This window comes from Hyperoodon ampullatus (genome assembly GCF_949752795.1).
Source record: "Hyperoodon ampullatus genome assembly, chromosome: 2".
Lineage (NCBI taxonomy): Eukaryota > Metazoa > Chordata > Mammalia > Artiodactyla > Ziphiidae > Hyperoodon > Hyperoodon ampullatus.
In genome coordinates this window covers 23571596-23643684 of record NC_136915.1, presented here as the reverse complement: position 1 = coordinate 23643684, position 72089 = coordinate 23571596, and the positions used below count along the sequence as shown (strand labels likewise).

The 72089-nt window shown below is 48.8% G+C and overlaps 1 protein-coding gene across 1 annotated transcript; it reads right to left on the bottom strand.

The window, feature by feature from the left end:
- Window positions 1-22377: 22377 nt before the first annotated feature.
- OPRD1 (opioid receptor delta 1) lies at window positions 22378-59287 on the bottom strand (the record flags this gene model as incomplete). Its single annotated transcript, XM_079697983.1, has 3 exons — window positions 22378-22919; window positions 25386-25735; window positions 59073-59287. 3 exons carry the CDS (start codon window positions 59285-59287, stop codon window positions 22378-22380), a joined length of 1107 nt encoding a protein of 368 aa, XP_079554109.1.
- Between the last annotated feature and the right edge of the window lie 12802 nt (window positions 59288-72089).

The following is a 72089-nucleotide window of genomic DNA, read 5'->3' as shown; positions in this document are numbered from 1 at the left end:
GCAGGCACCTGCCAGTCAGCGGGGCGGCGCGGGGGAAAGAGCCAGGCACAGTGAGCGTCGCAACCGGGAAGGGGCGGGGGCTGCAGGTGCGGCGTGACCGGACGCCTAGCTCTGGGCGGCAGGGTGCTGACCTTTTGGGTCTGGGGAGGGTCGGGCAGAGAGCTGCTGGATTGGCTGGTGTGGTGTCTGACGTCATATGGCGAAAGTATGGTGCAATTTGCCACGTGGTGCTACCCTTAAGGCTGGGAGGATAGGTCATAAGGGACCTAGGAAAGTGACCCTGGCGAGGGCCCCTTGGTGACCTGTCCCACCTGTGTGACCTCGAGCGAGTCACTTCTCTGAATCTGAATTTCCTCAACTATAAATCTTACAATGTTTTCCTGAGAATTAACGATATATGTTAAGAGTCAAGGGCAGGTCTGGCACACAGCTGGTGGTGTTCAGTAAATGTGGGTTCTCCCTTCATCCCCATCTTGCCACTCAGAGACTTTCCCCCTCCTGATTGTCCATCCCATCAGCGCTGGAAGGGGCTTACATAGTCACTGGTCCAAGTCCCCTCCCCTCTTTACCTCATTTCAGACCTGTTCTCACATACTTCCAATGACAGGAAGCTCACCACCTACCAGTCAGGCCTCCTTCATTTTAAAAACGTCCTGAGACTTCAAAAGCTCTGCCTAAAATTAAGGCCAGCTCTGCCCTTTAGGAGTCCTGCCCACAGAGAACAAACCTAATCCCTCTTCCATGTTGAGGAATCAAAGAATCATAAAATCATAGGATATTTCAGGTTGGAGAGCCATGGAGAGCTAATCACTTCTGGGGGCAAATGGAGCATACTGAAGCTCACTGAGGGCTAGTGACTTCCTATGACTTCAGTGGTCTTCCTGTTAGATGGACTCTGGAATCAGACTGCCTTAGTCTCAGAACCCAACACTGCTACTTACAAGCTGTGTCATTAAATGAAATAATCCATGTAAAGTACTAAGAACAGTGCCAGTCTCAGGGTAAGCATCCAAAAAGTGTTAGCCTTTATTATGATTATTGATGTTAACGTTATATCAAAGTTATAAATTCATGGTTTGCTCCCCCAAATTCACTGAAGCCTCCTCTGAGCCAAGTCTTGTTTTAGTTTTTAGGGCCCTGGTCCCCGCCTTCAAGAGGCTCACAGTCTAGCAGAGAAAGCCCCTAGATCTGAGGGTTGCTTTCTGATAAAGGTGCACAGGCTCCAATGCACCACAGAATCTCTAGTTCCCTTAACCAGAAATCTGGACACTTGAGACCCTTTCAGTTTTTCGCCCAGTGGACCCCACAGGGAAAGCTGACACACACACCCAGGTTCCCAAGCCTACTGAGGCACCTTTCACTTGTCCACATTCTCACCTGCCCACCAGGTGGTATTGCCCAGTGTTACGAGTTTGGGATTTGGAGGCAATCGAATCTAGGCCCTTCGTCTTACCAGCTTCGTACCTCTGGGCAAATCACTTTCCCTCTGGATTAATAATAGCCCCAACTTCATATACAGCTGTTTCGAAAATTAAATGAGAGTATGTGAAAATACATAAGCAAATACCCGGTAATGGAACCAATGTTAGTTGTTTTTTTTGTTTGTTTGTTTTTTACGGTACGCGGGCCTCTCACTGTTGTGGCCTCTCCCGTTGCAGAGCACAGGCTCCGGATGCGCAGGCTCAGCGGCCGTGGCTCACGGGCCCAGCCGCTCCGCGGCATGCGGGATCCTCCCGGACCGGGGCACGAACCCGTGTCCCCTGCATCGGCAGGCGGACTCTCAACCACTGCACCACCAGGGAAGCCCCAATGTTAGTTTTTAATTGCTCCCACATGTATTCATTCACCCGGGAGAAAGCAGGCTGTGAATGCCTTGATTTAGCCTCGGCAAAAGTGGTTTCCTCCCCCTACACCCCCCTCTTCTCTGCCCCTCAATCGAAGGAGCCTGGCGAGGAGAATCCCGCAGCGGCCCAGACTAGGCTATTCTAAGTAGCTGCCGCAGGCCCCGCCCCCTCCGGATTGGGGCTGGCACTTGGCTCCTCCTCTGCTAGGCAGGAGCTGCCTGGGGGTGACTCAGCAACGCCAGCGCCTGCCCTGGCCTGATAACTGTGTGGGCCTGGGAATGCGTGTGTGGTGGGGGAGGCCTCTGTGTTTCCGAGTTTGTGCGTGGGACGTCTATGTGGGAGTGTGCTTGTGATCTTGACCTTGTGTGTGTCTCTCATCTCTGTGTATTGGGGGCGGGGTGCATTTATGGGTGTGACAGTGTGCCCTTGTTGGTGAGTTTGCACAGAGGGTGTGACTCTGTGTTTGTCTCTCTCTGTGTCATATAAACTGGTTCCCCCCCACCCCGGTCCCACCTCCCACCAGGCCCTGGGGCCCTAGAGAAGTCTGCCCTGCCCAGGGCCCCCTCTGCCTAGACAGCCTGGGTTTCTTGTTGAGGTGACTTGTGCACTTGTGTGGGGGGTGGGATGGCTGGGTGCTGTCACTGCCTGGACTTCGGGCCCCCTGCCCCACTGCCCCTGCCTGTGAAGTCTCCACCTCCCTCCCCTGACTCAGGGAGTAATTTGTTCCCTGAGATGATCCCTGTGGGGGAGGCGATCACTATTATTTTATGTGCATTCTCTCATTTGATCCCATTGAGTCCTTACAGCCAAAAGTGTTCTAGAGAGGGTCTGAGAGCAGAAGCGACAGCCAAGGTCACACAGCTCGTAATAGAAGGCATGAAGGTTACAGGTGGGGGGCAGATCTCTTCCCCAGGCTGAGCACCGAGTTTGCCTGGGGCCTGTGGGGGACTGATAAGCTTGGGGGAAGGAACCTGTTTGTGTCTCCCCCTCCTCCTGTGTTGCCTGGGCCTCCAGCCAACTCCCTATCCTGCCAGAGCCTGGGCTCTGCCATCAGCCCTGATTGGGTCTTGAGTTGGGTGATATGAGGCCAGGGGATGGGGCAGGGCCGATATGGGAGCGTCTGTTCCTTCAACAAAAGTTAATTGAGCACATTATTCAGAACTGACCAGTACCCAGTCTAACTGGGGAAGGGTGTCACAAGACCAGGCCACAGGAATGATGGAGACAGAGTGGGAAGCTCCAGCCTGAGGCAGGGGATGTGGCTGGAATCTGCTGCAGGTTTGAATCCTGACTCCACCATTCACAGGGCGGGTGTATGACCTGGCCAGTCATATTTCTCTCCTAGCCTGTCTCCTCAACAGTCAAATGAGGTAATGGCACTCATCCTGCCATTACCTCACTCTCCTGACTCCAGGACATCATGACTCTAGGGTGTTAGACGGGATTGCCATTTGTAAACTGAAAGTTGCTCTCCATATATAATGGATGTTCCTGTTGTAATTCACGGCCTCCTGTGATGAAGGCCCTAAAGCAACTGTATACCCAGAGCCCAGAAAAGAAAAAGGATCCCATCTGAGGGATTAGGGAAGATTGCCTGGAAAAGGTGACCTTCCAGGGCTTCCCTGGTGGCGCAGTGGTTGAGAGTCCACCTGCCGATGCAGGGGACACGGGTTTGTGCCCCGGTCCGGGAAGATCCCACATGCCGCGGAGCGGCTGGGCCCGTGAGCCATGGCCACTGAGCCTGCGAGAGGCCACAACAGTGAGAGACCCGCGTACTGCAAAAAAAAAAAAAAAGAAAAGGTGACCTTCCAGCTAGACTTTTAAGGATGAATTTTCTATATGGAAATGGAAGAGGGCATTCCAGGGGGAGGGACAGCCTGCACAAAGGCCTGGAAGTTGAATAGTGAAGGTGTACTTTGGGAACAGAAAATGGTCTGGTATATTTGGAACACAGAGTGAATTGTGCGACCACATAGTGGAAGGCCTTGAATGCCAGGTTAAGACCAGGGCAGGTGGGACTTTCTTGGTGGTCCAGTGGCTAAGACTCTGTGCTCCCAATGCAGGGGGCCTGGGTTCGATCCCTGGTCGGTGAACTAAGATCCTGCATGCCGCAACTAAGACCTGGTGCAGCCAAATAAATAAATAAGTAAATATTTGTTTTACAAAAAGAGCAGGGCAGGTGGTGGGGGAGAGGGCAGATACTGACATTTGGGGATCAGCCAGGGAGGCTTTGAGGTAGAGACAGCCACGTGCTGGCTGGGGTGTGGCAGTCACTTGGGGGACATCTGAGGTGGAGAGAGAGAGAACTGGTGAGAAGTGGCTCAAGGAACCCTCCCCAGGAGGATCCATTTGAAGCCTGAGGCAGATCCCCAGGATGATATCAAGGTGGGCAAGATGCTGCAGAGCCCCCTCTAAGGGAGAGATGGGGGTTGGTAGGGATGGAGGAAAAGCCGAGTCAGATGCCCCAGTCCAGGGAGGGATGCATGTGTGGGCACAGAGGGTGCCCACCAATAAACACCGAAGGTCTCTGAAGGCCCTGCTGCCCAGCTTTGCTAGTGTGGGGAGGGGGCCAATCCTGCCAGGAGAGCCCCTTGCCAGGGAAGGTGCCATCTCCAGAAGTCCCTATTCAAACAGCAGTGGTTGCCAATGATTGGCTTTTTATATATCTGCCAGGTACTTCACTAACCTGTTCCCATGAGATCCCCCTATTTTATCTGGGAGAGGTGAAGTGACCTACTTGCGATCACACAGCCAGTGGCAAGGCCGGGACTTGAAGGCAGCACTCCCCGTTTACTGAGAGGGCAGGAAAGAGCCGATGGAGGTGTTTGGTGGGAAGGCTAAGATTCTGGCTGTTTGGGGTCAGGAATCTGGAAGGCGCAGGCTCCATGGAGAAGGAAAGATGGTGTCTGCCGCCACCTTGCGGTCATAGAGCCGCGGAAGGCTGCGGAAGGGGACCTGCGCCAGGGGCTGAACCTGTCATAGGGGGGCTGCTTTGGGTGCATGGGGGTCAGCTCTGAGGCGGGGGGTTGTTGTGTTCCTCTCAGTGCCTTTGAGAGGATTAAAAGAGATCATCTTCACTCCTGTAAAGACCCTTCACAGCCTTTACTCTATCTTTACAGTTGGGTAAACTCAGGACCCAGTGGGCAGGTCTAGGATTCAGGGGCCTAAAGATTATTTGGAGGCCTCTCTAAAAAAAAATGTGAAGTTAAGAATAAAAAATGGAGAACCATATTCAATATCTTATGATAAACCATAATAGAAAAGAATATTTTACCAAAGAATATATTAATATATATCAAGATATGTATAACTGAATCACTTTGCTGTACAGCAGAAATTAACCCAACATTGTAAATCAACTATACTTCAATTAAAAACTTGATTACAAAAAATATATATCATGCAAAACAACAACAAAAAAACAAAAAAGAATAAAAAATACCTGTAGCCACTCAAGGTCAGAGGACACAAGTGGGAAGGAGGGAAAGTCAGAGTGGAAAGATGCAGTGGTCTCAACCAATTGAAGTTCATGTAATTTTTTTTTGAATTTTTGAATTCTATTTTATTTATTTTTGTATACAGCAGGTTCTTATTAGTTATCCATTTTATACATATTAGTGTATACATGTCAATCCCAATCTCCCAATTCATCACACCACCACCACCCACCCCACCACGGCTTTCCCCCCTAGGTGTCTATACGTTTGCTCTCCACATCTCTGTCTCAATTTCTGCCCTGCAAACCGGTTCATCTGTACCATTTTTCTAGGTTCCACATATATGCGTTAATATACGATATTTGTTTTTCTCTTTCTGACTTACTTCACTCTGTATGACAGTCTCTAGACTCATCCACGTCTCTACAAATGACCCAATTTCGTTCCTTTTGATGGCTGAGTAATATTCCATTGTATATATGTACCACATCTTCTTTATCCATTCGTCTGTCAATGGGAATTTAGGTTGCTTCTATGACCTGCCTATTGTAAATAGTGCTGCAATGAACATTGGGGTGCATGTGTCTTTTTGAATTATGGTTTTCTCTGGGTATACGCCCAGTAGTGGGATTGCTGGGTCATATGGTAATTCTATTTTTAGTTCTTTAAGGAACCTCCATACTGTTCTCCATAGTGACTATATCAATTTACATTCCCACCAACAGTGCAAGAGTGTTCCCTTTTCTCCACACCCTCTCCAGCATTTGTTGTTTGTAGATTTTCTGATGATGCCCATTTTAACTGGTGTGAGGTGATACCTCATTGTAGTTTTGATTTGCATTTCTCTAATAATTAGTGATGTTGAGCAGCTTTTCATGTGCTTCTTGGCCATCTGTACACCTTCTTTGGAGAAATGTCTATTTCTGTCTTCTGTCCATTTTGGATTGGGTTGTTTGTTTTTTTAATGTTGAGCTGCATGAGCTGTTTATATATTTTGGAGATTAATCCTTTGTCCATTGATTCCTTTGCAAATATTTTCTCCCATTCTGAGGGTTGTCTTTTCATCTCATTTGTAGTTTCCTTTGCTGTGCAAAAGCTTTTAAGTTTCAATAGGTCCTATTTGTTTATTTTTGTTTTTATTTCCATTACTCTAAGAGGTGGATCAAAGAAGATCTTGCTGTGATTTATGTCAAATAGTGTTCTTCCTATGTTTTCCTCTAAGAGTTTTATATTGTCCGGTCTTACATTTAGGTCTTGAATCCATTTTGAGTTTATTTTTGTGTATGGTGTTAGGGAGTGTTCTAATTTCATTCTTTTACATGTAGCTGTCCAGTTTTCCCAGCACCACTTATTGGAGAGACTGTCTTTTCTCCATTGTATATCCTTGCCTCTTTTGTCATAGATTAGTTAACCATAGGTGCATGGGTTTACCTCTGGGCTTTCTATCCTGTTCCACTGATATATATTTCTGTTCTTGTGCCAGTACCATATTGTCTTGATTACTGTAGCTTTGTACTATAGTCTGAAGTCAGGGAGTCTGATTCCTCCAGCTCCAATTTTTTCCCTCAATATTGCTTTGGCTCTTCAGGGTCTTTTTAGTCTCCTTACAAATTTTAAGATTTTTTGTTCTAGTTCTGTAAAAAATGCCAGTGGTAATTTGATGGGGATTGCATTGAATCTGTAGATTGCTTTGGGTAGTATAGTCATTTTCACAATATTGATTCTTCCAATCCAAGAACATGGTATATCTCTCCATCTGTTTTGTATCATCTTTAATTTCTTTCATCAGTGTCTCATAGTTTTCTGCATACAGGTCTTTTGTCTCCTTAGGTAGGTTTATTCCTAGGTATTTTATTCTTTTGTTGCAATGGTAAGTGGGAGTGTTTCCTTAATTTCTCTTTCAGATTTTTCATCATTAGTGTATAGGAATGCAAGAGATTTCTTTGCATTAATTTTGCATCTTGAAACTTTACCAAATTCATTGATTAGCTCTAGTAGTTTTCTGCTGGCATCTTTAGGATTCTCTATGTATAGTATCATGTCATTTGCAAACAGTGACAGTTTTACTTCTTCTTTTCCAATTTGTATTCTTTTATTTCTTTTTCTTCTCTGATTGCCATGGGTAGGACTTTCAAAACTATGTTGAATAACAGTGGTGAGTGTGGACATCCTTGTCTTGTTCCTGATCTTAGAGGAAATATTTTCAGTTTTTCACCATTGGGAATGATATTTGCTGTGGGTTTGTCGTATATGACCTTTATTATGTTGAGGTGGTTTCCCTCTATGCCCACTTTCTGGAAAGTTTTTATCATAACTGGGTGTGGAATTTTGTCAAAAGCTTTTTCTGCATCTATTGAGATGATCATATGGTTTTTATTCTTCAACTTGTTAATATGGTGTATCACATTGATTGATTTGCATATATTGAAGAATCCTTGCATCCCTGGGATAATCCCACTTGATCATGGGGGTGTTGACCACTTAACATCCTTTTAATGTGCTGTTGGATTCTGTTTGCTAGTATTTTGTTGAGGACTTTTGCATCTATATTCATCAGTGATAATGGTCTGTAATTTTCTTTTTTTGTAGTATCTTTGTCTGGTTTTGGTATCAGGGTGATGGTGGCCTCATAGAATGAGTTTGGGAGTGTTCCTTCTGCAATTTTTTGGAAGAGTTTGAGAAGGATGGGTGTTAGCTCTTCTCTAAATGTTTGATAGAATTCACATGTGAAGCCATCTGGTCCTGGACTTTTGTTTGTTGGAAGATTTTTAATCACAGTTTCAATTTCATTACTTGTGATTGGTCTGTTCATATTTTCTATTTATTCCTGGTTCAGTCTGGGAAGGTTATACCTTTCTAAGAATTTGTCCATTTCTTCCAGATTGTCCATTTTATTGGCAGAGTTGCTTGTAGTAGTCTCTTAGGATGCTTTGTATTTCTGCGGTGTCTGTTGTAACTTCTCCTTTTTCATTTCTAATTTTATTGATTTGAGTCTTCTCCCTTTTTTTCTTGGTGAGTCTGGCTAATGGTTTATCAATTTTGTTTATCTTCTCAAAGAACCAGCTTTTAGTTTTACTGATCTTTGCCATTGTTTTCTTTGTTTCTATTTCATTTATTTCTGCTCTGATCTTTATGATTTCTTTTCTTCTACTAACTTTGAGTTTTGTTTGTTCTTCTTTTCTAGTTCCTTTAGGTGTAAGGTTAGATTGTTCATTTGAGATTTTTCTTGTTTCTTGAGGTAGGCTTGTATTGCTATAAACTTTCTTCTTAGAACTGCTTTTGCTTCATCCCATAGGTTTTGGATTGTTGTTTTCATTGTCATTTGTCTCTAAGTATTTTTTTATTTCCTCTTTGAGTTCTTCATTGATCTCTTGGTTATTTAGTAATGTATTGTTTAGCCTCCATGTGCTTGTGTTTTTTATGTTTTTTTCCCTGTAATTGATTTCTAATCTCATAGAAATCAATTACAGGGAAATTTTTGTGGTCAGAAAAGATGTTTGACATGATTTCAATTTTCTTAAATTTACTGAGGCTTGATTTGTGACCCAAGATGTGATCTATCCTGGAGAATGTTCCATGCACACTTGAGAAGAAAGTGTAATCTGCTGTTTTTGGATGGAATGTCCTATAAATATCAATTAAATCTATCTGGTCTATTGTGTCATTTAAAGCTTCTGTTTCCTTATTCATTTTCTGTTTGGATGGTCTGTCCATTGGTATAAGTGAGGTGTTAAAGTTCCCCACTATTATTCTGTTACTATCGATTTCCTCTTTTATAGCTGTTAGCAGTTGCCTTATGTATTGAGGTGCTCCTATGTTGGGTGCATATAAATTTATAATTGTTATATCTTCTTCTTGGATTGATCCCTTGATCATTATGTCATGTCCTTCCTTGTCTCTTGTAACATTCTTTATTTTAAAGTCTATTTAATGTGATATGAGTATTGCTACTCTAGCTTTCTTTTGATTTCCATTTGCATGGAATATATTTTTCCATCCCCTCACTTTCAGTCTGTATGTGTCCCTAGATTGGAAGTGGGTCTCTTGTAGACAGCATATATATGGGTCTTGTTTTTGTATCCATTCAGGGAGCCTGTGTCTTTTGGTTGGAGCATTTAATCCATTCATGTTTAAGGTAATTATGGATATGTATGTTCCTATTACCATTTTCTTAATTGTTTTGGGTTTGTTTTTGTAGGTGCTTTTCTTCTCTTGTGTTTCCCACTTAGAGAAGTTCCTTTAGCATTTGTTGTAGAGCTGGTTTGGTGGTGCTGAATTCTCTTAGCTTTTGCTTGTCTGTAAAGCTTTTGATTTCTCCATAGAAGCTGAATGAGATCCTTGCTGGGTAATCTTGGTTGTAGGGTCTTCCTTTTCATCACTTTAAGTATATCATGCCACTCCCTTCTGGCTTGTAGAATTTCTGCTGAGAAATCAGCTGTTAACCTTATGGGAGTTCCCTTGTATGTTATTTGTCATTTTTCCCTCGCTGCTTTCAATAATTTTTCTTGGCCTTTAATTTTTGCCAATTTGATTACTATGTGTCTCAGCGTGTTTCTCCTTGGGTTTATCCTGTATGGGACTCTCTGCGTTTCCTGGACTTGGGTGGCTATTTCCTTTCCCACGTTAGGGAAGTTTTCATCTATAAACTCTTCAAATATCTTCTCGGGTCCTTTCTCTCTCTCTTCTCCTTCTGGGACCCCTATAACGCGAATGTTGTTGCATTTAATGTTGTCCCAGAGGTCTCTTAGGCTGTCGTCATTTCTTTTCATTCTTTTTTCTTTATTCTGTTCCACAGCAGTGAATTCCACCATTCTGTCTTCCAGGTCACTTATCTGTTCTTCCTTCTCAGTTATTCTGCTATTGATTCCTTCTAGTGTAGTTTTCATTTCAGTTACTGTATTGTTCATCTCTGTTTGTTTGTTCTTTAATTCTTCTAGGTCTTTGTTAAACATTTCTTGCATCTTCTCAATCTTTGCCTCCATTCTTTTTCCGAGGTCCTGGATCATCTTCACTATCATTATTCTGAATTCTTTTTCTGGAAGGTTGACTACCTCCACTTCATTTAGTTGTTTTTCTGGGGTTTTATCTTATTCCTTCATCTGGTACATAGCCCTCTGCCTTTTCATCTTGTCTATCTTTCTGTGAATGTGTTTTTGTTGTTGTTGTTGTTGTTTTGTGGTACGCGGGCCTCTCACTGTTGTGGCCTCTCCCACTGCGAAGCACAGGCTCCAGACGCACAGGCTCAGTGGCCATGGCTCATGGGCCCAGTCGCTCCGTGGCATGTGGGATCTTCCCGGACTGGGGCACGAACCCGTGTCCCCTGCATCAACCACTGCGCCACCAGGGAAGCCCTGTGAATGTGGTTTTTGTTCCACAGCCTGCAGGATTGTAGTTCTTGCTTCTGCTGTCTGCCCTCTTGTGGATGAGGCTATCTGAAGTTCATGGATTTTACTTTTGCCAATTTTACGGACACATATGACCTTGTGAACACAAGGCCATGGTCCTTCCTGGGGCCTATGCAAGTGTGAGGCCTTGACTGACAAATAAACCCCATGGTGAGTCCACCCCTAGGCCTGGTGGGGTCAGGTATGAAGTGCCCATGGGAGATTTGGGGATTCTGGAGCCAGAGCAGGATCTGGGTTCATGTCTCCCAGCCAATCCCCTCCATCCCAACCCCACTCCCAAGCCTCACAGGCAGGCTTTCACCTAGATCTTCCAGAGCTTCCTACCTGGAACTAAGCCCATACTCAGTGTACCTTCTGTGTGGCCACATACTAACAGTTAGGTTGCTCCAGCCAGGACTGCTCAGGGATCCTCTGTTCCATCAGTCGAATCCTCCTTTGCTTTCCAGGCTTGGATGTCCAAGCCCATAAGCCCCAGGAAGCCTTCTCTGCCTGCCCTTGCCTCCCCAGACAGTGCCAGCACTGTGCTTGGCACCAAGGCCTTTGGTCAGTACAGAGTTGTTGTCTGAGTCCCTGCAGTGCTGTCAGTCGGATATCACCCACGTGTGGTCAGTCTAGATGGACACATCCTAAGCCCTTCCTCTTGCAGCCAGGCTGGGGCATGGATGGTGGGAGAGAGAGAGAGGACTCAGACCCAGATACAACACCTCTGACATATGGGTCACTACTGTAACGGGGGGCTTACATTGTTTTGCAGGAATTTGGAATCAGCTCCTGTCCAGTGCGAGCTGGCTAAGACTGGTTGGGGCCGCTGACCCTAAAACTGGGCCTGCACAGGTGTCTGATGAATGACGTTTCGACATCAGAGGGCCAAAAACTCCACCTCAGATCATGCTAAGCACCTCCGTTGTTGAACATGCATCCTATAAAGAAGCCACGTCACTCAGATACACCTGTGCAGAACCCTGATTACCTCACCCTTTCCCTACCACCAACCACCTTTCCACACACGTAAGACTCTGCTTCTTTATCCCGCACCCCTTGCCTTTGGGGAGGCAGAGCTGAGACTTGTTCTCTTGTCTCCTCACTTGGCTGCCTCGTGAATAAACCCTTTCTCTGCTGCAAACTTCGGCATCTCAGTGTCTGGCTTGTCATGTGTCAGCAGACGAACCTGGATCGGTAACACTAGGTCTGCCTGACTCAAGGTGTCAGGCTATCTTTGCTCAACCTCAGTACTGGACCGTCTGGGCTGAACCATCCCTTCCCACCCCTGACCCACATCTACTTCTGCTCTCATTCTGGATTCTCCATCCACTCAGTACAGCCAGGATGGTGAAGAGAAGCTCAAAGGGGTCCCAGGGGCCCATGGGAGTGGAACAGCAAGGAAGGGGCCCTTTTGGAGCCCCACACTGTACAAGGGGAAAGACTGGACTTTCATCTGTTTATTCACTGCTTATCCTCAGTCTGAGCACAGATCCTGCCACACTGTGCACAATAAATATTAGTTGAACGAATGAATTTGAGGCAGCAGCTCAGGGTAGGGGAACCTTCTCGGGTCGGGAAATCATCCCTCCAGGTTGACCTCATCCACCTCTGGGTGCTTCTCCTGGTTCTCTGGGGGTGGGGATCTGGGCTGGGTTTCCTACAGTTATTTTTTTAAATATAAATTTATTTATTTATTTTTGGCTGCATTTGGTCTTTGTTGCTGTGCACGGGCTTTCTGTAGTTGTGGCGAGCGGGGGCTACTCTTCCTTGTGGTGCGCAGCTTCTCACTGCGGTGGCTTCTCGTTGTGGAGCACAGGCTTTAGGCGCGCGGGCTTCAGTAGTTGTGGCTCGCGGGCTCTAGAGTGCAGGCTCAGTAGTTGTGGCGCACAGGCTTAGTTGCTCTGCTGCATTGGCAGGCGGATTCTTAACCACTGTGCCACCAGGGAAACCCCCTACAGTTCTTAGTAAATATTTTCAGCTTTGCTGTGTCTTCCTTCTCTTTCTCTCTGGAGCAACATCCTGACTATCAGAGGAAGCTGCTGTGTGAGTTTGGGCAAGTCACTTCCCCTCTCTGAGCCTCCAGCTCCTCATTTGTTAAAAATACTCACTTTCGGATTTCCCTGGTGGCGCAGTGGTTAAGAATCTGCCTGCCAATGCAGGGGACACGGGTTCGAGCTCTGGTCTGGGAAGATCCCACATGCAGCAGAGTAACTAAGCCCGTGTGCCACAACTACTGAGCCTGTGCTCATGAGCCACAACTACTGAGCCCACGTGCCACAACTACTGAAGCCCGTGCATCTAGAGCCCGTGCTCCGCAACAAGAGAAGCCACTGCAATGAGAAGCCCACATACTGCAACGAAGAGTAGCCCCCGCTAGCCACAACTAGAGAAAGCCCGCGTGCAGCAACGAAGACCCAATGCAGCCAAAAATAATAAATAAATTAAGTAATTAAAATAAATTTTTTTAACTCACTTTCAAGGTTTTAAATTATTCAATTGAAATATTTATTATGACTTTTCATGTGCCAGGCACTGCATAAGGCCCATAGATTTAAAGACTAAAGGAGGTAATCACTTTAAAGGACAGTAGTGCCTGACACGTAAAGGGTGGTCAGTCAGTTATAGTTCTCCATGCTCACCCAGTATCTCCCAACAGAATGCCTCCCTCATTTAAGACCCTCTTTCAGAAACCAGTTCCAGTCCACAATTTCCAGGGATGAGGAGAAGTCTGGGCCAGTGGATGAGCTGTGGACAACAGAACAGGAGAAAGGAATAGGAACCTAATAAGGGTGCTAATGCCAGGCACGGCCAGTAGATGGCATCAGCGTCCGTGAAATGAGCTTGTCCTCCTGCAGCCTCTCCTAAATTTCCCCCAGACCAGGTTGTATTCATACAGTGAACACATTAGGGTAAGTGTGTATCCTGGTGGGAGGTGTGTGTACAAAGAAATGCGTGTGCATGTGTATGTCAACAATACGTGTACAGGTGCCAGGAGTGAGTCTGGGTGAGAGAACAGAACGCACCCAGCAGTGTGAAGGAGTGTGGCGGGAGGAGGTTTGTGCACAGTCAGGTATGTGTACGTGTGGCCTCCGGGTCAGTGTAGGTCTATTTGCATGTGGCTGTGTGGTGTGTATGGACTCCCCCCGAACCCCCAGAGCAGCCTCTTAACCTTTTGGGTCCTGGAGCCCTGGGCACCTAATGAATCCCGTGGCAAAGCACATACTTGACACAGAGTGCATACCCCATTTCAGAGGGTTCTGGAATCACTGTGAACCCCCTGGGGGTTCCCCTGGGTAAGGGAGTACATCCAAATGTTAATAGAATGGAGAACTATGGATGACGTTTTGCCCCTTCTTTTCAAGCTTATTCTCAGTTTCTATAATGAGCATTTTATAATGACCGTAAACATCACTGAAGAAAAAAACCCGTGTTCCCTTCCACCAGTCTTTCCTTCCCTCTCCTCCCAACACCTTAGGACGCAGCTGGGTTCCCCTATGTCTGGACGAGCTGTAGGGCCCAGCAGCTTGCTGAGAGAGGGCAGATCTTGCTCAGCATGGGGGTGCTCTGTTAGCAGCTGCGGGATACCCAGGCAGGGCCAAGGGTCAGCACAGTGCAGTCAGAGAAGGCTTCCTGGAGGCAGTGGAAGCGGCACTGACTTGGAAGTGTGAAAAAGCTGGCACCTGACAGAAGTCTGCCCAGCCCGCCCCATTTCTCTGAGAACCGCCTGCCCTTGGGCTGGGCCTCAGCAGTCCCCTTCCTGTAGAGGGTCCCCCTCTCTCTCCAAGGGATTTTGAGGTGGCAGGCAGGAAAGATCGAACTTAAACTACTAGCATCCTCTGTTGGGAAGGAGCACGAGAGGTCATCTGGATTTTTCAGGCAACTGGAAGCTACTGAAGGTTAAAAGCAGAGTGTGTTTCCCCATTAATAATAAGGTGCCCTCGTTACATGCACAGCTGTTGTCTTGTTGGGTCCTCAAGAGAATCCTGGCAAGTTAGTTACAGTAATTGTTTTCCTATTTTACAAAAGAGGAAAGTGATGCCCAGAGTGGTCCTGCCGATGTGCTTTTCCTCAGGGCAACTCCAGAGGTGAATTTTAAAATCTCTACGGGCTCTGGCACGTGCCCACTCCCCTCCTCTCCCTCCCCTCCCCGCCTCACCTTCAGAGCTGTTCTTCCCAGCCTCAGTGGGAGTTGGCTCTGGGCAGAGCTGCGGAGCCTCTGGGAGGTCTGGACTTGACCCGCTCCCTGAGTAGAGTGAGGCCAAGCAGTCAAGGCCCCTCCCTACCCCCCCGCAGCCCGGTAGCCCTGCCTCCACCGCTGCCCACACACTCTGCAGCTGGGGGTGGGGTGAGATCCCAGTCTGGGTCAGGGCACCCACCTGAGTTGGAGCTTTTCACCTTGACACAGCAGGGCCCAGGTGGGCAGCCAGGGCTGGGGCTCGAAAGGGAGGTTGCCCCAGAGGGGAAGAGGGGCTCTGTGCCCTGGTGCTCTCTTAAGGACCCAGTCACACATGGTGGGGAGGAACATCCTGGGCAGGAAGTTCCCGTTCCAGAGTTACTGAGTAACCAGCCATCAGGGCGAGGAGACTTGGGGCTTCTATGACCAAAGGCAGGGTCATGGTAGGGCAGGTGGGAGGAGGGTGGAAGCGGGGAGGGAGGTTAGTGGGAGCCCCAAGAGGCATGTGGGCAGGGCTCTGGAGGACAAGGGCCTTAGAGTAGGAGGTGGGCCACAGGGAAGAAGGAGGAGCCAGTCTGGAGGGGTGGGGGTGGGAGACGCTCTAGGAAGTGGCTACAGCTGCCTCGTGTGTGCCACCTGTCCCATCAGGTGGTTCTTAAGGACAGTGTAGCATCTCCCTCTGAGATAGGTCCTGAGGGTAGGGCTACCCTCTCCACTCAGTGTCAGTGGGCAGGTCTATGTCACCCCCCAGATTGGGCCCCCCTCATGAGGGGAACACAGAGGGTGAGCAAAAGAAACAGCCAGAGATGTGGACACTGAGAATGGGGCTCACTTTATTGGGAAAACAGAAGGTTGGGTCCTTGGTCCCAAAATGGGACCTGGGAGAGGCAAAAGCCAGATGTTTTGAGTCAAGTTCATTTTGACATGCCTGCCTCCATCACCCCCAAAGGGGGGCAGCTCCAATTACAAACACCAGTCCCCCAGGGGGTCTCTGGTTTTTCCCAGTCTCTGGGCAAATGCCCAGGGGATTTTACCAATAGATGTCTGCTTCTCGGATCAAGGAACATGAGGGAAATAAATGTCTCTTTCTCTCCCAGGATGGCAGCACACTCAGAACCCGTCAACTCCTGCCTCTGCCCCTCCATTGTGCAGAGGCCCAGAGAGGGATGGAGCCCTGCCCAGGGGCACACAGCCAGCAAGTGGAGGATGGAGAGTCAAACCCACATGTCCTGTCTCCTGGCTTGGGACTCATTCCAAGAGGAGATTCTAGAAGATGAGCCCCATCAGATGGATGTCACCTGCACCAACACCCGCCAAGGGACTCCATCCCCATGACTCAAACATGCAAGCCAGAAGGCCCAGGCCAGTGCCACCCAGGGACCTTTCTTCCCTCCCAGGCTGTGCCCCAATCTCGGGTCCCTGGGCGGGTAGTCCTGGTGAGGACAAAAGGGGACAGCTATGTAGAAGGTACTTGGAGAGAAGACATCCTCTTGAAATTTGCTTCTCCAATACATGCTGTCCCCGCTTCTGAAACTCAAGGAGATGGTTAAAAAGGAAAGTTCTTTGCTCCTGACCCACCTACAGCACTTAAGAGACGGGGGTTGGAGCAGGTATAAGGTGTCACATTAGATGACATTAAAAAGCTCCATTTGTTGAGCACTTACTATGCACCAGGCATAGTGTTACCAAACCAGGTTCCTCTGCCTGACACTCCTTCATCCACTCCGTAGAATAATAATTGCCCTGTGCCAGTTGCAGTGTCAGTTGCCGAGAACACTTGTGTGACCCAAACAGACAGGTCCTTCACTCATAGCCTCTTTGTAAATCTTCACAACTTCTTACCAGATAAGTGTTGTCATCCATAATGGAGGAAATGGGCTCAAAGAGTGAAGTGACTTTCCCAAAGTCACACAGCAAAGACATGGCAGGCAGTCAAAAAAAAATCACAGAATGAGCAGGTCTTCCAAGGCAGGGAGAAACTGGAAGGGAGAGCGACCTGCCAAAGTCACAGCAGTTTCTTGGATGGCTGGCCTGTGCCGCTGCTGCCAAGGTGATGAGGCACAGAGCCTGGCAGGAGGATGCTCAGTTCACACCTGTCAGCCGGACACCAGGGTCTCCCTAGTACCACCAGTGTAATCAGAGTGTCCTCTTGGGAGCCAGGAGGAGGAAAGCCGAGGAAGTGCACTCGACAGACCCAAAACAGCATTCTAGCTGGCCCAGCCATGGACAAGCCGTGTAGCCTTGGGCAAGTCATTCCCTTCTCTGAGCCTCAGTTTCCTCATCTGTAAAACAGGGGTAATAATGCCTACTTCACAGTCATGCTGTGAAGATGAAATGTTACCCCATGTAAAGTGCCTAGAACAATGAAGGGTCCTGCATGCTGTAGTACCTGTTATGCTTACACTGGCCTCGCACTGAGATCTGTGCCTGGGAAGAGCTGCGCACAGGTGGGGCTCATGAAGGTGGTGCTCGTGGAGCCAGAACCGGAGCGACCCCCGAGCCTAGTGCTCCGCTCCATCAGGAGGCCCATCAGGAAGGCACCTCACCAGCCCCTCTCTGGCCCCCATTTTGAATTTCCAAGCTGCCCGCCACCAGAACCACACAGCCTGCTATTCTAGCCCCTGCTAGAGAGTCCTGACCCTCTCCTGTCACTCCCCCCAACACCCAGCACTATGTGCTCAGTGCCCAGAAATGACATAAAGGAAGACATGATGATGAGATTATAAATGAAAGGAGTGTGCGTGTGTGTGTGTGTGTGGGAGTGAGTGTGAATGCTGGTGCCAGGATCCGGGGGGATCACTTCCTAGGTGTTTTGGAGCCTCCAAGCTGGCTCCCAGCCTGGATCTGCAGTAGCTGCCAGGTGGGAAGGCACACCGAGGACAGGCTAAGGATCTGCTGCTGATGACAGAGGGGCTGGTCTTTGGGTGGAGGCCCAGCAGGGGCCCAGACTGGACTGTTGCCCCTCGAAGTCCTCTCAGGACATAGTGACCCCTCTCCATCTTGGGGAACATTTCAAGTTCCAAACCAAACAAACCTCCTTAGACAGCAGCTTCTGGCACCCCCATTATTATTACAGGATAACCCTGTATTGGGGGCCTACTATGTGCCAGGCAACATCTCTATCCTTCAGAGAGGGCGCTTGGAAGTGAAGTGGCTTGCCTAAGATCACACTGCTAGCAAGTGGCCAATAATCCGGCAAAATCAGGACACTTACTAGAAACTGAGCATCATATTAGAGACTGAATCAGTCCCTCATCTTAAAACTAGGAGGAAACAGAAGCTCAGAGAGGGCGAATCCCTTGCTGGGGTCACACAGCCAGCCGGTTAGCATCACAGCTGAGATTTGAATCCATTGTTGGGGCTTCCCAGGCCATGCAGAAGACTGAACTTGAGGGCTCTGGTTTACTCCCATCACCCTCCTGCCCTCCCCACCCAGCCTCTCTTACATGACACTTGACATTATCCATCACTCTCTCCCCCTGGGAACGCCCTCCTCTGGTTTCCATGGCAGCACATTCTCCCCATCCTCCTCCTGCTTTTCTGGCAGCTTCTCACTCTCCATGGTGGCTCCTGAGCCTAAGATGCAGGGGGATCCCCAGTCTGGGTCCCCCATCTCTTGTCTTCATCACTACCCCTGAAAGCTCATCTCCTTTTCCGTCTAGGTCTCTAGCTCTGACCTTACACTGCAGCTCCACTTTTAAGTAATAGCGGCTACTTACCATGTGCTAAGAACTTATGTGCTGGGCCCTATACATATATTAATTCATTAAATCCTCACAACAATCCCATGAAGGAAGTCCATTCTACGGATGAGGAAACTGAGGCACAGAGAGGGAAAGCCAAGATCTGACTCCAGCCTTAATTAACCACTACTTCTATTACAAGAATAGATATGAAATTGTAGGACATTTTGAAACCAGACGCAAAAACTTTCCTCCCACCTCCTGAAAAGAGAGGAGTGGAAATTTTGAAGGAAACCAGACCTACTCCACCGCTTTGAGAGCTCTGTGATGATCTAGAACTACACTGTCAACTTCGAGCTTTAAAATGCATCATGCTCAATACACTTTGAAACGTGAAGGTTTGGAGAACTTCAGGAGGAACAAAATTTCATGGAAAATTGCCCCTTTCCCTCAGATTTTTCCATTTAAGTTTTAAATCTTCAAAAACCTCATCCCAGGATGCCAGCTACTAAGGCTCTTCTACTTCAACAATGCCTGGAATTCACTGGAAACTTGGACCCTGGAGTTCCACTGACTTGAGTTCTGCCACCACCAAAGAACGGGCTCTGTGACTTAGGGGTAAGTGGCTTGACCTCTCTGAGCCTGACTTCTTGTCTAAAATAAGGGCAATGCTGGGGCTTCCCTCGTGGCACAGTGGTTGAGAATCCGCCCGCCAATGCAGGGGACATGGGTTCAAGCCCTGGTCCAGGAAGATCCCACATGCCGCAGAGCAACTAAGCCCGTGTGCCACAACTACCAAGGCTGCGCTGTAGAGCCCACGAACCAAAACTACTGAGCCCACGCACCGCATCTACTGAAGCCCACACGCTCTAGAGCCCGTGCTCCACAACAAGAGAAACCACCGCAATGAGAAGCCTGCACACCGAAACGAAGAGTAGCCCCCGCTCGCCGCAACTAGAGAAAGCCCGTGCGCAGCAACGAAGACCCAACACAGCCAAAAATAATAAATAAAAATAAAATAAAATAAAATAAGGGCAATACACTTGCCCCACTGGGCTGTCATGAAGATCAGAGGGAGAATGTGCATCAAGCACGTGGCATGGGGCCTGGCACACAGAAGCATTCGGCTAAGCCCCACACTCTGGCTACACACAACTTCTTGGGTTTGCCAAACACTTGAACATTTCCATGCTTTTGCACACGCTCTTCTCTCTTCTCGGTGGTCAACCCCTAGTCATCCTTGAAGGCCCTCTGACCCTTTCCACCTCTTCCAGAATTGCTACAAATATAGGTTTCAGTAAAAAGCTAGAAAAGGCACTTCCCTGTGACACCCCCGCCCTCCCTGTCACAGAATGCATCACACTGAGATGCAAAGATCTGTTTATGCTTTTGTCTGAGCATGGGCTTGAACTTTCTGAGGGCAGGGCCATATCTGACTCATTTCCGAGTCCCAGTGCCCAGTGTGCACATGAAGTAGTCAGCCCCTGATGACTCCAAGACAAATTTATATATAAGAAGTGGTAAAAAACAAACAAACAACAACAACGAAAAAAAAAAAAACAGGCAGATCTCTTACAGCCACAGGAAGTGGCAGTGAGTGGATCCAGAGCAGCCTCGAGACAGGCCTGTCCTAGGAGGGGTTGAAGGGGACACAGTCTTTACATGGAGAAGAAACAGCCCTGGCTCCAATATCACCTCCTTCAGGAGTCTTCCCCGGTTCCTAAACTGTCCGATTTCTATGACATCTCCACAAGGCACTAGCAGGAGGGGTCCCAAGTGATAACAAGTGTCCAGGAGTGTGTCCCCTGCCTTGCTGACACCCCGCCATTCAGACACAGAGACCTCTATAGTCCAAGGATCCATTTGGATGGTGAAGGTGGTCTAGGTGGGCTGGGACCCCAGGCCTTGGTAGCTTAGCAGCCTGGATCTGAGTGCTGGGCATGGTCCCACATCTTCCAAGGTCCTAGTAGAGCCATTTCCTGAGGGAAGGAAATTCCCAGGTCTGGGGTTTCCTGAGAAGGGGACTATGCTTTGCCCACTAAGGGCATCTCTACCCCTAATGTGTCCAAAGCCCACCTTGGTGCCTAAGTGCCAAAGCCCCTGAATGCTAGCTCAGCCCCTGCTGGAGTGACAGCCTCCCAGACGGCAGAAAGGCTTTTGTTCCAAGGAAATGACTGTCAAAGGGAGAAGAGGTATATCATTTCTTTTTTTTTTTTTTTCTGTTTGAGACAAAGATGTCAATTTCTTTCCATCTGTCCCAAAAAGGGAAGAAAATTAAATTTGTTTTTACAAAGATGTCAGCACACTGCTTCAGTAGGGATTCAGGGGTGTGTGACAGAGACAGTGCCGGGGAGAGAGCGGGGAGAGGTGGGGAGGTGGGGAGATGAAGCATGGGGGAGGCACAGGGAACAGGCCAGACCCTGATACTGGGGGAAAACAAAGACCTGGCAGTGGCTGAATAAAATGCCAAACAAACAAAGAGAAAAACTTCTATGCCTAGCTCTGGTGGACCTCGCCCTTCGCAGCTTGAAGGGGGCAGCTCGAGCAGGTGGGGGACCTGGGGACGCACACTGATGCTGGCACTGCAGTTATAAAAGTCTTCTTCCCCCCAGTTCCTTCAAAGTCAGGTCCCGGGCAGGGGATGTGGTTCCAGTTCACTGGACATGTTGGGTGCAGCCAGATGTTGGGAGGAGGGAGAGAGGATTTCCTGGAGGTTCTTATCAAGGCGCCAGAGACTGAGAGAAGGAAAATTCCACCCTGGTGCTTCAGATGTCCCCACCCAGTCCCAGGTGCCATCTACATTCACGGAGCTCTAACTAGTGTGGACCTCTGTCCTCCAGCACCTGGGCCAGAGAAGCCAGGGCCGTGGGGATCCCCAAAGCATCTGCCCTCCAGCTTGAGGACCTAACCTCAAAGCAGAAGCCCCCTCTCTCTGCCACCCCCACCAGCCCTTGGCACAGAGGCCGACTGGCAACTCTGGTTTTGGATCCGCAGGCCCTCCCTACTCCTTCCTGTTGGGACCCTACCCCATCTGAGGCTACCCTATCCTGGAGCCTCTGTCCTTGCTCCACTGTCTCATCCCAAGCCTCACAGGGACACAGTGCTGGAGACACTACTTCGATGCGGGGCATCCCTGCCCATTCCAGGGAAACAACTGTCAAGGAGAGAAAAGGTGGAGTGTTTCTATTTTATTTTCTCTTTGTTTATAAAGATGCCAAGTTGGACCTGGACCTTGGCAAGCCCCGCCTCTTTCTGGAACTCGGGGTTGGTACTCTACCGCAAATTGAGGCCCCATGCCCTGCACACAGGCCCTATCTGGTGGCCCAATCGGGAGCCTCGCTGTCCTGTCCTTCGACTCACCCCCAGAAGGGTCCCCCCCCCACCACACAGAGGCCCAGTCTTGAAGCTCAATTCCACCGTCCTCACCACTTCCCCTCCTTGGTCCTGGGCCCGGTCTCAGGCCAGACCCCAGTTCCTGCAAGCCCAGCTGCAATTAGAACCCGTGGCTGTCTCGAGGTTGGGGCCCCGCCCCCGCCCCCCGCGCGGGGGCCCCGTTTAGCCGCCCAATCCTAGAGCAACAGGTCCCACTCCCCTAGGCTCGCTAGCTTCCCCAGCCCAACCCAAAGCCTTTGACCTTGAGCTCAGCCTAGAGGCACCGCCCCACCATCCTTCCCCCCCGCCCCCCCGCCGCCTTCCCCAGACCAGAGGTCCACCCCACTGCAGGGGCCCCATCTCCAGGCCAGCGGCCCCCTTCCGCCCCACTCCGCGTCGTGGCCCCCGCCCCCATTAGAACTCGGCATGACCGCCGCCGGGTCACTCCGGAGGGGCGCGCGGCGGGCCGGCCCGGCGGGGTCAGGCGGCGGCGCCACCGCCGGGACCGTCGGACAGGGTGCAGGCGGTGACCCGATCGCGGGCCGTGGCTTCGCGGGCGCGGCCGAAGCTGCCGGGTTCCGGGCGGCCGCAGGGCGTGCGGCAGAGCTGGCGGAAGCAGCGCTTGAAGTTCTCGTCAAGGAAGGCGTAGAGCACGGGGTTGAGGCTGCTGTTGGCGTAACCGAGCGCGATGCACAGGTGCAGCGCGGCCACCACGAGCGGGTCGCGGCGGTCGATATCCACCAGCGTCCAGACGATGACGAAGATGTGGATGGGGGCCCAGCACACCACGAAGGCGCCCACCACCACCAGCACCATGCGCGTGATGCGCCGCAGACTGCGGTCTTTCTCCTTGGAGCCAGAGAGCAGGCGCACGCTGCGCAGGCGCAGCAGCATGAGGCCGTAGCAGACGGTGATGACGAGGATGGGCACAACGAAGGCGAAGAGGAACACGCAGATCTTGGTCACCGTGTCCCAGTACCAGCTGGGGCTGGGGAACTGGAGCATGCACACCACTGCACCGTCTGGGCCGGGGAAACAAGGAAAGACAGTGGGTGAGGGGCTTGTGGGCCTAAGGACCTTGTCTCCCTGCTCGCCCACCCTTCTCGGCTTAGTCAAGCCCCACTGCCTCCTCCTGGCCTTTTCTCAAGGTGATTTCTACCCGGAATGTCCTCCATCACTTCTGCACTTGGTGAACTCCTATTCATCCTTCAAGACCTCAGCAGGATTGGCCCTAACCTAGGAGGTCTGCTTTCTATATTCTCTCCCAGTCCCTTTATCAACCTCTGTGTACATGGGCAGCAGTGATATAATGATAATGATATAATTTAGCCCAAGCCCACTAAATGACAGTCATTATGATAACAGAAAATACCCCACACATTTCCAAAGTAGCTCTAATGGGGAAAATATTGCTAGGATTGACTTAGAGAGCATGAGTTAAGAGCAGGACTCAGGCCCTGCTGTGTGATGTGGCCTTGGGCAAATTATTGAACCTCTACCAGAGCTCCCATAAAGTGGGACTAACAATAGTACCTAAACTCATAGGGTTGTTGTGAGGATTAAATGGGCCATGGCACGGAAAGCATTTAGCACAGTGGAGTTCAAGCACTGGGTGCACTCACAGGGCCGAGGAGCAGAAACATGTGGGAGTCCGGGGGTCAGAGCTAGGGCCAAGGAGGCAGATGTCAGCTTAATGTCAAGAACTTTCTGACTGCCACACTTGTCCAGAAGTAAGAGGGGCACCTAGGATGGAATGAGCTCCCTGTTCCAGGAGTGTGGGCTTGGGCTGGATGAGCACCTCAGGGGATGTTATGGGATTCAGATACAGGGCTGAGGCTGGCCCAGGGGACTTCCAGGACCTCTTGGGATTCTGGAATCTAAGGACCAACCCAGTGGACTTGGAGCCTGAGAGTTGTAAGAAAAGGGCTGGGATCCACAGACAGAGTGGGTCCACAGGACATCAGGCTGGCAGGACCCCCACCAATGACTGAACCCAAGGACTTCATTGTACAGATGGCAGAAGCAGGCCCAGAGAGGAAGAGCACTTGTCCAAGGTCACACAGCAAGTGGCTTACAGAAGTGAGTGCCAATGACACACACTGGGGGAGTGTATGTGTATGTGTAAGAGAGTGTGTGTGGGGGGTTGGGGATGAGGGGGCCCATCTGGCCTGGCCCCAGGAGGGCTGCAGTTAATGGCCTGTAAACTGAAGGCTGAGAGTGAGGAATGGGGCCCAGCTGGTGAGTCAAGTCTAATCACACGGAGACTATATAAGGCACCAGGAGCTCTACCCTTGTGAGAGTGGAGGGTGGCCAAGAAACCTCCCACCAAGCCTGTTCCCTCTCCTACCACAACACAAACCTTCACCCCAGCAGCCAAAAGGAGCAACAGATATGGGGGTGGGAACCTTGGGTTCTAGGCCAGATTCTACCAAATGTCTGGCTATGTGACCCTAAGTAAACCACCTGACCTCTCTGATTCTGTTTTCTTTTGGTCCTATGGAAGTAGGAGTCCCTGCCTTGTCTATCTCACAGGCTTAATCATTCTGATAGCTGCTACTTATTGGGCCTTGACAATGAGCCAGGCCTTGTCCTAAGTCTTTTCCGCATATAACCTCATTTAATCTTTTCAACACTCCATGATAGAGTGTGGCTCAGATAGGTTAGTGACCAGTGTCTTTGGCACCCTGCTAAACTACTTTTCCCACTTATATCAAGTAGGGGTCATGTGACCAGCCATCACTAGGAAGTGATGCGCCCTGACATTTAAAAGTGGTTGTGCTTTCTCACCACTCCCATATTCATCTGCTGGCCAGATGCCAGCACACTGCATCCAAAACCATCATTTGGAGCCTGGATCCCTGAATGACTGTGTGGAATAGAGCCCCTCCTCCACTTACTCACATTGGATTGTGATGTGAGTGAGAAACTTCTACTGTGTTAAGCCTTGGAGCTTTGGAGATTGTTACAGCAGCCATCCTGACTGATACAGGTGGTTACTGTACTAACTACTATTTTACTCTGAGAAAATGCACCTGTCATTCTGTGCAGGCCATTCTCTAGGCCTTGCTTTGGTCATCTGGGTCAACGGGGTGGAAGGGAATTTGGGATGGGATCGCAGATCTTGTGGCCTGCATTGCTCACTGGTCAGTGACACCCTCTCCTGACTGGCTATCCATCCATCTCCCTAAAGGTCAGTCATCCACACATCTAGCCATCTGTAATCCCATTTATAAACTTCCTTTGGCCAGCTACCCATATGACCACCGACCAGTCATTCATCCTCACAACAGTTCACCATTCACATTCCCATTTGTTGACTATTCACAGTCCCACTGGCCAGCCATCCACACTTTCATTGATCAGTAATCCATACTTCCATTGGTGAGCCACTTAACACCCACCCTGGGAAGTGGCCTGCAAACCCACGGAGGCCTGTGAGCTGCCTCCTGTGGTCAGTGACCTGTATCAAGGCTCCCTCCCTCACTCACCCCGGGGGCGGGTCACGGCCATGACCATGATGGGTACACCAACACCCGAGGCCAGGACCCAGATGCAGATGTTGATCAGCTTGGCCTTGGCAGGTGTGCGTAAGTCCAGGGCCTTGACAGGGTGGCAGACGGCAATATAGCGGTCGACACTCATCATGGTGAGCGTGAAGATGCTGGTGAACATATTGTAGTAGTCAATGGAGAGCACAACCTTGCAGAGCAGTTCCCCAAAGGGCCACGTCTCCATCAGGTACTTGGCACTCTGGAAGGGCAGTGTGCTGGTGGCCAGTGCGTCTGCCAAGGCCAGGTTGAAGATGTAGATGTTGGTGGCTGTCTTCATCTTAGTGTACCTTAAAAGGAAGTGCATTTGTAATTTTTCCATTTCACAGATTTCAGTTTCACATGAAACTCAGTGAGGGGAAATGACTTGCCAAAGATCACACAAAAGGTCAGGGGCAGAAGTGGGACTAGAACCCTGAACTATCTGATTCAGCATCACTCCTTTCCACTATAACAGATGCAAAAGGAGTTCTCTGGCAGGGGGTAACTTTGGCAGGAGGTATTGGAGGAAAAACCCTTATCTTCCCAGGGGTTCTAAGCAATATGGTTAAAGATAAAGCTGGGCTCCAGAGGAAAACAGGTCTAGGTCCTAATTCTGCCTCTACTATTTATTAGCTGAGTGACTCTAGACTAGTAACTTGAATTCTCTAAGCCGCAGTGTCCATAACTGTAAAAAAAAGGTGATACTTTTACCAACCTCATAGGGTTGTTATAAAATTTAATGAGATGATATAGCATTTAGCACTGAACTCAAAGCATGGTAAGTGCTCAGTATGTGATAGCTGTTATTATTCTTCATATGTAAGAATGAAGCTGGAGCCTAGACCAGAGTGACCTGACCCTCTGGCCTCTGCCACTGACCTGGCCTTTTGGGAATATGACCAGCCAGCTCCAAGGAAGCTGGGGCAAACTGGCTGGGGCCTTAGACTGCCTGGATATCCTCCATGGTAGACCAAGGCTCCCAGTCTATGGTCCCATCCAGACCATCTTATCCCCAGGTAGCTGGACTCACCCAGCTGTGGGGAAGGGGAGCAGGTGACAGAGTCACACATCTGACCCAGGGCACGAGCCCAAGTGTCCAAGCCAGATGTCTGCAACAAGCTGGGCACCCAGAGTTCTGCAATGTCCCTCCATGCTCTACGCTGCCGCCCAGCTGCCTGCACTACAGCTGACCCCTTGTCGGGCCAACATTTATAGTCACAACGCCTCTGTACCAGGGCCTGGGCTGGCCACCGGATAGCCTGGAGGAGGCTAAATACACTGAAATAGACCATCCCCATGCAGTGTGATCATCATAGAAACATATGCACACTGAGGCAGGGGTAAGGATGCCTTTCATGCCCTGGAATGATCTGAGAAACCCAGGGAAGGGTTGCATGAGCAACTCCTCAAATTTCAGAGCAGGAAGAGCCCTGAGAGATTGAGGGGAAGTGATTTTACTACCGTGTGGTCCAAGGACTCCCAAAGGAATTACCGGAAGAGCCTGTGAGAAGTGAAAATTCTTGGACCCCCCCCCAGACCTTCTCAATATTTTTTTTTGGAGGGGGGGCCATGCGTGGCATGTGGGATCCCCGACCAGGGATCGAACCCATGCCCCCTGCATTGGAAGCGCAGAGTCTTAACCACTGGACCACCAGGGAAGTCCCCTTCTCAATCTTAATCTCTGGAATTCAGGCCCAGGAATCTTCATCTTTAACAAGACAACACACACACACACACACACACACACACACACACATACACACACACAATTCTCACGGAGTTTAGTTTGAGAAACAGTATGTAGCCTAAAGCCCACACGGGGGAGAGACGGGAAAGTGACCCAAGGTCACAGAGCCACAGTGGAGGAACCAAGGTGAGAACTTGGACTTCCCGGCTCCCAGACAGTGCTCTCTCCACCCTCCACCAAGGGTGGAAGCACGCTGTGTGCCTCTTCTCCCCTGGGCCGGAATCCCCCTGACACCATGCCGAGCCCGGGGCACCCAGGATGAGCACACCCGGTGTGTGCTGAATGACTGAACGAACTCATATCAGCTAAGGCTGTTCCTTCATGAAGTGACTGATTTTTTTGGTTAAAAAAAAAAAATTGACTCCTTCATGGTCCTCCAGGGCCAGCATCTGTCCCACTCCCTTCCAAAATAACTATCTGCCCTGGGATGGAGAAGCAAAAAGTTTTGCTCGGAGACAGCAGAACTGCAAGTCTCGGGAAGTCTGCCTTCAGCGGGTGCAGGAACAGCTGTGTGGGAGGCCGCCTCAATCCCGCAGCTGACTTGTCTAATTTCACTTCTTTTACGCAGAACAATCAGAGGCTGTTCTTTGCCTGCTATTTTGATTTGGGAAGGATCCTTCAATTCCCAGAGTGGGCTGGGACGCTGGGAAGTGGGTGATGAAGCTGCTGTAGCTGGTCCAGGCAGGGCTGAGGCACGCCGACTTTGGTAGGCGGGGCCCCAGCAGAGCTAGAGGGAGGCCTCTCCTCACAGGTCTCCCCACCACTCCCACGGCTCACCGGCTGTCAAGCCCGGTCCTCCTCACCTCCTCAGACAAATCCTACCACTCTCTGGCTCTCAGCCCCGTAGGGGCTCCCCAAAGTTCCTCCATATTCCACAAACTGGCCCTGACCACCTCTTGGGTCTCAGCTCCCAGAACCTTCCCCCTGATGGACGCGCCCCCCACTCCCCATCCCGGCCTCTCTGCTGTTCTTTGGACACATCAAGCCCATCCCACCTCAGGGCCTCCAGACTGCTGCTCGCTCAGCCTGGAACCTTCATCCTCCAAATTTTGCCTGGCTTGTTCCTTCACTTAATTCAGGACTCTATTCAAATATCTCCTCCTCAGAGAAGCTGCCCTGCCCTCTCTATCTTAAGTACCCTCTCTTCCCTCTCTTTATGCTGCTTCATTCTTCTTTACAGCACGAACCACCACCTGACTTTATCTTCTTTTCTCTCCCTTTACCTCTCTCGCCCACGTAAGCTCCCTGAAGGCAGGGCAGTTTGCCCATCTCGTTCCCTGTTGTGTCGTCAGGCCTACTAATGGTACCTGGCAAATAGCAGGCTCTCAGTAGACATTTGTGGTACAGATGTCTTAGTCCAAGCCTCCTCAGTTCTCACGGGAACCATCACAGCAGGCTCCCTGCCCCACACTTTGTCCTCCACATGAAAAGGTAGATTTTCGCAGGCAGATTCGACTCTACTGCTTACAATCGTTCCATGGCTCCCCACTGCCATCTGGATAAAACCCAAACTCCTCACACTGGCATTCCATCTGGGTAGCCTCCTTTCCCACTGTGCCTGCCCATCACATCCAGCCACATCTGTGGTTCCCTCAGATGCTCGTTCATTCTAGCAAGCCCTCCCTCCTAAGAGACAGCCACGGTGATGGTTTGGCAGGAATCCTTCCAAACCGCATATATGTGGTTTCCGCCAATGTAATACAATTACCTAGTGTCATAGTACTATAATGAAAACACTTGCCCCTCTGCCCTACCCCATCCTCACTTCTCTGTCCTGCTCACCAGAGGCAACCACGTTTAATGTTTTTAATTATTTTTCTAGTGATTATCTCCATAATTCTAAATAATATGCTTAAATGTCTATTTCTTGATGTATCTATTTTAGACAGTATCTGTTGAGGTTTGTATTCGGTTAAGCCAGGCTATGCAGCAGTAACAGACAATCCCAAAATCTCAGTGGCTTAACACACAAAAAAGCTTTATTTCTTACCCTTGCAGAATCCATTCAGTGTCTCCAGCACAACCATATTCCATGAGGCAATTCCAGCCTGCTTCACTCTTGTGGCTCTGCTATCTTAACCCAAGGCCTCCTGGGTCACCACAGAGGGAGAAGCAACAGCCACAGGGGCATCTAAGCTTCATTCTAGCTGCAAGACAGTACTTTCACCTGAAGCTGACTGACCAGAACTAGTTATATGGCCCCAACCAATTGCAAGGGGCTGAGAAGTAAGCCCAGGAGGGAGAACCAAATATTAGTGAACACTACCAAGATCCTCCACAACTCTCTAATATGGTAGATGAGGATTAACTCTCTTACACTACACAACTTCCTGTCTCCATCCTCCTAATATAATTCTACCACAATTTAAAAATTTTTAGCTAAATTGATATTCAAGGTTTACTTTTTTCAGGGTTTATATTCTTTTTTCTCTTTCAAGCTTTTTTTTTTTTTAATTTTTATTTTAGGCTGTGTTGGGTCTTTGTTGCTGTGTGCAGGTTTTCTCTAGTTGTGGCGAGGGGGGGCTGCTCTTCATTGCGGTGCGCAGGCTTCTCATTGTGGTGGCTTCTCTTGTTGCGGAGCATGGGCTCTAGGCGTGCGGGCTTCAGTAGTTGTGGCTCACGGGCTCAGTAGTTGTGGCTCGCGGGCTCTAGAGCACAGGCTCAGTAGTTGTGGCGCACAGGCTTAGTTGCTCTGCGGCATGTGAGATCTTCCCTTACCAGGGCTTGAACCCATGTCCCCTGCATTGACAGGCGGATTCTTAACCACTGAGCCACCAGGGAAGCCCCACAGGGTTTACATTCTTATGACTTTGTAGATACTGTCCACTGAGCCAAATGGTATACTATAGTTACATTTATTTTCTAGTACTGATTTTTGTTTTTCCTGGAGTTAATAATTGCCTCTTTTTTTCATTTGCTTAGTTCTGGGTACATATTGATAAATCTCTTCACAAACACTCCAGCAGATCCATAAAATGCCTTTTCCATGCAGTCACATCATCTATCAGTTCCTTTTGTTTTTCTAGTGAATCCACTTCCTGGAGCTTCCCTCCTCCCTTTTCAATCTGGGACTGGTTGCTTTCTAGACAAGCTGCACACCTGTTTCCTGGGTTACAAGTCTTTTTATCTTGGTTTATGCCCTTATTTTAGTGGAGCATATCTTCTAGTCACTTCCTAAGAAAGGGCACATAGGAAGTAAAAATTTTACACCCTTGTATGTCTGAAAACGTCTTTCTTCTATCCTCACTTCTGATTTCATTCATTCTACATAAAAGAGTAGATTGGAAACCATTTTCCCTCAGAAAATTGAAGGCATGGCTCCCTCATCTTCTAGTTTCTAGTGTTGTCACTGAGGTATCTGAAACGATTCTGATTCCTGATGTTTTGTATGTAATCTGTCCTCCCCACCCCTGAAACTTTTAGGACCTTCTTTTTATTCCCAGTATTCTGACATTTGCGATGATGTGCCTTAGGATGGCTCTTTTTCATTTTTATTAGGTCCTCTCAGTCTCAGGTTTATGCCCTTCAGTATACAATGTCCTCTCATCATTTCTTTGATCACTTCCTCCCCTCTGCTTTCTCTGGAATCCCTGGACAATCTGGTAGTCAGATATCAGATCCCCTGGATTGATCACCTAATTTTCTTATCTTTTTTATTTTCCATCTTTTTGGTACATCTTCTGGGAAATTTCCTTTTCATTACCTCTCAACCTTTCTACTGACTTTTTTAAACTTTGTTTTGTCTCTCATGTTTTATTTTCCCAGTGCACTTCCTTCTCTTATTGTTCCTTTTTATATAGCATTTATAGCATCTTATTTCATGGATATAATATTTTCTCTACTCTCTCTGAGGATACTAATAATTTTGTTTTGTATTTTCTTCTGCTCTCTGCATTGTCTAGCTGCTTCAAACATTTTTCTTTATTTGTCTGCTTTGGCTTCCCTCTTTTATCCTGGAAACTTCCTTCAAATATCCGGTGATATGTGACTAAAGGCTGGTCTTTGAGTGAAGCACTAATTAACTAATTGACAGCACTTGGGGTGGGGGGCTGTCAACTGGTGTGCTTCATTCTACAGGGATTGAATGAAGATCTGGCTTTTACACTAGGAACATTTAAATATCAGTGTCTGTAGGTCTCTTCTTTGGGGCATTCAGAAGAGAATCCTCCCATTTCCTGCCCAGGGAGCACAGTTCTGGCTGTCAGGATTCTCATAGCAGAGCTGGAGAAGGGGTCTGGGAAACCTCCATTTTTTCCTTTGGTATCTCACTCTGACCCTTTCTGTGTCTACTGGTCCCAAGTTCAGTTCCTCCAGGTTAACTTCTCCAAGGAAAAAACCATGACCTCCTGCAGAGCGGAGGGGTGGCCACCTGGCTGTGCAGGGTACAGGGGATGGGGGACTAAGGGTTTCACTGCTCTCTCTATAGGTAATCAATTCCCTGCCCCTGTTTTCAGCCCCACATCTCACCCCTTCTTAGCCTGTTCCTCCTCTTTGAATTGCTTTTCATCATCCAAATATGTGTTGCCATACCTTAAAGAACATAAACTGAGACACAAGAGATGAAGTGATTTTGCCCAAGGTCACATGGCCATTAAGTGGCAGAGCTGGTATTTAACTCCAGAAGTCTAGTGCCAACACCTGGCAATGACTTTGCTATTCTGCCCCTCCATGATTTTTACCTTCCTTCCTCCTCCACTTCCTTCCTCCCCCACATTCCAAAAAGTCAAGGAATGTGAGCTTATTATAAGCTGAGGTTTGTTCACTCATCCAACAGGTATTAATTGAGCAGCTGGTATGTGCCAGGCACTGAGTAACGGATATAGGAGTAAAGATGACAGTCTGACTTCTTGAAATTTATGGTCTCAGGGAGGGGGCAGACACTGAACAAATTGCTGCACTTTTTAGGCAGGGGAGTGATGTGGTTTGATTTATGTGTGTTTCTCAAAAGATCATTCTGACTACTGTGTGGAGGCTAGTCGTAGGGCAGAGCAAGAATGGGTGAGAGAATGAATTTCCTAGGAAGATAAATTATTTATTTCCCCACATCTCAAAATCCTACTGTTGGTCTCTAATTCCTTTTTCTTTTTTCCTATTTCAAAAAGTTGTAGATATGACATTGGACCCTTATATTATACCATATTTAAAAATTAACTCAAAATGGATATAAGACCTAAATGTAAGAGCTAGAACAATAAAACTCTTAGAAGAAAACATAGGGGGGAAGTTTTGTGACACTGAATTTGGCAGTGACTTCTGGGATATGATACCAAAATCACAGGCAACAAAAGAAAAAATAGATAAACTGGACTACATCAAAAGTCAAAGCTCTTGGGGTGCAGTGGTTAAGAATCCACCTGCCAAGGCAGGGGACATGGGTTCGAGCCCTGGTCCAGGAAGATCCCACATGCCACAGAGCAACTAAGCCCGTGCGCCACAACTACTGAGCCTGTGCTCTAGAGCCCGCGAGCCACAACTACTGAGCCTGCATGCGACAACTACTGAAGCCTGTGCGCCTAGAGCCCATGCTCCACAACAAGAAAAGCCACCGCAATGAGAAGCCTACGCACCTCAACGAAGAGTAGCCCCACTCACTGCAACCAGAGAAAAGCCACGCGCAGCAACAAAGACCCAATGCAGCCAAAAAATAAAATAAAATAATAAAATAAATAAATTTATTAAAATAAAAAAGTCAAAGCTCTTACGCATCAAAGGACACTATCAACAGAGTGAGAAGGCCATCCACAGAATGGGAGAAAATATTTGCAAATCACATATCTGATAAGGGGTTAATATCCAGAATATATAAAGAACTCCTACAACTCAACAATAAAAAAGCAAACAACTGGATTTGAAATATGGGTAAAGGACTTGAACAGACATTTCTCTAAAGATATTCAAATGACCAATAAGCACATGAAAAGCTACTCAACATTGGGCTTCCCTGGTGGCACAGTGGTTAAGAATCCATCTGCCAATGCAGGGGACACAGGTTCAAGCCCTGGTCCGGGAAGTTCCCACATGCCGCGGAGCAATGAAGCCCGTGCGGCACAACTACTGAGCCTGCGCTCTAGAGCCCGCGAGCCACAACTACGGAAGCCCGCATGCCTAGAGCCCATGCTCCACAACAAGAGAAGCCACCGCAATGAGAAACCCGCGCACTGCAACGAAGAGTAGCCCCCACTCGCCACAACTAGAGAAAGCCTGCGAGCAGCAACAAAGACCCACCACAGCCAAGAATAAATAAATAAAATTAATTAATTTTTTAAAATCATATTAAAAAGCTATAGGGGCTTCCCTGGTGGTGCAGTGGTTGAGAATCTGCCTGCTAATGCAGGGGACACAGGTTCGAGCCCCGGTCTGGGAGGATCCCACATGCCGCGGAGCAACTAAGCCCATGAGCCACAACTACTGAGCCTGCGCATCTGGAGCCTGTGTTCTGCAACAAGAGAGGCCGCGATAGTGAGAGGCCCATGCACTGCGATGAAGAGTGGCCCCCACTTGCCACAAGTAGAGAAAGCCCTTGCACAGAAATGAAGACCCAACACAGCCCAAAATTAATTAATTAATTAATTAATTAATTAATTTTTAAAAAACCCACTACTCACCCTTAATATTAAAAAAAAGCTATAAAAAAGATACTCAACATCATTAATCATTAGAGAAATGCAAATCAAAACCACAATGAGATACCACTTAGGATGGCTACTATTAAAAATAATAATAATAACAGAAAATAACAATTGTTGACGAGGATGTGAAGAAATTAGAACCCTCGTGCACTGTTGGGAGAATGTAAAATGGTGCAGCCACTGTGAAAAATAGCATGGCAATTCCTCAAAAAATTGAAAATAGAATTGCTATATGATCCAGCAATTCCACTTCCAGGTATATATCCAAAAGAATTAAAAGTAGGGTCTTGAAGAGATATCTGTACACCCATGTTCAAAGTAGCATCATTCACAATAACCAAAAGGTACCCATTGACGAATGAATGGATAAACAAAATGTGGTCTATACATGCAATGGAACATTATTCAGCCTTAAAAAGGAAGGACATTCTGACACACGCTACAACATAGATGAGCCTTAAGGACATTGGGCCAAGTGAAATAAGCCACCCACAAAAAGACAGAAACCTCTATGATTCCACTCATATGAGGTACTTAGTCAGTCATAGCAGCAGAAAGTAGAATGGTGGTTGCCAGGGGCTGGGGGAAAAGGGAAATGGGGAGTCATTATTTAATGGGTACAGAGCCTCAGTTTGAGAAGATGAAAAAAAAATTCTGGAGATGGATGGTGGTGATGGCTTCACAGCAATGTGAATGTACTTAACGTCAGTGAACCGTACACTTAAAAACTGTTAAAATGGTAAAGTTTACGTTATGTGTATTGTACCGCTATCAAAAAAGAACCTGTGGCTATAATCAAGTGCTCTCACTGTGTCTGTTTTCTAAGCTAGAGAGTCTGGTGAGGGAGTCCTTTAGAGCCATTAGGATCTTAGCTCCTCAACATACTTAGCTGTGTGATTTTGAATATATTACTTCACCTCTCTGAAGCTGTTTCCCTCATTGGTAATTTCAGTGTAATCATGCTTTTCAGGAGCCAACACATGTGAAAACGTCTAGCTTACTAGCCAGCACACAAACAAGAATTAGCAGCCCTTTTGGGTTTATTTCCCGATTTTTTTTTTTTTTTTGCAGTACGCGGGCCTCTCACCGCTGTGGTCTCTCCCGTTGCGGAGCACAGGCTCCGGATGCGCAGGCTCAGTGGCCATGGCTCACAGGCCCAGCCGCTCCGCGGCATGTGGGATCTTCCCAGACCGGGGCACGAACCCATGTCCCCTGCATCGGCAGGCGGACTCTCAACCACTGCGCCACCAGGGAAGCCCTCCCCTGATATTTTTTGCTTTTTTTTCTCATAGAATTCAATCCTTTATGGATTGGACCTAACCCTGGGGGTGAACTCTACTGCCTCTGCAATGCCTTGGGAAGCTCTTTGGTTTTTTTTCTAGGTCAAAATCCCCTTTAAGCTCATCTTGAATTCCATAGCCTCTGGGGAATTTGCTCCCAACCATCCTTCTCAGACCTCACGGAGGCTACCCTTATGTGAAGCACCAAGTGGCCAACCATGTTGGTTTCAGAGCCCTAAATCCAGTCCGTCATCTGTCAAACAGGCCCCCCCTGGCAGGGAAGAACACAACCACCTCTACCCATTTTCCTTCAATTTGATGGCGACTGGGCATGTTCTCTGACTGACGTACAACCCGGGCCACATTAAATCCACACACACTCCTGGGTCTCTGGGGAGCTGGGCTTCTCAACCGACAAGGAAGCTCCTAGTAAGAATTTCCGCCCCCAGGCAAAGCCAGGGCAGCGTGCTGACATCTTCATGCCTGGTGCCCAGAAGAAGGCTGAAACGGTCTCTCCTTCCTAACAGTCCCTGTTAGACCAGGGACTGGTCTAACAGCTTTGGGCAGGTCGTTTGTTTTCTTTAAGCAATCTTCTCTGTCTTTTCTTTCAGGTACCAGGCACTATGCCAAAAGCAGTGAATGCATGATTTCATTTCATCGTCACTGCAACCCTGAGTGTTAAGACCACGCATGGAACGTCCCCATTCTACAGAGGAGCTAAGTTAGACGGCTCATACAAAGACACGCGGCTAGGAAGTGACAATGGCAGCATTCAAACTCAGACTTGGTTTCCAGAGCCCACACTTATAACCACTCGAGTCTGTACGTCACTGTTCACTGCCCACCCCCCGCCACCTGCCACCTGCGCTAGCTTATCACACATTGGCCATGGGGAGGGGGCCAGTCTGGAGGTCAGGACCAAAGGGAGGGAACTGGTCCAGAGGTGGGCTGCCTCCAGAGCCTTTGTCTGTTTTCACACATTCCTCAACCCTGCGAGGGTTTGGAGAAAATCTGCTCACAGCCCAGGCAGGGTCGGGGAGAGACAGACTTATAAACAACAAAACAATGTCACAGGCACCGTGACAGGGCTCAGTGGGGCAAGGAGGAGAGGTCAATTCAGAACAAAACGTACACTTCTGGTCACAAGGGGGTGGCAACCAGTATTGTGGTACAACAGCTACGTGCCAGGTCTTTCTCAGGCATGATTTTATGTACTTCTTACACCTGTGTTTTGTTTTTTTAATGGATAATAAACAGTTGTTAGACATTGACTCTTTTCCAGGCACTGGGAAAGCATTTTACATCATTTAATTTTCCTAGCACCCCTACAGGGTAGACAGTATTTATCATTCCTGAGTTATAGAGAGCAGTAAAGGAACTTGCAGTCAGAGGCTGAGTGGAGATTCAAACCCCGTGCTCTTCCCCGAGACCCCGGTGCCTTCCTCTAGACTTCAGTTTCAGCTTCTCCCCTGAGGACCCAAATTGTGCGCCCCTCACGTATTCTCTTTGACAAGGAAAACATAAGGTCCCGAAAGCGTGGCATTACCTTGGTCACCACTATGTGCCTGAGACTTCCAGCAGCGCCCAGCTCAGAGCAGGCGCTCAAAACACATCTGTTAGGGAATTCCCTGGCGGTCCAGTGGTTAGGACTCGGCACTTTCACTGCTGGGGCCCAGGTTCAATCCCTGGTCGGGGAACTAAGGTCCTACAGGTGCGGCCAAAAAACAAAAAAAAACAGAAAACAAACAAACAAAACACATCTGTTGAATGAATGAACATCGACGTGTCTGACCTCCACACTAGACTGGGACGTCCTGCAGGCAGGAACCGTGTCCCCTTCATGCTGTGCAGAGGGGACATAGTGTTTACTGGAGGACTCCTTGTGGGACAGAGAGTCAGGAGCCCTGATTCTTGGAAGTAACCAGCCACAGACCCAAGAGCTTTGGGACAAATTAGGACAGCTCTTCCTCCCGCCTCCCCCCTCCCTCCCTTCCTCCCCTCCTCCTTCTATCCTTAACCTGGACCAACCCAGGTCCCCTGAAGGACACCTGGGCCTGACCCTGTCTGCCCTGAATCTGCAGTGACTCAGCTCTGCCACTGTAACGGGAAATGTTGTCAGATCATTTACCCAAAGCAGCTAATTTGTTTTTAACTAAACTGAGGGGTATTTTTTTTTTCCTCTTAGGCACAAGAGCTCATGGGGGTCAAAGCCAGGGCAAGAGACCTAAAAACAATAACAGCAACAGCAACAAGCTAAGAGCACCAACCCTCTGTCTGACCGACCTTATGGCACCTTAGGAACCAAATCAAACAAAATGCTTGAACCTAGATCAAAACTCATTTGGTCCCAAACAGCGTGGACTGCTGGAGCATTTAGAGTTAATTTTATTCCCCAATGCTTCGTGAGATCTCAGAAATAACAGCTGCTCACTATAAAAGGTCCAAACAATACAGAATCACTTCATAAAGAAAATTTAAAAACCAACATCAATAGTACAGACTATCATTAACAGACAACAGGCAAACACACAGGCCCTGTTTTATATAAATGGGATCTGGTTCTGACATTATTAAATAACCTGTTTCTTTCTTCTCAAAAATATGCTGTGACCATCTTTCTATATCCACAGATACAAATTAATATGATTTTTGGTGACCGATTGTTATTCTAGTCTAGAGGTCAACAGGCTTTTTCTGTAAAGAGTCAGAGAGTAAATATTTTAGGCTTGGTAGGCCTAAATATTTGGTAGGCCTAGATGCATATTCTTCTGTTTCTTGCTTTTTTTTTTTTTTTTTTTTTTTTAACAAGCCTTTAAAAGTGTAAAAAGCATCTTTAGCCCAAGGACCATACAAAAACAGACTACAGGCTAGAGCTAGTCTCACTTATAGACACTAAAGCTCCTGAATACAGTTACTTAATAAATTCCCCTTTAAAAGACAGGTAGGTTGTCTCTGCTTTTTTGTTATTATAAATAATAGTGTGATAAACATTTTTGTGCACACGGATATCTGATGGTTTCCTTGGGGAAAATTCCTAGAATCTCAGAGATAGAAGGAAACTTCACAGTGAGGGCATTCCCTCTGTGGCACTCCAGACAAATGGCTACGCAGCTTCTGCTTGAGTATATCCAGAGACGGGGAACTCACCACCTGTAGGCACAGTCCATCCTATTGTTGGGACCACTCACAGGATAACAAGTTCTTTGTTTTATTTGAGCTGAAAACTGCCTCCTTCTCACCTGGCACCATTTTTCCTGGTTCTGCTCACAGAATCACCCTTCCATGTCTTGGAAAATAAAGATATTAACAGTACACAGGGGCTTCCCTGGTGGCACAGTGGCTGAGAATCCGCCTGCCATTGCAGGGGACATGGGTTCGATCCCTGGCCCAGGAAGATCCCACATGCCATGGAGCAGCTAAGCCCGTGTGCCACAACTACCTAGCCTGCGCTCTAGAGCCCGTGAGCCACAACTACTGAGCCCACGTGCCGCAACTACTGAAGCCCATGCGCCTAGAGCCCGTGCTCCACAACGAGAGAACCCACCGCAATGAGAAGCCTGTGCACTGCAACGAAGACCCAATGCAGCCAAAAATAAATAAATAAATAAATAAAATTTATTAAAAAAAAAAAAAAACTGTACACACTTCACCCAGCTATGATGAGACCTGAGTTAGTACAAGTGCTCAGTACGTGTTAGGGGTTCTGGCCGGTTGGTGAGCTGCCTTCTCACGCCGTGTAGCCATTCCTTGGAGCCCTCATCTCGGTTGGGCTTCATGCATTCAAGAGTGTGATTATCGGGCTTCCCTGGTGGCGCAGTGGTTGAGAGTCCGCCTGCCGATGCAGGGGACACGGGTTCGAGCCCTGGTCTGGGAAGATCCCACATGCCACAGAGCAACTAAGCCCGTGCGCCACAACTACTGAGCCCGTGAGCCACAACTACTGAAACCCGCACGCCTAGAGCCCGTGCTCCGCAACAAGAGAAGCCACTGCAATGAGAAGCCTGCGCACTACAACAAAGAGTAGCCCCCGCTCACTGCAACTAGAGAAAACCCGCACGCAGCAACGGAGACCCAATGCAGCCAATAAATAATTAATTAAAAAAAAAATCAGAGACTCAGAGTATCCATTAAGGCTGCATCAAAAATACTTCATTGTTTATAAATAAAATAATAAATAGATAAAATAAATTAGGTTCTAATTATAAACACATTTAAAAAAAAAAAAAAAAAAAGAGTGTGATTATCTGAGTAAAGATGATACCACAGGACTTCCCTGGTGGCGAAGTGGTTAAGAATCCTCCTGCCAATGCAGGGGACACAGGTTCGAGCCCTGGTCCGGGAAGATCCCACGTGCCGCGGAGCAACTAAGCCCAGGCGCCACAACTACTGAGTCCACATGCCACAACTACTGAAGCCCATGCGCCACAACTGCTGAAGCCCAGGCGCCTAGAGCCTGTGTTCCGCAACAAGAGAAGCCACTGCAGTGAGAAGCCGTGCACCTTAACAAAGAGCAGCGCCCGCTCGCCACAACTAGAGAAAGCCTGTGCACAACAACAAAAACCCAACGCAGCCAAAAATTAAATAAATAAATAAATAAATTTATTAAAAAAAAAAAAAAAAAGGTGCTACCACCCTCTAGGTTAAGGGAGGGCCCAAGATGATGCAGGTAAATCACATCACAGGCACTCAGGCCAGGCCTTGTCCCATCTCTCCAGGCAAGTAAGGAAGGCCAAATCCATTTTCTGTGGGATCTATAACCTCAAAGTCATTAATGTAGACACATGTCACAACAGGAAGGGTGGCCTCTGTGGACAAGTTTTCAGGTTTCTGCCCCATAGCTGGCTGTATTCACCATACCCAGATGTGGCATGGGGGGCGATGGGGAGGGTTCTTTTTTGTTTTCTTTTTTTACTTGTTTTTCTTTTCTTTTTTTTTTTTCAGATGTGGTTTTTGTGTATTTATTACCTCACTGACATCACTGCTGGTGGAACACCAGCTTAAGACACACCCCCTGTCACTCATGGTCCCCAGACTGGCCTCCCTAGCTCACAACTTTGTTCCTCTCCTACTTTTTTTTTTATTTGCACCACGCGGCAAGCAGGATCTTAGTTCTCTGACCAGGGATCAAACTGGCACCCCCTGCAGTGGAAGCACAGAGTCTTAACCACTGGACCACCAGGGAAGTCCCCCTCTCTTTTCTACTTCTAAGCCATTCCAGAAGTTCCCCGCTCCCTGCACTTCCAGCAGATACTGTCACCACCAAGGTTTTAATAACTGTAGTGGGTTGAATGGTGGCCCCTAAAAGACAAGTCCACGTCCCAACCCCCAGAACCTGTGAACGTGGTCTTATTTGGAAAAAGGATCTTTACACATGTCATTAAGTTAAGGATCTTGAGACCACCCTGGATTACATGGGTGGGCCCTAACTCTAATGACAAGTGTCTTTGTAAGAGACACACAGCACACAGGGAGAAGAGAAGGCCATGTGAAGATGGAAGCAGAGATTAGAGATAAGAGCGATGCAGTCACAAGCCAAGGACTGCTGGCGCCACCAGAAGCTGAAGAGGAAAGGAAGGATTCGCCCCAAGAGCCTTCAGAGGGAGTACAGCCCTGAATACACTATTTGGACTTCTGGCCTCCAGAACTGTAAGAGGGTAAACTTCTGTTGTCTTAAGCCATTAAGTTCACGCTAATGTGTTACAGCGGCTCTAGGAAACTGATACAGTAAAAGCGCAGCCAAAGAGAAGCATGGACTTTGGCACCAGACACACCTAGATTTAAGCCCCAGCTCTACCTCTCACTGTATGACCTTGGGTGAGTTCTAAGTTCTCTGAGCCTCAGTATGCTCCTCTGTGAAGTGGGTATAAGCATCCTACTTCTTGAGAGTGTGGTGAGTGTGGAATGAGTTCATGCCTACGATGCCCCTAGCACACTGCCTGGCACACTCATATCATAGTGGCTTCTCTTCTTGTCCAGATGAGGAAAATGGGCCCAGAATGACCCCTGATGAGCTGCCCTGCAGTCCCAGGCTCCTGACTCCTTTCCTGGCCCTTGGTAACCTACTACCATTGGGGTGGGACACAGAGTCCTGTGCTGGAACTTCAACACTAGAAGAGGCTCTGATCTAACACTGAGTTCAAACCTCCTCTCCCACTTTACAGATAGGGAAACTGAGGCCTGGAGAGGGAAAGACAATTGTGCAATGTTACACAGGGTGTCGGTTTCCCTGACTTCTGAGAGCCCAAGGTCTTTCTACTTCTCCAAGCTGCCCTCCCAGGAGCTAAGTCTCAGATGAGGGTTCAAGGTGGCTGAGGCCAAAAAGAAACAGGGGCTCCTATCCAAGGCTTCAGAATTCCTGACAAGGCCCTGGCCTACATTCTATGTCCCTGTGTCCAGTGATTAACCAATGTAGGGTGGGTCCATGGATGGAACTGTTCCCATTACTGTCATCACCTTTGCCACCATCTGCATCACAGCAGCTACACAGACGCAGTGCTTACACAGGCCTGATGTATTCTATTGTGTCCTACCATGACATTTACATAGATTATCTCATTTCATCACTCCAACAACCTTATGAAATTGTTACTATTATCATCTTCATACAGAGGAGGAAAGTGAGCCTTGGAGAGCGTACTGGGTTGAACAATTGCCCTCAAAATTCATGTCTACTTAGAACCTCAGAATGTGACCTTATTTGGAATTAGGGTCTTTGCGGATGTAATTCATTAAGATGTGGTCATACTAGATTAGTGGGCCCTCAATCCAATATGATGCAGAGACACACACAGAGGGTCATGGCCATGTGAAAACAGAGGCAAAAACTGGAGTGATACAGCTGCAAGCTCAAGGGATACCAAGGATTGCCGGCAACCACCAGAAGCTTGGCGAGGAAGGATTCTTCCCCAGAGCCTTCAGAAGGAGCATGGCCCTGTTGATTTCAGACTTCTAGCCTCCTGAACTATAAAGAAAACATTTCTGTTGTTTTAAACCACCTAGTTTATGGTAATTTGTTATGACAGCCCTAGGAAACTGATACAGAGGGGATAATCATCTTGCCAGCCATGGCCTAAAACACAGAAGCAATGTCTGTTAAAATTGCTCCACTCCACAGCTCTCCCAACATAACAACTTTTTTCATCAGGAATACAGAATGTTGGCACTGAAAGGAAAGATGGCTGATGAGAGTATTTACTGAGCATTTACTATGCGCCAGCTGCCCTGCTAAGGGCCATATGGGTGTTCACTATCCCACTGAATCTACACAACCATCACCGGAGGTGAGCATTATTCTCCCCATTTTACAGGTGAGCAATGTTGAGGCTCAGAGGGATGAAGTAACTTACCCAAAGTCCCGCAGCTGGGAGCGGCAGGGCCTAGGTTAGGCCTGGGTTGACTCCAGAACCCAGAGTCCTTCTACCCCATCTTCTCCCTGTCTGTCAAGTTCAACCCCTTTGTTTTACAAATGAGGAAACCAAGGCAGAGCTACAGCAGTGATCCCAAAGGCTCTGCCCACGCTGGGGGATAAACAATTTAAATAAAACAACTGCCAGCCAACCAGGGTCCAGCTGGGGCTCCCTCAATTTGTAGACACAGGGTGGTTGCTCTTCTGGCTGGCAAAACAAGCAGGGCTGGGCAGCAAGCGCTGGGAGCTACAACCCTGCCCACCATTCCACGGGAGTGGCGAGAGGCCAGAAATGAATTAGCTATCTCAGTTTTGGCAAAGCCTGAGGAAGGAAAGTGGTTAATTATAACGAGGCCCAGTGAGTGTGTCTCCAAGAGAAGATTAAGGACTGGAACATGGGTATGCAGAGCTCCTGAGCCGCACATGAGCAGGGAGGCCGACCAGGGCGTGCTCAGCAATAAACAGGGCAGACCCCGTCTTCGGTTCAGTTCAAGAACCACAACATGCTCGTGAGATGCAGGGAAGAGAAGCTCTTCTCCATCACCCTGGCTCTGCTTCCGGCATAAGGATGGCTGGACCAGGGCATGGGGCAGCCAGACACAACGGAAGCCCTGAAAAAGCAGATTTCCTTAAGTGTGGCATGTCGACCCATGGGTCTCTGGAAATAGAACACGTCCCTCCTATAAACACGTACTGACATGCTGCATGAGTGTCAGACCCTAGGCTGGGGCTCCAGCTACAAACAAAGGATGCTCGCTCCACCCCACACCCCCTCATTCGGGGAGAGAGAGAGAAATGAGCGATCAGCGGTTTGAAAAGTGTATGGTCTCTGATGGGGGACACTTAGGACACTGTGGGAACACAGAGGAGGCATCAAAGAAGGCTCCCTGGAGGAAAGACTTACTAAGCCGAAAAGTAAGGGGTTTCCTCTAGAGGAAACAGAGGCCTGCGGTTCCTACATATCTTCTTTCCCTCTTGTAGTTGGGGGATTTTTATTATAGATCCCAAGAACCCCACAGAGGGAATTTCATTAACAAAGTGCCAACTAGATATTTAAGAAACACTCAGTGATGCCTCCTCAGAGTCAGGGATTGGGCTAGGAAACAGGATAGAAGATGAAGGGGATGCAGTTCCTGCCCTCCAGGAGCCACCAGTGTAAAATGGAAGTCAAACACAGGAACAAGCAATTACACTACAACCAGAAAACACCCATTTCAAGACCATCAATGTTTGTGTGCATCTCCCCTCTTCTTATATGACAGGCACTGGATGAAGGTACTTGATTTACATCATTGCACTTAATCCTCACAACAAATGATGGTCGTAAGCACTATCACTGCATTTAGCAGACAAGGGGACTCTGAGGCTCAGAGAGGCAGATAAACTTGCCCAAGGTCACACAGCCTATAGGTTGTAGGACCAGGACTCAAGCCCAGGTCTGTCTGACCCTGTGATGGCAATTAATTTTTTTTTTTTTTTTTTGCGGTACGCGGGCCTCTCACTGTTGTGGCTTCTCCCATTGCAGAGCACAGGCTCCAGAAGCGCAGGCTCAGTGGCCATGGCTCACAGGCCCAGCCGCTCCGCGGCATGTGGGATCTTCCCGGACCGGGGCACAAACCCGTGTCCCCTATATTGGCAGGCGGACTCTCAACCACTGTGCCACCAGGGAAGCCCGGTAATTAATTTTATGTGTCAAAGTGGCTGGGCTATAGTACCCAGTTATTTAATCAAACACTAATCGAGGTGTTGCTGTGAAGGGATGTTGTAGATGTCATTAACATCTGCAATCAGTTGACTTTAAGGAGATTATCCATGATAATGAGGGTCTGCCTTAAGAGCAAAACTGAGGTTTCCCAGAGGAAGAAGAAATTCCTCCTGTCAACCGCAGCATCAGTTCTTGCCTGAGAGTTGCCAGCCTGCCAGCCCCCCCTACAAATTTCAGACTTGCCTAGCCAGACCCCACAATCGCATCAGCCAATTCCTCAAAATATATCTTACTGGTCTTTTTTCTTTTCTGGTAGGACCTTGACTGATACAGACCCGAAAGCCATGCTCTAGGCTAAGGATGGTGCCAGGAAGCCACACCATCTCCTCACCCGGAAAAGGACAATGACAACCGCCACCATGCTGGGTTGTTTCAGGGGTCCAGTGTGATGAGAGGCAGCATGATCAAATGGAGAGGGCAGGCCCTGCAATCACTTACTAACCTTGGTGTCCTTGGGCAAAAGTCTTATATCCTTGAGCCTCAGCTTCTTCATCTGTAAAACAGACAGATGGTTCCTACCTCACAGAAGTGTCGTGAAGATTAAGTGAGATTTTGCATGGACGGTCTCCTGTATGGAGCATTGTAATAGGGCCAAAACGGATGCTTGGGACTTCCCTGGTGGCGCAGTGGTTAAGAATCCGCCTGTCAGTGCAGGGGACACAGGTTCGAGCCCTGGTTTGGGAAGATCCCACATGCCGCGGAGCAACTAAGCCCGTGCGCCACAACTACTGAGCCTGCACTCTAGAGCCTGTGAGCCACAACTACTGAGCCCACGTGCCACAACTACTGAAGGCCAACATATTGTATGATTTCATTTATATTAAATGTCCAGATTTGGCAAATCTATAGAGACAGAAAGTAGATTGGTGGTTACCCAGGCCTGGGGCAGGGCGTGGTAAGGGAGTGACTATTCGTGGTTATGAGGTTTCTTTTTGAGGTGATGAAAATGTACCCAAATTGGTTGTGATGATGGTTACACAACTCTGTTGCTATACTTTGGGTGAATTGTATGGTATGTGAATTATATCTCAATAAAACTTTTATATTTAAAAAAGGTTAAAAAAAAAAACACCTACTGAAGGGCTTCCCTGGTGGCGCAGTGGTTGAGAGTCCGCCTGCCGATGCAGGGGACACGGGTTCGTGCCCCAGTCCGGGAAGATCCCATATGCCGCGGAGCGGCTGGGTCCGTGAGCTATGGCCGCCGAGCCTGTGCGTCTGGAGCCTGTGCTCTGCAATGGGAGAGGCCACGGCAGTGAGAGGCCCACGTACCGTAAAAAAAAAAAAAAAAAAAAAAACCTACTGAAGCCCATGTGCCTAGAGCCCGTGCTCCGCAATAAGAGAAGCCACTGCAATGAGAAGCCCTCACACCGCAACGAAGAGTAGCCCCCGCTCTCCGCAACTAGAGAAAGCCCGTAGAAAGCAACGAAGACTCAATGCAGCCAAAAATAAATACATAAATAAATAAATGTATTAAAAAAAAGAAAAAAACGCACGCTCATTTTTGCCACAGTTGTAATTGGTGAATTCTTCATTACTTTGAGTACTTACCATTGCCAAGTAAATGTTCCAATCCCATAATTCCATGTGAAAAATTGCCCTCAAGTTTTCCATTCTTAGTGACCTTATATGGATGCTACAGTTTGCCTAATCTGTACCCTCCCACCCTGCCCCATGCCTCACCCCCCAGGGCCACTCCTTGAGGACAATGGGCAAGGCAGGCCCCATGCAGACCACTTCACATACATTCTCTCCTTTGACTCACACCCACCAGGAAAAGTGGGTATCAATACATTCCCATTTCGTTCACAGAAGAAACCTATAGCCCAAAGAGAAGAGGTGCTTGTCCAGAAGCACAGGGTGGACAGAACCACGGTCTAAAGCCATATGTTCCGAAAAGCCCAGGCTTTCCACCTCTAGGCCTTTGGCCATGCTGGGCATTACTTATACTTCCTTCTGCCTGACACACAATAGAGTTTCACTTTTGTTCTATTTATTAATAATTCAGTATTTTAATAACGATAAATCAATCCTGCTCCATGGCCTCTCCCAATCCCTGGCTGTATGACAAAGTCATTTTTCCACATTTGGGATCAGAGGGTATCATGAGTTTGACCTTTCTTCACGGACGTTCCTTCACGGACACTGCATGAGTGGGCTCCGGGAATCAAGGTGCCTCAGTTCAAGGCTGATTCTGCCATTTACCCACTGTGGCCCTCGGCAAGTGAATTATCACCTCTGAGCCTCAGTGGCCTCATCTGTCAAATGGAGAGAAACACGGTCCCAAGCTCAAAGAATTGGAAGAATTAAATGAGATCATTTATGTGAGGCACTCGGCACAGAGCTGCCCACCTTGCCAGCCCTCATGAAAGGCCAGCAGTGCTATTTTTGGTGTTCAGTCCGACAAGTCAATATGCCATTCTTTGCTGTTGACCTCTCTCGTACCTGGGATGACCAGGCCTGAGCCTGTGGAGGAGGCGTCTTGTGGCCACCTGCCCCTCCCAGCAGGACAGCCCTCTGACCACGTGTGGGCTCTGCTCCCCCTGCACTGGGAGGAACGGAAAATCACTAGATGTGGGGCATTTCCTAGCACTTCAGGAAGATGAGTTTTTGTAACCAAGGGAAACAAATTACCTCCATCTGTCCTGCAGGGGCATCTGGCCTGGCTGGCAGGAGCAGTTTCTTTCCCTTGGCTTAATCCTTGCCTCTGTTCCCAAGTCCTAGGCAACCAGCCAAAAGGCAACATTATCACCAACAACTTCCTGTTATGGGCCAGGCCTTGTGCTAAGGCCATACATCATCCCCCTTAACTTTTGCCCTCACTGTTCCCCCTGCTAAAACATTTCCTCCTAGCAACTGGCCTCTGCTCAATTGTCTCCTCGTCCCCAACCTCCCCATCTACATCTGCAGCCCCGCCACTCTGTCACCATGCCTGTTTTAGTTGACTTCGTTGCCTATAGGCCTTACATCTATTTCTTTATTGCCTATCTTTTCCCCACTAGAATGTCAGCTCCATGAGGACAGGGACTGTGTCTTGATCATTGTTGCATACCTAGCACCTAGAACTCTGCCTGATACTTAGGAGGAGTTGCTGAATGTATGTTTACCTGCAATGTAGGTGTTTTTCTATCATCCCTATTTCACAGATAAGAAAACAGGCTCTGTTAGGTGAGCCCAAGGGTAGAAAGCCAGCAAAAAGCAGACCTGGATTTGAATCCAATCTCTGAAGGATATGGCTGCTTCACTAGCTGCTGGCCTTGCCCCAGGGAACTTGGGTTCTTTGGGACTCTTAGGTGTTGTCAGTGGCCCCCAAGCTAGACTGCCTTGTGTAGGAACTAACGTCTCATGCTCCCAGCTACTCCTATTCCCAGCCACCCTTTGGCTCTCCCTTAGCCCACGTAATCCCAAGCATGGAAACAGATGCAAGAGAAGGCAAGGGGTTAGGAAAGGCAAGTTCCAGTCCTGCCTTGGCCATTGACTCAAAAGACACAGAACTTCTCCAGGCCTCACTTTACTCATTTGTAAATCAGAGGGGTTGAACTTGATATACAAGATGGCAGAGGACAGGGCAATGGTTAAAAGTGTGAGCTCTACTATTCACAATAGCCAGCCAAGACACAGAAACAACCTAAACGTCCATCGACAGATGAGTGGATAAAGAAGACGTGGTACATAAATACAATGGAATACTACTCAGCCATAAAAAAAGAATGAAATAATGCCACTTGCAGCAACATGGGTGCAACTAGAGATTATCATACTAAGTGAAGTAAGTCAGAGAGAGAAACACAAATACCATATGATATCACTTATATGTAGAATCTAAAATATGACACAAATGAACCCATCTATGAAACAGACTCACAAGATACTATACATAGAAAATCCTGAAGATGCCACCAGAAAACTACTAGAGCTAATCAATGAATTTGGTAAAGTTGCAGGATATAAAATTAATGCACAGAAATCTCTTGCATTCCTATACACTAACAATGAAAGATCAGAAAGAGAAATTAAGGAAACAATCCCATTCACCATTGCAACAAAAAGAATAAAATATCGAGGAATAAACCTACCTAAGGAGGTAAAAGACCTGTACTCAGAAAACTATAAGACACTGATAAGAGAAATCAAAGATGACACAAACAGATGGAGAGATATACCATGTTCATGGATTGGAAGAATCAATATTGTGAAAATGACTATACTACCCAAAGCAATCTACAGATTCAATGCAATCCCTATCAAATTACCATGGCATTTTTTACAAAACTAGAACAAAAAATCTTAAAATTTGTATGGAGACACAAAAGACCCGGAATAGCCAAAGCAATCTTGAGGAAAAAAAACGGAGTTGGAGGAATCAGACTCCCTGACTTCAGACTATAGTACAAAGTTACAGTAATCAAGATAGTATGGTACTGGTACAAAGACAGAAATATAGATCAATGGAACAGGATAGAAAGCCCAGAGGTAAACCCATGCACCTATGGTCAACCAATCTATGACAAAGGAGGCAAGTATATACAATGGAGAAAAGAGTCTCTTCAATAAGTGGCACTGAGAAAACTGGACAGCTACATGTAAAAGAATGAAATTAGAACACTCCCTAACACAATACACAAAAATAAACTCAAAATGGATTAAAGACCTAAATGTAAGACCGGACACTATAAAACTCTTAGAGGAAAACACAGGAAGAACACTCTTTGACATAAATCACAGCAAGATCCTTTTTGACCCACCTCCTAGAGAAATGGAAATAAAAACAAAAATAAAAAATGAGACCTAATGAAACTTAAAAGCTTTTGCACAGCAAAGGAAACCATAAACAAGATGAAAAGACAGCCCTCGGAATGGGAGAAAATATCTGCAAACGAATCAAAGGACAAAGGATTAATCTTCAAAATATATAAACAGCTCCTGCAGCTCAATATTAAAAAAAACAAACAACCTAATCAAAAAATGGGCAGAAGACCTAAATAGACATTTCTCCAAAGAAGACATACAGAAGGCCAAGAAGCACATGAAAAGCTGCTCAACATCACTAATTATTAGAGAAATGCAAATCAAAACTACAATGAGGGGCTTCCCTGGTGGCGCAGTGGTTGAGAATCTGCCTGCCAATGCAGGGGACACGGGTTCGAGCCCTGGTCTGGGAGGATCTCACATGCCGTGGAGCGACTGGGCCTGTGAGCCACAACTACTGAGCCTGCGCGTCTGGAGCCTGTGCTGCGCAACGAGAGAGGCCGCGATGGTGAGAGGCCCGCGCACCGCGATGAAGAGTGGCCCCCGCTTGCCGCAACTAGAGAGAGCCCTCGCACAGAAACGAAGACCCAACACAGCCAAAAATAAATTAAAAAAAAAAAAAAAAAAAAACTACAATAAGGTATCACCTCACACCAGTTAGAATGGGCATCATCGGAAGATCTGCAAACAATAAATGCTGGAGAGGGTGTGGAGAAAAGGGAACCCTCTTGCACTGTTGGTGGGAATGTAAATTGATATAGCCACTATCGAGAACAATATGGAGGTTCCTTAAAAAACTAAAAATAGAATTACCATATGACCCAGCAATCCCACTACTAGGCATTTACCCAGAGAAAACCATAATTCAAAAAGACACATGCACCCCAAAGTTCACTGCAGCACTATTTACAATAGCCAGGTCATGGAAGCAACCTAAATGCCCATCAACAGACGAATAGATAAAGAAGATGTGGTACATATATACAATGGAATATTACTCAGCCACAAAAAGGAACGAAATTGGGTCATTTGTAGAGAGGTGGATGGATCCAGAGACTGTCATACAGAGTGAAGTAAGTCAGAAAGAGAAAAACAAATATCGTATATTAATGCATACCTGTGGAATCTAGAAAAATGGTACAGATGAACCAGTTTGCAAGGCAGAAATAGAGACACAGATGTAAAGAACAAACATATGGACACCAAGGGAGGAAAGTGGGGGGTGGGTGTGGGGGGGTGGGATGAATTGGGGAGATTGGGATTGACATGTATACACTGATGTGTATAAAATAGAGAACTAATAAGAACATGCTATATAGCACAGGGAACTCCACTTTGCTGTACAGTAGAAACTAACACAACATTGTAAAACAACTATACCACTCCCCCCAACAAAAAAAAAGAAACAGACTCACAGACATAAAGAACAGACTTGTGGTTGCCAAGGAGGAGGGGGGTGGGGGAGGGATGGATTGGGAGTTTGGGATTAGCAGATGCAAACTATTATATATAGAATGGATAAACAACAAGGTCCTACTGTATAGTACAGGGAACTACATTCAATATCCTGAGATAAACCATAATGGAAAAGAATATTAAAAAGAATGTATATATATGTATAACTGAATCACTTTGCTGGACAGCAGAAATTAACACAACATTGTAAATCAACTATACTTCAATTAAAAAAAAAAAAAAGTGCAGGCTCTGCGATCAGAATGACCTGGCTTCAATCCGACTCCAGGACTTTGAGGATGTTATATCAAACATTCTCTGAGCCTCGAGTTTCCTCATCTAGAAAACGGGGGCAACTGCACTCACCTAATAGAGGTCTGTGAGGATTAAACAGGATAATATATATACATCTCTAAGCAGAGTGCCTGGCACAAAACAAATGTGCAATAAAGAGAATAATCATCCGTGATTCAAAATTCTACGCCCTGGTGAAAAGGTTACTTAGGCAGGGGAGGGGAGTGAGGCCATTTGTACCTCTCCCTGTGTCATGTTTATTGAACGGGACTCTTTGACCTCACAGGACTCTGAAGTTTGAGTTCCTTCCACTTATCAAGAAAGACTTGGGAAGCTACAGAAGAAAAAATTCTTGCTGCACACACCCACCCCGGCCAGAGACAAAGCTGCTGATTTCTGCAGCTGAACTGGGAGCTCTAAATCAATAGAACACAACGCAGACACCCCACTCCACCCCATGCCGCCCAGATGGTAATGGGGCCTCTGCAGCCTGCAAGATGGTAAATTGCTAATTTAAGCCAGGCTTTCTGCTCTACACCACGATTATCCCTCTTCCTGTGCATGTTATGATGTCTGAGTAGCCAATTAGATTTCGAGGTCCCAGGACTCCGAGGTTAATGAAATCATACCTTGCCCTTGCACAGCCCCCATCCTCTAAAGTTCAGGCATCATCTGCCAGGAAGGGGAGAAGGGAAATCTGAGATCACAGAATCTGAGAAGCATTCTTCCTCCAGTCTCAGTTGTGGGGAAAGGAGCCTGAAATTATGTATGTCTATCTTTCTCCACCCAAATCTCCACACAGTGGTTTGCCAGTGCCCTCTTGCATAGCTTCAGGGACAGGAAACTCCCTATATTACACAGCAGCCCATACCTTCCTGAAGAGCTCTGACTGTCAGAAAATTTCTTCTAGAAATAATACGAGATGTGCACAAACATATGGGTTCAAGAATGTTCACAGACACATTATTTAGACTGGCATGATATGGGAAACGATGTAAGTCCCCCCATATAGAAGACATTCATACAATGCAGCCATCAAAAATCATGTCTTCAAAGAATGTTTGATAACATGAGAATACACTCATAATGGTATGTGAAAAGGCAGCTTACAAAATATTATATATGATGTGATCATTATTTCAATATAGTATGATACAGATGTCATTAAAACACACACACACACACACACACACACACACACATACAAATAAACACAGAGCGAGAGACACAGAAAGAGATGGGAAGGAAATACACCAAAACGACAAAGCTTTTCTCTTTATGGTAGGATTATGGGTATTGTTTGTCTCTGCTTAATCGTCTCAGTATTTTCTGAAATAACTACAGTGTTACTTATGGTGATTTATGTTACTGTGTTTATTGTAAAAAAAAAAAATGTCTAGTATTGAGCTGACAAAGTTTCCCTGTAGCATCCACCCAATAATTCTAGTTCCTCTGGGGCTCGATAAATGTCGATCAAATGAGTGAGAAGCAAGTCTCACTCCTCTTCTAAACAGACATAATAATAGAAAATGTTTATAGAATACTTACCAAGTTCCTGGCTCTGTGCTGAAGTCTTTCACATGAAGCCTCATGAACTTCTCATAACCACCCTATGAGGGTCTATTGCTACTCCCATTTCACAGACAAGAAAACTGAGGCTCAGAGAGGTTATGTATATATCTCCCAAGCTCACTCTCTTAGTAAGTGTGATCCCAGGTCAGTCTGGCTCTGATGTCCAGGCTCCCAAGTGCTGTCACCCCACACAGAGGCCTCAGAGGTTTGCAGACAGCAATCTGCCCTCCTCCCCAGCCCTGGTCCTCCCTCCTCTAACTAGACAGCCCCAGCTCTCGCCTCCATTTCCCACGTGTCCCATGGATGGCAGCGGCAGAGTGGACGTGGAGGGGTTTGGGAGTCAGAAAGACCTGGGTGTGCCTCCTTCTGGCTGTGAGAGGCTCCCTTGGAGCCTTCCCGCCCTCATCTCTCATACCCTCGCAGGCCTGTCATGCAGCTTGGAGGAGCCTCTGGCACGTGGCAGGAGCACGGGAGTGACTCCTCTGGATTCTCCCCGGTGTGTCTGTGAGTCACACATGTTCCCCAGGGAATGAACCCAAGACCTGGGAAGCTAGGCCCCAGGGCAGGGCCAGGAGGCTTGGGGACACCATCCAGGGCTGCTGCCCTCCCCACTCGCCTCGCCAGAGCTCATCTGGCCCAGCCTTCTGCCTTCTGCAGGTCCCACAGCACTCCGGCTTAGAAAGGAACAACCAAGGCCAGGGTTTCTGGGGTCTGTCCCAGGTCACCCAGCTCTCTTCCATCACCCTGAGCTGACCCCTTCCAATCCGCCCCAAGCCCACCCACAGCAAATTCGTCCTCTTGAACTCCATTCTGCACAGACTGCTCCAAAGTTCTCTTCCCCATGGCCTGTGACCAAAAGCTCCATTTCCCAGCATGGCTGCCTTACCATGGGCCCCAAGAACCTGTCTAGTCTCACAACTCGAGCCACAGCACGGCCTCTGGCCCCTAACACAGCCACGCTGGGCCGGACTCCAGGCCCCTCCTCAGCCCTCCCTCCCCACCCCCCTCACCACAATGACTCCCTCCAATTCCCTGGGGCTGGTCCATGGAGTTCCTCTAATATTTGCACCCTCCCCCAGGAATTCTGGAAGGTCAGTGGGTGCATCATTGGCCCCAGGGCCTGGCCGCAGCTCAGCACACAGCAGGCGCTGCTGACAACCACAGTGAGGAAGACACCTGTCTGCAAGGCCTTTCCTGCTTTGGTCCTTATGGCCTCTGCAGCCTCACAGCCAGCCCAGCCCCTGGCTCTCTCCATTCTGCCACGGTGAACTTCCCTGCCCTCTGCAGCTCTGCCATCCGATCATCTGCTGAAGCTTTCTTTGCTTGTGCTGTTCCCTCTGCCTGGAATGTTCCAACCCCCTCTCCGTGGAGCCAACTCCTGCTCCCCCTTCACGACTCAGCACAGACACCAACTGCTCTGGCTGGGTCAGGTGTCCCCCTGGACTCCCTCAGCTCCAGGAAGCTGCAATTGTCCCTGGGGCTGTAACTAACTAGGGGGTCCTGGGGGTACATCAGAAGCCAGAGGCCATGCTGAGGCTTAAGCTGAGAGTCTAGTCAGTGGGAGCTGAGGCTGGACGGGCCTGCCAGGGGTCAGCATCAGCAAAGGCTTGTTGAATGAGTAAACATGCAGACGATGCAGGAAACAGGAAAGGACCCAAGGTGGAAAGTGTAGACAATCAGGTCTCATAGCCACCAGCTCTGCCTGCCTGGAGCAGCTGCAGGGGTGCCTGTTAATCTCGGCATTTGACATATACTGAAGGCCTACTATGTGCCAGGTGCTGTGCTATGACCTTCACATTCATGATCTCACTTAATGCTCCCAATAACCTATCCTGATCACCCCAATTTTGCAAATGCAGAAATGGGGCTCAGGGGAGTTAAGTGGTTTGCCCAAAGCCACAACACTGGGACATGGTCGAGCGGGGATGGAGACCAGCATGACCTGACCCCCAGCCGTGAACCTTCACCACTGCACTGTGTCACCTCACTGGGATCTCTCCTGGCCCAGGAGCCCTGCGTCCACAGACCCCAATCAGGACAAGAGAGGGGAGGGAGACAAGAAGGCAAGGGCTTCACGCTGCGTCCCCAAGAGCAGGATGGGGACTCAGAGCTCTCACCCTGAGCACTTGTCCCAGCAACCCCTGGCACCTCGGTAGTGGACAGAGGGGACACCCAGAACCCTTACTCACCTGTCACGGCCCCGCCCCACACTAGGCTGCCAGGCCCAACCTCCCCTCCCTGCTCTGTGCTGCAGTCACCTGGGATGGGAGGGAAAACACGATGCTCTACCAACGTCGTCTTGTCATCTTTAAGACAAAGGTGCCTCTGAGGCAGGTGCTACGAGCCACATTTTATAAATAGAGAAACTGCAGTGCAGAGTGGCCATCCAACCTACTAAAGATCTTAGCAGGTGGCAGAGCTGGCATTTGATACAAGAGTCAGAAGAGACACCAGCCCAGGAAGAGCTCAAGGGGCAGAGAAACGCATAGTCTGAAACAGAGCCATGAAGAGGCAGTCCGGGCTGGTAAGAGGCAGGGAGGCCCGGTGGGGGTGATGGGGGTGGTGAGAGACACAGCAAGGTGCAAACCTGCCGAAACCAGGGTCAGGGAGAGGTGGAGGCCGGGGACAGGGCAGGCGGACAAGAGACCAGGTGGAGAAGTATTGACTCCTATCTCCTACCGGATTCAGGACAGGCAAACTGGGAAGCTCTGAGCCATGTAGAGGGAAGATGGGGTCACCCATCCGAGATGCGGGGGTCCTTAAGCCCTTCACACTCCACCCTGCCTAGAGGGCTGCCAATGGGAACTCTGAGATGCCAGCCCTGCTCAGGGTATGACTGCACCCAGAAGGAGAGGTTGTTGGGTGTCTGCTCTAAAGACCCACCAAGTCACCACCCTGGCTGAACTCACCCTGCAGGAGTAGGGAGTGTCTGCCTGGGGACCATCATCCCCAAAACTCCTGCTCACACTTCATGGAACCCTCAGGAACCACAGGCTGTTTGCTCAGAGTGCAATTCCCAGAGGCCCCTCTCATGTATCCAGAAGGATGAGTGGGCTTCTCAGGCGGGTCCATGGATCAAGGAGAGGGTCAGAGTTGGGGCGGGAGGAGGGAACGGAGAGTGCTTTGTGCTCTGGGATTCTGAGATACCTGTGCTCTGTTTTTTCAGCCCCTCATCCACGTCAGGCTTCCCGTCACAGGCTCTTCCCTCATCTTTTTACTTAGTTACCCCCTCCTCATCCTTCAGCTCCTCAGAGGCCTTCCCTGAACTTCCAGACCAGGTGATACCCTCCCCCCATCATAGGCTCCCACAGCTCCCCTCATACCCTTCCACGGCCCTCACCACAGCTACAAACTTAAATCCGTTGGATGGATGGCTGATGAATGTCTATTTCTCCCAGACCTGAGCTCCATGAGGGCAGGGACAGTGGATTTTCTTCCCCACCATCATATCTCAGCATCTAGCACCATAGGATTTTTCTTGAATGAGTTAATTCTTTTCATTCCTTCACATAGAGACCCTCCCTGTTCTCAAAGGGCTTAAATGGCTCAGACACAACGTTATTTAATCCTCGCCACAACCCCAGATGCATTGCTGTTACTTCCACTTTACAGGTGAAGAAATGAACTTCCGAAAGGTGAAGTCACTAGTCCAAATACACAGCAAGTAAGTGGCTTTGAACTCACGATTTGCCCGTTGATGCATCTGACTTCAGAGCCCCAGCTCTGCCACTACACCTCCCTGCTTTTCTGCCTCAATGGTCCTCTGGATCTTCCTTTGCAAACCTTCCCCTGCTCCCCAGATAGTTTCAGCTCAGGACTGACAGGCACAATTCATTCATTCAATAACTCATTCATTCACCCAATCAACTGACTCACTTATTGGTGGGGCTGGGCTCTGCACGGGGTGTCAGGGAACCACAGATACACCAGAGGCTTTTCTCCATCCTGGCTCCCCTCCCTGCACTGCTCTTGGGACTTTGCCAGCAGAAGCCAAGCCCCAGGCAGCTGCCCTGCCCCTAGCCTCCCTTTCAGTGGGGAAGGACTAAGTGCAGGGGCCCGTCATTCCCCTCCCCAAGGACGTCATTCCCCTCCCCAAGGACGGCAGCCTAAAATACGTGAGCTGAATAATGCGTAGGCTCATCGTCCTTTTGTCTCCATCATTCTCTGAGAATCCTAGGACAAGAGGAGGGACAGGATTCTGCCCCCTCCTTCCATGCAATTCTTTGTCCCCTATCCCAGGCAGCTCTGGAAAAAGTTCTGGACAAGACCAGGGTTCTACTCTGGGTCTGGAGCCAGCTGTAGGACCTAAGGGGAACAGGCCACCTTGCTTCCCTCTGAACTGCAGATTCCTCACCTGTAGAATGGAGGTGACAATGATGGGGATGCTATTGCCTATCCCACAGGGTTGTAGGTGAGGATTAAATCAGTCGGGCCCAGAGATACAGTGATCACATAGATGGTTGGCCCAGGAAATGTCTTAGCAACACAGGGACCTGAGGGGCCAGCTATGCTGCTTCCAAGATGCATTTGACAATGTGATTTGGGGAAGCTTGGTTGGAGTACCCTAGCAGGCAGAGCCCAGGGCCTGCCCTGAGTGGACCCTCAGAAGTGAGAGGCCCTCCCCTGGCTCAGTGGTAGTGGGGGAGCTGTGCTCATCAGCCCACCAGCCAGAGGCCCCAGGAAAGAGACTGGAGAAGGAACCGAACACACTGACACTCAGCTTTCCCCAGATCAGAGCACTTAGAGCCCCCCTAAAGAGCACGAGTGCCAGGAACCTGGGACTCCCTGAATCAGAGCTACTCCCAGGCCCACCTTACTCTCCTCTGTCGTAGGCACTGGATTCTGAAGAATCTGGAAAGTTACTCATCCGCATCATACACACAGCTTCCACTTATTGGGTCCAGGCATCACGCCAGCTGCATTATATATGTTCTCTCAGTGACACCTCACAAAAACCCTGTCGAAGAAGCTTCTATTATTCCCCCATTCTATAGATGAAGAAACTGAGGCTCAAAGAGACTAAGTGTTTTACCCAAGTCACAGAGCCAGTTCGTGGCTGGGATTAACACTCAGGTTGACCCAAGTCTACAGGCCACACTACTTCCGAAGGTGAAGTGGGGAGCATCACCGACAAAAATGCAAAGCAAAGATCAATCCTGCCTGTGCTTGGGAGAATTATACCACTGTGGCTGGTGATGAGTCACTGAAAGCACAGGACATTCTTGTGCCCTCCACTCTTCCTGGAGGAGCAAAGCTTCCTCTGGAGTCATCGACGCCAAAGCTCCCTCAACACCCACACACCCACGCAACGCTCCAGTATACTGCACCCTGCCCAGCAGAGACCCCATACTCTGGAATTCATACTCCCAACTGAGGAGAATGGGTCTCTATCCCTCAGACAGGGAAACTGAGGCAGATGGGGTAGATGGTGGGGCAGGGGGAATGGGCCCCCAATGTGATAGGCATCAACGACTGCGCCAAGACCACAGTTCACATCTCCCACCTCGGAATCCACAATCTGCCCTCTGCCTTCTGCCCGGCTTGGTGACACCAGAGCCCAGAGAAGTTTAGGGTTGTACTCTTGGTCAACCACCGTGGATGACCCATTTCCAACTAACAGTAAATACCAGGGCATCTTTGTTGTTAGGATAGGAGTTTCCTTTCAATTCCTTTTGCCAGTGTCTGCACTGGCGGAGCTGGGTCAGGAAGGTTGCTTCTGAGCAAGCCAATGATGTTTTAGACTCTCTGAGAAGGTCCCCACACTGAACATAGATACCAAGAAGCGAACTTCACTTCCTCAGATGAAAGTACAAACTCCACTCCAGCCCAAACAAATCACTTTTGTCTTTTCCAGAAAACAAAAGACTGTGAGAGGAGAGGAGGAGAAGGTGAGAGGGAGCCTTTGTGAGGAGGATCTGAGGTCTCTCTGAATCGCGTCCAGAGCCCAGGACTAGAGGGCCACTGGGGAAGGAAGCAGAGAGCGACTAGCTGGCCCACTGTACCCAGGAACCATGGCTACCCCTTAACAAACGCACACACAGGTGCACAAACACAAGTGTCCAAAGCCACTCTGGAGGCTCTCCTCCTCCGAGGGTTTCAGGGGTCTGACAAGAAACAACAGTCACACTGTCACGTGCTCCTACAGAGAGAATCACAAACTGACAGTGTGAGACAAGCACACACACCAACACTGGGACCCCAGCAGCAGATCCCCAAGTGTGACTTGGTAAGTGCCCGCTCAGCATGATGCAGACACACAAGCGCTCCTGTGCCCTCACCTGTGTAGTCAGCCCACGCACTGCTGTCTCCCCAGAGGCCCATGGCACTTCCGGCATCTCTGCCCACCCCTACCAAGTTTTTGGAGGTCCAAACACACATCTGCACTGTCACAAACAAAATCACGCACTCACAAACTGTGACAGACACACAACTGTCGCCAAACTGTCCCACACAGACTGATACAGAAATAGGGGATGCCAACAGATGATCAAATGTTATTAGTTAAACGCGGGCGCGCGCGCGTACACACACACACACACACACACACACACACACACACACTTGCGCGCGTGCGCGCGCGCCAGCATCCCCCTCGAGATGGAAGTGGTCTTTCCGCTGGGCCCCGGGCGCCCCCTTCAGGAAGTGCGGAGGCCCCGGGAGTGCGGGGTCTGAGGTCAGGGTCCCAGGTCCGTAGTCCCCTCCCCACCCCACCCCGGGGCACAGCCCGACGCACCAGCCCGCAGCGCACTCACCGGACGATGCCGAACATGACGAGCACGTTGCCCAGCAGCCCCACGGCGCACACCGCCGAGTAGAGCGCGGTGATGGCGATAGCCAGGGCTAGGGACGAGGCGCTCCTTGCTGCCGGCGGCCCCGACGCATTGGCGCCCGCGCTGGGGAAGGCGTCCGACGCGTTGGCGAGGAGCAAGGACCGCAGCTCGGCGTCGGGGGAGGGGGCCGGTTCCATGGCGGCCAGGCGGCCGGCGCCGCGTCCCTGCCCGCCGTGCGCCCTGGGCGCAGAAACCCGGTGCGAGCGGCGCGCCAAGGGACGAGGCCGCGGCCCCGACGCCGCCAGCTGCTGCGCCCCGACCGCCTGGCTGCCTCCGCGCCCCCTCCGCCCGCCTCGCCGCCCGCACCGGCCCGTCCCCCAGCTCCCGGCCGCTCTCCGAGCCCAGACCGCTCTGAGCCAGGAGCCGCTGCGGGCTCCTCGGACGCGCCTGCCGCGCGCACCACGTGGCCCGGAGGCGGCAGCCAGTCTGCGCCCGCGACCGGGGCCGGGCGCTGCACCACCAACTTGGAGTGGAGCCAGGGAAGCTACCCACTCCCTCCCTAGGGATGCTCCGCCGGCTCGGGTGCGCCCCCACCCCAGCCGGGACTCATTTCTGCATCCTCTGCCGCTTTGGGATTGGAAGGACCTCTCTATGAATCCCACCTCCCACTCCTGCACTAACAAACAGAGTGACCTTGAGCAAGTCACTTAACCTCGCTCAGCTTCATTTTTCTCTTCTGGAAAATGAGGATAATCGCACCACCTCCTTCAGAGGGTTGTTGGGGAGATTAGTAAGATGATGCGGGTAAAGAGCTTAGCTCAGTGCCGTGTACACAGTAAATGCTCCGTAAATAACCATTACTATCCATGGCTTTCTTTTACTCCATTAATTTGCTCAACAGATCTTTTTTTGGGTGCCGAATATAAGAACCAGGTACTACTGGGGAGCCACTAGTGCATAAAACCAGATGCGTCCCCTGCCTCCTTACAGCCCAGTGGAGGAGAGAGACGTCAATCCCAGGACCACACTGATGAAGATACAGCTACGCACGGAGGAAAAGTGAAAGAAAGCAAGGCATTCCTGTGGCAGGACCTACAAAACCCAGGGGTCAGGACAGCTTCCCTGAGGAAATGACACCTAAAGTAAGATGTGAAGTGTGAGGAGGGACTGACTTAGGGAAAAACTAGGGAAGAGCATGTCAGACAAAGAAGCCACATGTGCAAAGACCCTGTGCTCAGAGGGATTAAAAGGCCAGGAAGAGGAAAAGGCAGAAAGGGAGTGTGGGGAGAAGGGGATGAGGTGGTGGGCAGGGTCTCAAAGACCACCTTAAGGGTCACTCTGGCTGCTGTAGGTGCAGATGGAAGGGGGCTATTTCTGACACCTTCTCCCTAACCTGACCAGCCCAGACCCAGAGCCGTCCTCCTTCTTGGGACTCCTGTCCTTCCCAGAACATTCTCCCTACTGTTCCAGCATTATGCTGAGCCCTTTATCCATGCAGCAACACTTTGGCGTAGATTCTATTATTAGTGTCCCCAGTTTACAGACAAGAAAACTAGACTAAATTATCCCATATGGTAATTATTTCTATCCAAGTTTGTCTTTTCCTTCGGAAGACCAGACCTGATTGATCCCTGGACCCAGTGGAAGGCTGGGGTCATAGTGGGTGCTCAGGAAATACTTGTTGGATGAATAAAAGTCCCGAGGGGAATGGAATGGGACAATATGGGGGCTCCTGGGCTCTGGGGTGACACTCTTGGCCCTGTGAGTGGCTGGGCAAGGACCCCTCATTCACATCACTCTCTGGCTTGAGTCATCTGTCTATGTGCGAGGCTCTTCTTACCCTTTCCCAGAGAGAACAAAGACAGAATTCCCACGTTCACCCTCTGTCCATTCTCTTTGTCCCTCCCAGCTGCTGTCCAAGCCCCTCTACAAGCTACAGCAGACTCCCCACCCCCAAGGCTTTCCCACCCAATCATCTAAGGACTCGTCAGACAGGTGATTTTTGCTCTGTGGTCACATATGCTGCCAAAACACTCTCCCTTGTCCTAAAGGAGCTGCTATCCACAGAGACTTTTCTGGTGCCAGGGGAGAGACATTGAGACAGGAAGAAGGAGGGCTATTTTACTAAAGTTCTGGCCCCCTCCCAACCCCTCCAACAAGCCAAATTTGTTCCAGCTTCAGGACATTTGCGTATTCTATTTCTTCCACCTGGAAGTCTCAGCCATTTCCTCAGGCTAAGTGCTATTCATCCTTCAAGTTTCAGCTTAAATATCACTTCCTCCATGAAAGCTTCACTGACTGCCCCCCACACACACACACACGCGCAATTAGACCAGGTGTCCTTGTTATTCTCATAGCGTCATGCACCTCTTCCTTACAGAATTTCCCACATATTTATTTGGGCAATCATTGGATTTGTGTACATCACGTCTACAATAGGTCTTGTGCACTTCCATACCTCCACCTTAGTGTTTGATGCATGGTTGACTAGAAAGCTCAGTTCCAACTTTGGTGAGCTCCCATTCTGATGAGGGAGACACAGCATTTATAGCTTCATATAGGACCTAGGAATTCTTTTAAGCAACTAAAACCCTTTGCATAAACTCTGCAATCACATCTTATTTGGAACTGAATACAGATCTTCCTCAATTACAATGGGGTTACGTCCCAATAAACCTATTGTCAGTTGAAAATATCATGGTAAATCAAAAATGCATTTAATACACTCACCTACCGAACATCATAGCTTAGCCTCCCTTAAACATGCTCAGGACACTTACGTTAGTCCACAGTCAGGCAAAACCATCTAACATAAAGCCTGTTTTATAATCAAGTGTTGACTCTCTCATATAATTTATTGGTTACTGTACTGAAAGTGAAAACCAGCATGGTTGTGTGGATGCAGGATATTGTAACTGTACCGGTTACTTGCTGGGAGCTGCAGCTCGCTGCCGCCGCCCAGCATCACAGGAGAGAACCATACCACATATCACAAGCCTGGAAAGGATCAAAATTCAAAGTATGGTTTCTACTGAATGTGTATCAGCTTTGCACTATTGTAAAGTCAAAAAATCATAAATCGAACCACCATAAATCAGGGACCATCTATACTAGTTCCCTGCTCCACCCCCCACCCTTGGCTTTTGGCTGTCACCAAGCAAGTCTGCCCTCACCCCTTGGCGTTGCATTTGGGGCCCTACGCAGTTTGGTCCTGACCAGGGTTTATTGCCACCCTCTTCTGACACCACCCCTAACCCCACCCTAATCGCATACCCCAGCCATACTGGGCTGAAGATAATTTTTTTAAATTGCATTCCACGATGTTTTTGAGTCCCTCCTGGGTAAGGAAATGCTATGGTGGAGGCAAATGACAGAAAAAGAGTTTCCCTTAACTTCTCTGAGCCTTAGTTTTATCATCCATAAAGTAGAGAAGGGCAGGATTTGGGTGAGGATCTGGTGAAACGACAGATGCTCTTCCAACTGAGAAAGGGCTGCATGAGCACAAGTTACAAAACCAGGAGCATGAGTAAGACCATTGCTCTCTTAAAGGAGTTCGCAATCAAGAAGCTGTGATAGATATGTAAATGACCAAGTAAAGAGCGACATAATTGCTAAGAAAGCACAAGTGCTGTCATGGGCTGTGCCTTTTCAGAGTTTGCTTGCCGAAAGGCAGCAGTCTGCACCCTGAGATGTCCAGCCTCCAGAACTGTGAGAAATAAATGTCTGTTGTTGATAAGCCACTCAGTTATGGTACCTTGTTATAGCAGCCCCAAATGACTAAGGAGCTGAGTTCCTGCCCCCACCCAGGACATTGGAAGGACACATGGAAACTTGAAAGGCATCTAAAGGGGTTTCCCCCATGACCTCCCAGAATGAATACTTTGAAGAGATCAACCCTTACCCGAATGTGAGTGTTCTAGTCTATTTATCTTTATTTATTTTTTATTTTTATTTTTTTTGCGGTACGTGGGCCTCTCACTGTTGCGGCCTCTCCCGTTGCGGAGCACAGGCTCCGGACGCGCAGGCTCAGTGGCCATGGCTCACGGGCCCAGCCGCCCCGCGGCATGTGGGATCCTCCCGGACTGGGGCACGAACCCGTGTCCCTTGCATCGGCAGGTGGACTCTCAACCACTGCGCCACCAGGGAAGCCCCTAGTCTATTTGTCTTTAAAAGACAGTCTCATTTCTGTGGTCACAACTCATAAATAATCCTGTCAGCTACCGTTTAGAGAGAAATTGCTGTGTGCCACGCATGGGGTCAAGTGTTCTGTGGATTATCTCATTTAATTCTCGGCAGCTCTAGAGGTGTGAGGTCTTTCTACTATTATTCCGTTTTGCAGAACGCGCCTACGCCAGAGCAGGGATGCCAAGCCAGGTCTGTGTGACCCGCCCAGAAGCCACTCCTGACAACCACACTACTGCCTCTCAGAGCAGAGCCTAGAAAGTCATCACCCCAAAAAACACCAGAACTGGGCTTCCCTGGTGGCACAGTGGTTGAGAGTCCACCTGCCAATGCAGGGGACACGGGTTCGTGCCCTGGTCCGGGAAGATCCCACATGCCGCGGAGCGGCTAGGCCCGTGAGCCATGGCCACTGAGGCTGCGCGTCCGGAGCCTGTGCTCCGCAACGGGAGAAGCCACAACAGTGAGAGGCCCGCGTACCGCAAAAAAACAAACAAACAAAAAAAAACACCAGAACCCATGGCTGCTGTCTCTGTTCAGCAGTTTCCCCTTGTGGAGGGCGATGAGTCACATGAACTCAGGAGATCCTTGAGTCCATCCCTGCTCTTGGTGGAGCAGAGAAGATGCAGCCCTCCATGCCTGGGCTGCCAAACGATTCCATTTTCCTTGACTTCAGATTAGAACAAAATCAAAAATGGATGGGGAATCCTGGGCCAACCCAGGGCATCAGAAGGCGTCAGTGGTAGAGAAACAGAAATTACTGAAGGAGTCAGAGCAGAAAGGAACTCCCCGGGGAAGCTATTAACAATTTAGTACGTGGGGCTGTGGCTCCCACCTGCCAAAGAGACACTGCCTGATGGAAATAGTGTGGCTGCCTCCAAGTGAGTGAGCGAGCGAGCGAGCAGCTCCCCTGGGTTGCCTTTAGTCTGGCTCCATCTGCAAGCCCCAGGAGGTGGAAGGACCTTAGCCAGGAACCATAAAATAATAACCACTTGCATTTGCAAAGTACTTTTGACTTTCCGGAGCACTTCAAAATTGATGACTTCATATTATCTTGACACCATCTGGATAATGGGAAGGTCAGGTTTCATTATCTTCATTTTATAGCTAGGATGACAGATAGCTAGAGAGCCTGGGTGAGATGATTTCATAGCAAGCCAGCAAAGGAAATAGGGTTGGGACCTTCTGTCTAGTTGCCCAAATCAGAAGCCTGAGGGTCACTCTTGACCCCTCTCTCTTCCCTCCTCTAGGTAATCACCAAGTCCTGTGCATTCTTCCTAATAACCCATGAATCCTGCCACTGTTCTTTGTTTTTACCACTGTCTGCCTAGTCTATGCATCATCATTTCTTGCTGAAATTATTGAAATAGACTCTGAAATTGAGCCCCTGCTTCCAGGTTCGCTGCCTGCAAGCAGAAACGTGGCTGCAGGATTCTCCACACGTGCACCTCTCTCTGCCTTGCTAGCCTCTCGTATCACCTTCCCCTTCACACGCTATGTTCCAGCCAAAATAAACTCCTTATGGTTCTCCAAATAACCTGCTTCTCTCACATCTGGGTTCATCTAAGTAATTAAGAGTGGGGCTTTGGCATCAGACTGGTTGGATTGAAAATTCCAGCTCAGCAACTCAGTAGTTGCATATCCTTGGGCAAGTTCCTTAACTTCTTCTGTAAGTTTCATGCAGTGGGAACAGCAAAAGCACCTGCTTAATGGAACCTGGCATGTAGGCAGTGCTCAATATGTTAGCTATTACTTTGATGATGGCGCCTCTGCCTGGAATACTCTACTGCAGGCTCCCAAGCCCCTTTGTCACCTAACCCACTCCTACACCCCCACCCCGTCTCAACTGAGATGTTGCTTTCTTCCCTCCTCCCTCAGATTAATTTCTATCACATATCGTCTGCTCTCTTGGGGCTCATCTTCCTCCCAGAAGCATAGTCAGGTCCTGAGTTCCTAGAAAACTATTCCACCCAGATGTTGCCGGGAGGCCTGTGTCTGTCAGGAAGAGGAGGGAATGGAGCTGGAGAGAGAGGGTGACCAAGGCAGGAGACAGCTTGATTCTTTGAGAAGGGAAGGACAGAGGAGGTTATAGGTTCCTTGAGTGAAGATTTTAATGGTTAGTAAGAGCCTGGAAGTTTTCTTTTTCTTTTTCTTTCTTTTTTTTTTTTTGAGGTACGCGGGCCTCTCACTGCTGTGGCCTCTCCCGTTGCGGAGCACAGGCTCCGGACACGCAGGCTCAGCAGCCATGGCTCACGGGCCCAGCCGCTCCGCGGCATGTGGGATCCTCCCAGACCGGGGCACGAACCCGCGTCCCCTGCATCGGCAGGCGGACTCTCAACCACTGCGCCACCAGGGAAGCCCTTCTTTTTCTTTTTCTTTTTGGCCGTGCTGAGGCTTCAGGGAGATCTTAGTTCCCCAGCCAGGGATTGAACTCAGGCCCCTGGCAGTGGAAGTGCAGAGTGCTAACCACTGGACCACCAGGGAATTCCCATGGGCCTGGAAATTTTGCAATAAGTTCAGGGCCAGGAGAGCAGAGATAGAGTCTCTTGCTTTCGAAGGGACCCCTGGGGCTTGGACAAAAGCACCTCAGAAGGAACCTGAATGGACCAAATGCCAAAGACTTTGCCCCGTGTTTCCTAGATCAGGCAAACCTCAGGCAGAAGGACCAGATGACCCTCTGGCCTGCCCTCCAGTGACTGACACTGGATTTTCCCACAACCCTAGTGGATGGAGGCAGAGGTAGAGTTCATTTTATTTTTATTTTTTTTTAATTTTTTTTTTGCATCTGAGTGTCATGGAGGAAAAGCATATGCCTATTAGAGGAACCATCATGAGGCCCAGACCAGGCATCAACAAAAGACAGATAAAAATTACCCTCTTCAGGGGCTTCCCTGGTGGCGCAGTGGTTGAGAGTCCACCTGCCGATGCAGGGGACACGGGTTCGTGCCCCGGTCTGGGAAGATCCCACATGCCGCGGAGCGGCTGGGCCCGTGAGCCATGGCCACTGAGCCTGCGCGTCCGGAGCCTGTGCTCCGCAACGGGAGAGGCCACAGCAGTGAGAAGCCCGCGTACCGCAAAAAAAAAAAAAAAAAAAAAAACTTTAAAAGAAAAGGGGGGTGGGGCTTGAAAGATGAGTGAGCGGCAGCAGGGAAGGAACAGTGGCTGGGAGGAGTGTATGGGACAGGCTCAGAGCTCCCCAGCTCAGTGCCAACTACCTCTGCGTGAATAGAGGCCTCGGTGCTACAGGCAGAAGGCGAGGGGCCTCGGAGGCCCAGGGCCCCAGCAGCCCAGCCCATCAAGCGCTGCACAGTGGGGAGAAGGGCCTTCCGCGTACTTACCCTCGAGGACAGTGCACACTACCTCCCCACCTGCCTCCACAGGATGGTGGAAGTGAACGTGCTCCACCTGTCTCCTGTTTTTTTCTATCAGGCTATCATTTTCCTTCTAGAAAAAGTAGTTCTTCCCTTTCCTTTCTCTATTTTTCTTCTCCGCTCATTCCCTTCAGCTCCCCATCCCACAACGCACCTCCTCCTGCCCCGAATTTGGATTCCCATTCCCTCCACTGGATCCCTAACGCCACCCACTCCCATCTCTCCTCCTTGTCTAACCTCAGTAATTACCCTCCAGTAGCACTGACGCTGCACTTCTCTCACCTCCACACTCCACGCTTGACGGTATTAGAAACTGCTTTCGGTTGACCTCATTGGATGGGTATTCCCCACCGGCAAGTCCCTGGCCTCCTTATTCCTCTTTCCACCCATCCCTGTCCTCCCCACAAAGCCTGGGCAGGACTCTGAACCAGAGGAGGACACTGGGGGACTAGACTGAGTGCCGACAGTCTCAGCCCTTGTGGAGAGATCCTGCCTTCAGGGGCATCTCTCCCCCTCCTGCAAAGGGCCCTGGGGCTCAGGGTGCTGGCCTCCTGGCTGGGTCCCAGGGCCATTTTGGCAGTGAGGCAGGGTGGTGTGGTGAACAAACACAACGTTAGGAGCCCTGGGACTAGCATTCTGTCACCAGATGTACAGAACCGTAAGGCTGGAGAAAAAAAACGTAGGCATCGTCTCATCCAACCCTCCCTTCGTTTACAGAAAAAGATGCTGAGGTCCAGAGTGGTGAAGGGACTTACACGCAGCAAATTAGTAGCAAAGTCAAGACCAGAACCTATGTCTCCTGAATCATGTAACAATGTGCTTTCTCCCACACCGGGCAGGGTGACCTTGGGCAACTGCATCTCTTCACATACCAGGCACTTTGGAAGCACTTTTATGTATATGATATGATTTAACCCTTCACCTAACTCTTTCAGGGAAGAAGTGTCATGATCCTCAGTTTACAGACGAGGAGTCCAAGGCTCAGAGCAGTTCAGGAACTTGCCCAACGTCATGCAGGGGCTGGATTGCAACCCAGGTCTTTCTGACTCCAGAGACCCTCCTAGCCACGGCACAAAACCTCTTTGTGAAACACTAAGCACCCTGGGCCTCAGTATCCTCACCTTTTAAATGGAGGAGTTGAACTTCATGGCCCTAAGACCCACCTGCGAGACATCAAAAAACTCCAAGGAGAGGCAGGCTGTTTGCTAGTTGCCCACATTCGTGAGAGAATTTGTCTGTTTTCCCCCCTTTGCTTCAAAACAGCTAGCCCCCAGGTTTACACTGAGAGGAGCCCAGGGAAGGTGCCATGGCAACCACAGCGGCTCCAGGGAGCCGAATTCGCCTGACTTGGCCAGACTGGCAAACTGAGTGACCTGAGGCCTGCCCTACTGGAGAGGGTCAAGGCAGAGCCACGGCTAGCCCCAAGGACTTGAATCAGACCACAGGTTGTCCAGGGGAGGGGCCAGCAGCCTGCACTCTGCCCCAGAGATCCCGGCAGGGCAGAGAGAGCATGGATTTGTAGCCTGAAAATAAGGATCTATGGCCAGATCAGTGACATATAAATTTGGGGATCTTGGGCAAGCCTCAAGTTTTTTTTTTCCCACCTAGCACATAGAGTATGCACAAAATAAATAGCAGCTACTATTATTAATCCTAATATTCAAATTTTGAAGAGTTGGATGCCCATCAGCTAATGAACTTGAAAATGCTTTATAGAGAATTTCCTGGTGGTCCACTGATAAGACTCTGTGCCCTCACTGCAGAGGGCCCAGGTTCACATAACTAAGATCCCGCATGACACACGGCTCGGCCAAAAAAAAAAAAAAAAAAGCTTTATATAGGGCAGCACTGCACAAGTGCAAGATATTATTACCCAGTAAGAATATTCACACTCCCCTGGCTGTGTAGGGCCCTTTATTGCATATAATAACTGAACCAAGCACTTTCCATATAAAAGCCACATTAGACACTATGTTTGGGGAGAAGTCCAAAGACTTCTCAAAGTACCTGAATCTTTACAGGCTTGAGTTGGGAAAGGCTTTCCTGGGGATGTAGCCAAGTAGGCAGGCCACATCCTCACTGTACCCCAGACTGCAGACACCTCTGTTAAGCATACACCTCCTGAGTTATAGTTGTTTACAGCCATTGTCTCTCTGGCTGCAAGTAACAGAAACCCACTGCAGCTAACTTAAGCCGACAAAGGAGATTTATTGTATGGGAACGGGGTGTCAGAGAATACATAGTCAGGGATGTAGACTGGCTCTGGAAAGACCCTGGGACCAAGAATAGAATCCCAGGAACTCAATCTCTGTTTCTCACCTCGCCCCATTCTTCTCTATCTACAGACCAGCTTCTTCTGCGGCTCCAGCCAAAGTGATGGGTCTGACCACCCGCAGCTCCTAAATTCTCAGGTTTAACACTCAGCCTGGCACCCAGCAAATAGGGCAACCAACCATCCCGGGACTCTCTTAGTTTTTCCACGGCAACCTCTCAGTCCTGGGAAAATCGGGAGGATTAGTCACCCTGACGATAGCTGCTCAAGACATACTGAGTTCATAAAGGTTCTAGCGCCAGCTACAAGCAAGGGTAGTGTCTGAACCCCTATTCAGTGGTCCTGAGGGAAGGAAATCTGATTGGTCCTGCTTAAGTCAGGTGACCTCCCCCTCCAACCAATCAGCCATGGCCGCAGAGTACAAATATGGCTGCCAGGGGTGCGGTCATTGGTTGCTGGTCCGCATAGATCTCCCGAAGGGTGTCAGCTGTCATTTCTGTCTTCCCTCCAAATAAGGAACTCTTTAGGGAAAAGGACCATGCCCTATTTATCTTTGTATTCCCAGAGCTTAGCACATGTCTGACAGGAGCTACATAATAGGTACAAGATTTTTCTTTACACTTACTGTTCCTTCTACCTAGAATATTCTTCCCCCACTCCCCACGTGGCTGGGGTCTCACCTCAAACACCAGCCCTGAGCTCCAACCTAAATTACATTCCTCCCCCACATCACTTCTTTCACGTCAGCCTCTTGCAAACAGTTATTACTTCCTGGTTTTCTTCCCAACGCTTATCACCACCTGAAATTATCTTCTTCAATTTGCTGGCTGGAGTTGTGTCTGTTTTCCCAATACTAGCATGTGCACTCCAGAAGGGCAGACACCTTATCTCTCTGTTCATCACTGTGTCCCCGGTGCTAAGTCCCACTACATGCCCTGTTGTAGGTGCTTAAGAAATTTTTGTTGAATAAATAGATGGATAAAATGTAGAGGAAGGGGAGGTACATTCCAGGTGTGATAAGAGCACCAGGTGAAACACAGCAGAGGGAATTAACTGCAGGGTCTGTACCTTGAACAGGAAGTAGCTTAGTTTGGCTGGAGAGTAGGGAGCACAAAGGGAAGCAGGCAAGGATTTGATGAGTAGGTTAGTGGGTTAGGGTCAGATCTTCACACCAGAGTGTTCAGCTCTTAGCTTATTCATGCCTGCAGGAGAAGATTTTAGGTGAGGCTCTCCTTTTTGTAAAAGAATAAGTTCTTGGTTGCTTCAGGTCACATAGGTAGTGACAATTTCTATCAAAAGAGACATTTTGTAATGATGCCAGACATGAGCAAAGACCTTTGTGGAATGTAAAATGCTTGCAGGAGAATGTCTTCTGTGCTCTGACAACAGCCCTAGGAACGACACAAGGCTGGCTCTGGTCACCATTCCAAGACGCCTTGTGGTTGGGTGGAAGGAACAGCTGCCTGCATTGAGTTCTGAAGACCTGGGCCTTCTTTTTGCCAGCTGTGTGACCCTGGCAAGACTCTCACCCTCCTATAGTTCATTCGTTCATTCATTCATTCACTCTGCCACTCATTCAACAAATAGTTATCATGTGTCTATCGTGATGGTTAATTTTATGTGTCAACTAGGCTGGGCACAGTTAAAAGATATTTGGTCAAACTTTATTCCAGATGTTTCTCTGAGGGTGTTTTTGGATGAGATTAACATTTAAGTTGGTAGACTTTGGGTAAAGTAGATTGCCCTCCATAATGTGAGTGGGTCTCATCCAATCAGTTGAAGGACTGAATTGAACAAAAAACTAACCTCCCCCAAGCAAAAAGGAATTCTCCAGCTTGACAGACTTCAGACTTGAACTGCTCTTCCCTGGGTCTCCAGCCTGCCAACCCAACACAAGGGTTTCGACTTGCCAGCCCTCATAATCACCTGAGCTAATTCCTTAAAATAACTATTTCTCTCTACATATACACATCCTATTGACTCCATTTCTCTGAAGAAACAGCCTATTCTGTTCTTAGTTCTGAAGATAGAGCAGTGAGCAAAATGGACAGCCTGTGGCCTCACTGAGTTTACGTTCTGGAGGGAAGATGAAACTAATAAACAAAAGGGACTTCCCTGGTGGCACAGTGGTTAAGACTCCACACTCCCAATGCAGGGGGCCTGGGTTCAATCCCTGGTCAGGGAACTAGATCCCACATGCATGCCACAACTAAGAGTTCACATACCACAACTAAGGAGCCCACGAGCCGCAACTAAGGAGCCCGCCTGCTGCAACTAGGACCCAGTGCAACCAAATATAAATAAATAAATATTTTAAAAAAGAAACACAATATTAAGCACATTAATTAGAGATGTTTACAAGTGTGTACAACCCCAGGGCATAGCTCTCCCTGCCCTGAAGTCCAGGCCAGGTGAAGAGCTGGGCAAAGCAGCTTTTAGGCAAGAGCCAAGACTCATTTCGGTTTCCTATTTGTAAAATGGAGGAAAAACTATCAGTTCCGTTGTCATAGAGGATTTATAGAATGAGCTCATTTTTGTTTAAAAACAAAAAAGAGATGTGTCTAGCAGGATGGAAAGAATTGTCAACTTAACAGATGGCAGCAGGTTCCTTGGGGAGAGAATTGTCTCTCTTTAAGATCACACTTTGATAAACCACCTGAGGGGGAAAGCGTGCACCCAAGGGCATTAACTCTCAGACCAGCCTGTGAGAGAGATGCATTAAGAACAACATGAGGGAGGGAGTTCCCTGGTGGCGCAGTGATTAAGAATCCACCTGACACTGCAGGAGACATGGGTTCAAGCCCTGGTCCGGGAAGATCCCACATGTCGCGGAACAACTAAGCCTGTGCACCACAACTCCTGAGCCTGTGCTCTAGAGCCCGTGAGCCACAACTACTGAGCCCGCATGCTGCAACTACTGAGCCCGCGCACCTCGAGCCCATGCTCCGCAACAAGAAGCCACCACAATGAGAAAACCGTGCACCGCAACGAAGAGTAGCCCCCATTCGCCACAGCTAGAGAAAGCCCACGCGCAGCAACGAAGACCCAACGCAGCCAAAAATAAATAAATAAATAAACAAATTTATTTAAAAAAAAAAAAAAAGAACAACATGAACTGGGGAACAAGGAAAGGAAGGAGGGTGGGATCGGCGCCCTGACAGAGAATCCAAGGACTTT